Here is a 52,402-nt window from a genome sequence, read left to right on the forward strand (position 1 = left end):
ACCAGGCCTGGTCATGGTTACTGAGATGGGAGGTAGTGTGACTGTCACTTGCTTTTGGCCGCTTGGTTCAGGCAGACTGTTGGACAGAGACCCCTTCTCATGGCATCATCACTTTTCATTGGCCAAGATGGTTTTTACTACAACAGCTTTACCAAGGACTTCACTGGGACTAAACGTCTGATTGTGAAGAGAGGAGTTGACAGCTTTAACCCGACCATCTCTAAGACACAGTTAGGGGACTCAGCTACATGCTAATGTGCTGCTATTGAAGTGGGCCAAGTCACATTTGGAGGAGCTGTTTTGATTGTCAAAGGTAACCTAACCTACTTCTTTCTTTTAGATTTTTCTTTTGCATTATGAAATTCTAAATATACATTACACATTTTTGATGAATAAAAGTAGCAGTGCAATACAATTTACACACCATGATCTTACACTGTAAGTCTTTTCAGATTTAGAGTCCAACAGCATGTCTGGGAACGGTACCAAGCTGGATGTTGAGTGTGGTCACTCTGATGATCCACAGATGGGAATCCTGGTCCTTCTCTCCATCATAAAAACTGGAGTTCCCCTCTGCTCTCTGACCATCTTCATCATCATCTACACCATCATCCAAACGTTTGGAATGGTTGGTGGGGATCCAAACAATAATCATGTCATATCATTTAGTGTTCTGCGATGTTATTACGGATGGTATAACAAGATAACTGTAACTCTGAACGTGTACACGTCCTAGTTATCAGGTTTGCATCTAAATGTTGTATGAAATAAATGATTAAGTATAATACTACTTTTGTGAAGATGTGATTTGTGTGACAACGTGATTTCAGCCTTCTAAAATGAGAAGAAAAAAAATCAAATTAAATCTATGCTCAGTCAGTGGCCACAAGTATAAAACCCTTCGTAATGAAATTGACATTAGATCAAGCAGGTGGACGGTGTGAGCTGACTGTGGACGTGGACATGGTCCACACGTTGAAATGGTTAATACTATCAGAAAGACCAGAAAATGGTAAGACCCTCTGAAACTCTCGACGAGTGAAGAAGGTAAAGACTAGACCAAACATTCACAGTCTGCAGCTGGGTATGTAAAGTAGTCTAGGACAATTTAACCAAAGGCGAGAGGGAAGGACAGATCCCTCTGACCACTGTGTGATGTGGTGATGTATCCATTCTAAGAACACTCTGAGACAAAGAAGCCTACAACTAAGAAGGACATTGTGAACTCTGATGGACAACCAGAGATTTACATCGAACTACTCCCTATAGGTCTTGGATGATTTATTTTGATTTTCCCATGATGTCAAGCAAAGAGGCACTGAGTTTGAAGGTAGGCATTGAAATACAGTGCCTTGCGAAAGTATTCGGCCCCCTTGAACTTTGCGACCTTTTGCCACATTTCAGGCTTCAAACATAAAGATATAAAACTGTATTTTTTTGTGAAGAATCAACAACAAGTGGGACACAATCATGAAGTGGAACGACATTTATTGGATATTTCAAAATTTTTTAACATATCAAAAACGGAAAAATTGGGCGTGCAAAATTATTCAGCCCCTTTACTTTCAGTGCAGCAAACTCTCTCCAGAAGTTCAGTGAGGATCTCTGAATGATCCAATGTTGACCTAAATGACTAATGATGATAAATACAATCCACCTGTGTGTAATCAAGTCTCCGTATAAATGCACCTGCACTGTGATAGTCTCAGAGGTCCTTGAGCATACGTAGCTATGTTTTCCCTTAAACCACTCAAGTGTTGCTTTTGCAGTATGCTTAAGGTCATTGTCTTGCTGGAAGGTGAACCTCCGTCCCAGTCTCAAATCTCTGGAAGACTGAAACAGGTTTCCCTTAAGAATTTCCCTGAATTTAACGGCATCCATCATCACTTCAATTCTGACCAGTTTCCCAGTCTCTGCCAATGAAAGACATCCCCACAGCATGATGCTGCCACCACCATGCTTCACTGTGGGGATAGTGTTCTTGGGGTGATGAGAGGAGTTGGGTTTGCGCAACGATATAGCGTTTTCCTTGATGGCCAAAAAACTACATTCTAGTCTCATCTGACCAGAGTACCTTCTTCCATATGTTTGGGGAGTCTCCCACATGCAAACACTATGGCAAACACTAAACGTGGTTTCTTATTTTTTTCTTTAAGCAATGGCTTTTTTCTGGCCACTCTTAAGTAAAGCCCAGTTCTGTGGAGTGTACGGCTTAAACTGGTCCTATGGACAGATGCTCCAATCTCCGCTGTGCAGCTTTGCAGCTCCTTCAGGGTTATCTTTGGTGTCTTTGTTGTCTCTCTGCACTCCTTGCCTGGCTGTGAGTTTTGGTGGGAGGCCCTCTCTTGGCAGGTTTGTCGTGGTATGGATTTAATGGTGGACCGTGGGATGTTCAAAGTTTCGGATATTTTTTGTAACCCAACCCTGATCTGTACTTCTCCACAACTTTGTCCTTGACCTGTTTGGAGAGCTCCTTGTTCTTCAATGTGCCGCTTGCTTGGTGGTGCCCCTTGTTTAGTGGTGTTGCAGAATCTAGGGCCTTTCAGAACAGGTGTATATATACTGAGATCATGTGACAGATCATGTAACACTTAGATTGCACACAGGTGGACTTTATTTAACTAATTATGTGACTTCTGAAGGTAATTGGTTGCACCAAATCGTATTTATGGCCTTCATAACAAAGGGGGTGAATACATATGCACGCACCACTTTTCCGTTTTGAATTCTTTTAAACAAGTAATTTTTTTGTGTGTGTCCATTACATGAAATCCAAATAAAAATCAATTTAAATTACAGGTTGTAATGCAACAAAATAGGAGAAACACCAAGGGGGATGAATACTCTTGCAAGGCACTGTAAATTTTGATAACAGCATGATCTACTATATAATGTTTCTATATCTAGAAAACACTCTACAAAAGACATGACTGTTCAGACTGTACACCCACTACGATGACCTGACAGTCAGTGGAACAGTAACAGGCAGACGTTCTATGGAAAAAATGTAACATTACACACAGAACAGCACAAACTGTCTCTGTTTCTTGCTCAGTTGTGCACCAGGGCCTCCCACTCCTTTCTATTCTGGTTAGGGCCAGTTTGCACTATTCTGTGAAGGGAGTAGTACACAGCGTTGTACGAGATCTTCAGTTTCTTGGCAATTTCTCGCATGGAATAGCCTTCATTTCTCAGAACAAGAATAGACTGAAAGAGTTTCATAGGAAAATACTTTGTTTCTGGCCATTTTGAGCCTGAAACCGACAAATGCTGATGCTCCAGATACTCAACTAGTCTATAGAAGGCCAGTTTTATTGCTTATTTAATCAGAACTACAGTTTTCAGCTGTGCTAACATGATTGCAAAACAGTTTCTAATGATCAATTAGCCTTTTAAAATGATAAACTTGGATTAGCTAACACAACGCGCCATTGGAACACAGGAGTGATGGTTGCTGATAATGGGCCTCTGTACACCTATGTAGATATTCCATAATAATGAAATGTGTTTTTGCCAGCCAACACAGAGAATCACCCACCATCAAATTCGTTGTAGAATTGCACATCACTCTGGTACTTTGAAGATTTAGCAATGTATTGAAGCACCATGCCAGTGGTGAGTTTGTACCATACCATGTAGTTGATGTTATCACTGGTCATGTGGCAATCAATAGTCACATTGCCTCCTTCTGGAAAGAAGCAGGCTGAGCAATGATTTGTGTTTTAGATACTCCTGAATTTAAATAATACATGTACCATGTTGAAAGCACGTGTACCAAATATAGTAAGAACCTGTGAGGTATGTTTAACAGTTATAAGATTAGTAAATTGAGATAGATGTTACTTACAAGCTTTCCAGATGAAAAGAAAGATGAAGAGTTGGTCCATCTTGCTTGTTCCTTCAAGTGATGATATTGACCTGTGTGAAATGCAGTCTCTACAGAAGAGAAAGGAAACTTGTGTTTGCTTTCATTGGTTGATCTCCGGTACCATCTGATCTGGATGTTCAGATTTAATTGGCTCACGAATGCAACAAACGCTGTACATTCATGTTGTTGTACAGCTTGAACATGTGTTGCACAACTTCATCACATTGCAAGTTTGAATGACTATGTTAATAGCACTTTTTTTAACTGAATGTGACTGTGAATGTATTCTTTATAATACAAAAATACAGCTCATACTGTCTACAATACTATGTACTACAGCCGTCCACCTGAGGGCTTGTCCACCAGAACGTATAAGACATAACCACAAGCATCAATGGATCACTTCACTTCATCAGTTGTTCTTGCCGTTGTTGTCCATGGGAGTCATACAGTAGTTGGAACTTTGTTGGCCACATGTTATGACACTGTCATCCTGTAGGGTTTCTAACACACAGACACATCTACAGAACACATGATAATTGTCTTTGCTTAACCAGCAATATCTCATATACATTTTATTCTCCAATGTATGGACAGATAAAAGCCCTCCCATGATATAAATATGAGGAGGCTCTTTCTTCTTGTCCCAGATGATGATGATACTTTACATCACACTTAAAACTGTCATGTGTGTTAGGCAAAGTACCTCAGATGTCTTGGTCAAATGACCGAATAGAAAGTTCATCTGAATATATATACAGATAACAAGCTGCATCATGAAAATAGTGGTCTACTGTTGCTCAAATGGGCAACTTGAAGAGCAAGTATAGAGTATGTGAAACAACTGACTGACACCACTGAGACATACTGCTGGAAACCACAGAGAGAAAGAGAGAGAGAGAGAGAGAGAAAGAGAAACTCAGAGAGAAAGATAAACTCAGAGAATGAAGGAGAAAGCTAAAGAGAGAGAGAAAGAGATGGTCCTGCGCAGAAGTCCAGCAGGCCTCACCAAAGTGTAGCTAGTTACTACCTCCTGTTTTGTTCATAGCAGAACAAAGCCTACCTTGAAATAGGTTGCTGTGTATGTGTGGGTGTGTCCCCCATGCAATAAGTAGGCAGATGTCTTAATAAAACAGAATGAGGCCTAACTATAGCCTGTCCTCATTCCATGGTAGTGGCTGTTGTGCAACTTTCACTATGAGTAGTTCTGTTGCAAATAATTTACCATAACATGATGCAGTACTGCTAGACTTCACATAATTAAGTAAACTTTGACCTACACATTTGTGTTGAGAAGTCCTTGTTGCACTAAAGGTCTGTTTCACACTAAGGTGTGTGAACAATAAAGGGCCCTAAGGGACAAAGTGGAGAGTAGTGTGGGTGCAGGTCAGTCTTCCTGTGTTAAATGTCTATAAGAGGTTAGTTTCCATCAGTGGAAAGTTACTGCAACACTTCCACCTTCACCACAAGGCTTTGTAAACAGACCATAATGTCTGAGACAGTTAAGAGCATCCGTCTGTACAACGTGCCACATCATCATAGTATGCAGTGGGTTCAGTTTATTCAAATTCAAACAGTTGGAAACACTTTTTTTCTTTACACAATCAACTAGTTTATTGTTGCTAAAATGGGCACGACAAATACAATACAAATAAAAAAAATCTATCACTGTGCCCTTGAGCAAGGCACTTAACCCTAATTACTCCAGGGTTACTGTATAATGGTGACCCTGGCTGTGAACCCACTCCCTGCGGGTGTCTCAGGGGGAGTTGTGGTTAGCATAAAATAACATTTCCATTACAAACTTGTGTACCAAGACAAATATAAGCACCCCCCTAATTATTATATATATTTTTTAAAGCAATGCATTCCATTATTTAAACTTTGAATAACAAAAAAGTTATGACCACTGTTTTCATCACATTTGACTGCTTACGAATTCATAGATAGTTCATGAAGCTAGAACTAGTTAATAAAGAGTTATCTAGTATAAAATGATAATTGGTTCATTCATCCAGTTCTACTGTCTGATCCCAGCATACACCAATGTCTCCATGTGACCTCTGTCTTCTAGACCTGTTCTTCTTGTTTCTCAGATTCAGAGCTACGTAATGGAGACTGTCTCCATCGTGGTACTGTGAAGCACAAAATAGCATTATTGACAATCAATTATTTTAAATGTAGATTTTTTCTTTACCCACAATAGTGAAGTTGGTTAATGACAGGCTTTACGATAGACTTCAGACAATATAAAATGATTCCTGCCTACCCCTACATCTGATCTGGTAACTGAAGGACCTCTGGTCTGAGAGACGAGTCCTAAAACGAATGACAAAAAATATTAGGATACTTCCTCTTCTTCTCTACTGAAACAACAACAAATGGTGACATCAACCAATATCAAGAGATAGTAACTTACCTCTGCACTGCACACATGTTGTGTTGTTCATCTTGTACATGATGCAAACCAGGATAATGATCAAGGTGAACGTGACACCCAATACTACACCCAGGCAGGACACCAAGAGAAGAGGATCTGCTCTATGGTCTGTTGAAATTCAAACAGTAATAGAAGAAACCAGAATAGCAAGTAAATGTATGTTCTACACAGTAGACTATACAGTAGATATAAAATTAAATAGAAGCTGTATCACCTACCGTCAATGTCCAACTTGGTCCCGTTCCCAAGGAGTATCTCCCCACATGAGGCCACAGCACAGTAGTAAGTCCCAGCATCAGAGAGGCTGAGGTTCCTCTTGGGGAGGTTGTAGACACAGCTCTGTGTAGGAGACCCAACATCAGGGCTCTTCTCACACTGATCACTTCAGTTTCCATGGGTGTAAATTATTATTGGACGGGTTTCTCCTGAGCCATGTCTGAACCAATAGACACTGTGTTCTCCTGCACAGGTCTCAGTGTGTATTGTACAGTTCAGAGTCACAGACCCTCCTGGCTGGACTGACTCAGACACAGGCTGCTGAAGGACAGACATGCTGTAGGACTCTGAGTCTGAAAACAGAGAGAGAGACTAAAGTAAGACTAAGATGTGTTGGTGAAATACATAAAAGGCCATGTACTCATATCTAGCATTTGACGTAGCAGTCATACGAACATACCAATATACAGTGCCATACATTTTTAAAATGAAGAAGCAAATGTTTAGTTACCTTTGACAAATAAAACAGTTCTGTCTCCAATTGTGAGCTCATAGATGGAATTAGTGGAACAATAGTATGTAGCTGAGTCCCCTGGCTCTGTGTTGGATATGGTCAAGATACAGCTGTAGTCTCCTCTCCTCACACCCAAACGTTTGGTCTCAGTAAGTCCTTGATAAAGTTGTTGGAATCATAACTACCTTGGCCAACATCACAGGGGTTGGTTGGATTACGTTTGGTTTGGTAAAAGCACAAACTGTCAAAGCAAACAAACAAAATGGATCAAAGACAGAAACATGGATAAACCATTTTTACCCGTTACAGACAGAACATCCACTTCACCTGTCATATTCAAACTTCATACTATAAATGTAGGAACTAAATTAAAATGTCTCTATTCATCATTGTAGCATTAGTCCCTTCTGCACTGTATAGTGTGTGGGTCTGACAGTGGGACACTTTATATGCACCTAATATAGGACGGCACTTTACATGTACCTTTCATGCAGTAGGAGGGAACACTGAAAGGATAGATCTAAATGTGTCACAATCTAAATGTGTCCTCTGGCTTACCATAATTTGAGCTTCCTTATAATTACTAAGAAGACATTATTAAGCAATTATATTTTATTTATTTATTTAATTTGTTCAGTTAAGAACAAATTCTTATTTTCAATGACGGCTTAGGAACAGTGGGTTAACTGCCTTGTTCAGAGGCAGAATGACAGATTTTTACCTTGTCAGCTCGGGGATTAACCACTAGGCTACCTGCCGCCCCAATTCAGTTACCTGATCAAAGCAGTCAAATATTTGCTTGATACTCATACATATTTTTTGAGAGAGATTAAACATTTTGTGAAATTATTTATCTTTTGATGTTTGGACAGGAAACCGTGAATGATCTCTGGTGCTGCTAATACTACCTATCCCAACCCAGTCCAGCCCAAAGGTTAAGGTAACCCATAATGTAAATTTACCCACCACTGCATAGAAGCTGCATTTCTGGCTGTTGGTTTTCATCATAAGCCTCCACAAATAAATACTAATATTAGTTGTAACTGCAATAGCATCCAATAATATATGTTGGCTTAATTTAAAACCTTTTGTTTGTTACCAATATCTTTTTTTTATGAAGGAAGAGTTGACAAAACTATTGAGACACTCAATCTTTATCTGCACTTTGTCCTCTTGTTATATGCTTTAGGTTTGTTAAATGTTTTCAACACGAGACTCAAATGATAAATTGACTGTCCTCCCAATGACCCGAATCGTCCTCCAACGACCCAAAGTAAGCAGAAAGAGTGTGATTATAGATGTATTCTCATAATTCAGGACCCATAATTCAAGAAAACCTGCACAGTTTAGGGTTTGGAAAATGATTTTAGCTTGTTGTATATATTCTTGACATGCTTTGCACATCTAAATGAATGGCAGGGGTCTGGTGTTTACCGTCCAGATGAACAGATGAAGAGAGAGAGGTGTGTAAATACCCCCCACGCCCTCAAATCACCCAGGTATTTACTCTTCCACACAGAGAGAGAGAGAGAGAGAGAGAGACAGACACACAGAGAGAGAGAGAGAGAGAGAGAGAGAGAGAGAGAGCGAAAGAGAGCAAAAGAGAATGAAAGAGAGAGCATAAAGGACATTTCAGCCCACAGTGTTAGTCTATGAGAAGCCCAGTGATGTTCACCTCAGCAGGTCTCGCTCTACACTGAGCTGCTCCTTCCTGTCACTCACACTACAGGAAGAGAAGCGTACCCTCACTGGCCCCTCCTCTACTTCAGACATCAATCATATTCTCCTTATAAGGTGCTTCTCGGAATAGGGGGCTGTGATCAGTGCAAAGTCAGGACAGGAAATTCTAAGGGAAGAAAAACATAATGATAAAGGCTATTTTGGCTAAACTCTTTATTTGTCTTTAGAAGTGATCAATACAATTGTCTACTGCTGGGTACTTTGCCATTCAGGGTCACCCTATAAAAAAATTAACACATCTCTAACACACAACAGAGATCTTGTCACGAATACCACCAAAGGTGGCTCCCCTTCCTGCTCGGGTGGCGCTCGGCGGTCGTCGTTGCCGGTCTATTAGCTGCCACCGATCCCTTTTTCCTTTTAGTTTGTTTTTTGTCTAATTGTTTTCACCTGTTCCTTGTTGGGGTTTTGGGATGGGTGTTATTTAAGTTCATTTAGGCCGCTGGTGTTTGTGCGGGCTTGTGGTTATTCTACGTTAGTGGTGTTTGTGTACTTTTGGGTTTTCGCTGTCCGGTATTTTGGTAACAGTGGTTTTGGGTTTTGTTGAACCTGTGTTTTGGGCTTCACCCATGTTTCTCCCTGTTACTGTGATTGAGGACATTAAAGCGTTTTTTCCCGTCTACCTTCTGCTCTTGCGTCTGACTCCACACCCATCACTATCCCGATGTTACAGATCTAAGTTAATGTTGAGGCAAATGTTTGTGCATATTTTTTTGTCCTAAATTTAATTTACGAAAATCGCTATTTAGCAAGCTAGCTGACTAGCCAACATTAGCCAGCTAGCTTGCTAGTGTTATGACCTGAGAATTCATTTGTAATTCGTGTTGTTTAATGTTTTAGGGACTCCTGTGAAAACCAGCAAACCAGGTTGTCATCTTGTGAAACAGTGGATATAAAGAATATAGCTTGGTAAAGCATTTACTGCAAATTGAAAGTACAATTGTGTTAGCTTGCCTTGCTTATATTTGCCATGCAATACATCTGAAGTAACATTGCTAGCTAACTATGTATTTGCTTATTGTGTAGTGGAGGATGAAAATAACTGTATACCTACAGATGTGTAGCTAGCTACAGTATGTAGCCAATCTGTGTATGGACCCTAAACTTTTGTTATGAATATTAGTTCAGAATCTATCTATGAACCTCAGCTATCATAGTTGGTTTATGGGGACTCCTGTGTTGGTTTATGGGGACTCCTGCGAAAACCAGCAAACCATGAGCCTGGTTTGAAGCATATGGATTGAGTAGAACATAATAACTTTATTGTGCCAAGGATGCAAGTCCTATATACATGTACTGTAGTTATTACCACGCATAAGATCCCCACATTGTAGCTTGTACATTGAATATATTCACTGATCGTGTACTCTTCATTGGCAAATAAATGTCTCTGTGAGACATTCTTTTTCAGTCATATCCAATACTAGGTGTATCAAACTCCATTCTTTGAATGATGCAGTGTCTACATGTATGTATTACAGTTATACACTTCAACAGTGTTTACCACTCCTGCTCCTGGGACATCAATGATTACACATTGTAACTATGCAATTGACTAGAAACAAGATTTAAGTAAAGACTGATTTGTAATTCATATATACATAAATACACCTATGCATATCTAACTCCCTTCATCTGCGTTAATCTGAGGACACAGTATAGGTGTAGTATTCCAATAAGATGCTTAGTTTCAACCAGTGGAGAATGCGAAACGCTTAATTGAAAGTTCATTATCAAGGTGTCATAAATACATAACAAATGCATTATAAATATTTTAATTGTAATATTCTATTATAAATACAAGTTCAATCTGTACTTCAATGCACCTATGGTGTGCATTATAAAGAGGAAGAAAGGAGGTGGGGAGAAAGGTGTAAAAGACAGAAAAGGAAAGAGGTAAACAGAGGAGCAGGGAAGACAGCATAAGATTAATGAATTACAGTGCTATCCTAATATTCTCTCAGTTCATCACAATTACATAGTGTCTCTTGCGGTGTCTCCTAACCAGCCTTGGGCTCCCAGAAGGTTATTTTAACTTCTCTTGGGTAGGGGGCAGTATTTTACGTCCGGATGAAAAGTGTGCCCAAACTAAACTGCCTGTTACTCAGACCCAGAAGCTAGAAAATGCATCCAATTGGTTGATTTGGATAGAAAACACTCTACAGATTCTAAAACTGTTAAAATGATGTATATGAGTATAACAGAACTAATATGGCAGGCGAAACCCTGAGGACAAACCATCCCCCTCCAAAAAATTCAGCCTACCACTATTTTCAATTGCTATCACTTTTATAATAAGGCCTGATAATAAGGCCAAATAAGGCCTAATATTAGGCCTGATAATAAGGCCTAATAAGTCCTGCCAGATTGCAGTTCCTAGGGCTTCCACTAGTCAAAAGTCTTCAGACAGAGTTTCAGGCTGGTTTTTGGAAAAATTAGGCAGAAATTGTAGTTTTTCTAGGTGGCTCCCATTTTGGCTGTAGTATTTCCAAGCGAGTGGAAGAGAACGCGTTCTTTGGTATTTTTCTCCGGTAAAGACCTATCTATTAACTTCTTCGATATAGGGGGCGCTCTTTTAATTTTTGGATGAAAACGTTCCCGTTTTAAACAAGATATTTTGTCACGAAAAGATGCTCGACTATGCATATAATTGACAACTTTGGAAAGAAAACACTCTGACGTTTTCAAAACTGCAAAGATATTGTCTGTGAGTGCCACAGAACTGATGTTACAGGCAAAACCCAGATAAAAATCACACATACAACACATGAAGCACCAGTACACACATCACCAGTACTTCTAATAAAAAATATACAATCGTCAGTTTTATAACTGAACATTTACAATTATTTGTGTAAAACTAACAGTGAAATACGACTCAGGTACATATTCGTCAGGTACACATGCAGGATGCTACCCTCCACAGCATGGCCTTCGCTCCAGATCAAACTCAAACCTACAACCTAATTTTGACCAAAATTAACCGGAGAGATTACTGCTTCCAAGGTTTTATTTTTCCAAGCTATACAGAGGGTGCTCTAGCAAACAATCAACACAAGCCCTGAGGACACTATTCCAACCTGGAACTGAGTGAGTAGTGCTTGGTCTGATGCAATTTTGAAAGCCAAGAAGAAAAAGTAAAATAAATAAAAAAGAACAAATAAAGTACATTACAATGATATATTTTACTTTATGGAGACTGAGTGCTGAGTTAAGGCTCCCAGGCTTGCAAGGACAGACCAGATACAAATTCAATTAGCACCAAGTTGTGAAGTAAAAGGTGTCGAGCCTTTGGGCCCAACAAGTGGCAGGAGTCTTTGAAGCATCCTCTGAAGCCACCTCCTGCTGTTCAAAGACCATCCACTGGCATTTTCTACAAGATATCTGCCTCCAGAAATAAAAGCTTCTCCCAAGTGGGTGTGACACCTACTCCTGTTGTCTGCTGCTCTGCTGCTCTGCTGCTTGGATTCCACCTGGCGATCTGTTCACCGTCTGCCCTGGCCTGTCTCCTTGTCTGGTACAGGTACCTCCACCACACTCACCCCTCTCTCCCGAGCTTTCGCTCGCCTCCAGCATACAGCACTGTCTAAACTTTCAAAGGCTAGCCCCAAGTCATTATATATTAAATAATGTTCTTGTTCATTTTGCTATTTTTCTGTTCACCTCATGTCTCCTTTGTTGACTACAAACTTTCTTTACCCAACCGTGGGATGTTTGTTTCCACACTCGGGACTCTGACTCTCTACTGGTTACACAGACTTTTGGCCTCCCATCCTATTTTAACCACCTCTCGCCGGCATTGTATTCAAGTTACCTGATGAAATTGCTGTACAATATGATCTTGTTGCCATCTGATGCACATTCAGATGTCATAAATCAGTACTGCAGAGCTCTCCCTATCCTATGCCGTGCCTTGATTGTATTACTGTTGATGATATCTGGAAATGTGCATGTACACCCTGGCCCATCTACTGTTGCTATCTACAATTCTGACTTGTGCTCTGATATCTGCTTCACTGATTTCTGCTCTCGTAAAAGTCTGGGTTTTCTGCACGTTAACACTAGAAGCTTATTTCCTAAAATGGATCAATTGAAAGTGTGTGTTCACAGCTCCAGATGTGTTGGTCATTACTGAGACATGGTTAAGAAAGAGTTTTGAATACTGATGTTAACCTTTCTGGTTATAACCTTTTTCAGCAAGACAGATCTTCCAACGATGGGGGAGTGGCAATCTTTACCAAGGATCACCTTTAGTGCTCGGTTGTCTCCACCAAGTCTGTCCCCAAACAATTTGATTTGCTGGTTTTAAGCATTAATCTTTCAAATAGCTCTTTGTTGACTGTTGCTGGGTGCTATCGTCCTCCATCAGAACCGGCTTGTACCCCACCTGCCCTAAACTCTCTCCTCTCTCCCTTACACTAAGTCTGAATTTGTGAACTAAACTGGGACATGTTTAAACCACCTGAATGGGACTTCCTAAATCTTTCTCAGATTACCAATCCAACAAGGTATGACTCCAAACACTCAGAAAAGGCTACTCTCCTCGATCCTCACAAATAATCCTGACAGGTATCAGTCTGGTGCTTTCTGTAATGACCTTAGTGATCTCTGTTTTACAGCCTGTGTTCTTAAAGGCCACTCAGTGAAACCACCTGTCCTGATTTGTCATAGATGCTTGCTAAAAAACTTTAAGGAGCAAGCCTTCCTTCACGAACTGGCCTCTATGAATGGTACAGAATCATCTTGATCCCCTCTGTTGAAGACGCTTGGACCTTCTTTTTTGATATGTGGTGGTATTGTTTAACAAACACTCCCCATAAAGAAAATGAGAATCAAAACAAGTTCAGTCCCTTGTTCGCCTGTGATCTTACAGAGTTACTCCACCTCAAGAATTGCATTTTGCGAAAGGCTCGGCACACGCATACTCAGGCCGATTGGCTATCGTTAGTTGCTTTAAGGAGCAGTACTCTTTCTGTGGATCTAACCCCAAGAAGTTCTGTAAAACAGTTAACCCTTTCTTCTTTCAGGTTGCTGCCCCTATCATCGCCAAGCCTGTCTCTCCTTTCTGGGGAGATTCCCATTGCTTGGAAGGCAGCCACAGTTCATCCTTTATTTAAAGGGGGCGATCAAGTTGATCCTAACTGCTATAGGCCTGTTTCTATTTTGCCCTATTTATCAAAAGTGTTGGAAAAACATGTCAATAATCTACTGACTGGTTTCTTGATGTCTATAGTACTCTCTCAGGTATGCAATCTGCTTTTCGCTCAGGTTATGGATGTGTCACTGCAACCTTAAAGGTCTTCAATGATGTCAACATTACCCTGGATTCTAAGAAATATTGTGCTGCTATTTTTATTGACTTGGGCAAAGCTTTTGATACGGCAGACCATTCCATTCTAGTGGGCCGGCTAAAGAGTATTGGTGTCTCTGAAGGGTCTTTGGCCTGGTTTGCTAACTACCTCTTAAAGAGTGCAGTGTATAAAGTCGGAAAATCTGCTGTTATAGCCACTGTCTGTCACCAAGTGAGTGACAGGAGGGAGCTTGAGGTAGTCACGTCATACAAGTACTTGGGAGTATGGCTAGACGGTACACTGTGCTCTCAGCACATAAAGCTGCAGGCTTGATTTTCTCTATCATAATCGTTCCTCTTTCACCCCAGCTGCCAAACTAACCCTGATTCAGATGACGATTTTACTCATGCTAGAATACAGAGACATAATTTATAGATTCTCAGGTAAGGGTGCTCTCGAGCATCTAGATATTCTTTACCATTCGGCCATCAGATTAGCCACCAATGCTCCTTATAGGACACATCACTGCACTCTATAATGCTCTGTAAACTGGTCATCTCTGTATACCCGTCGCAAGACCCACTGGTTGATGCTAATTTATAAAACCTCTTAGGCATCACTCCCCCCTATTTGAGATTTCTACTGCAGCCCACATTCTACACATACAACACCCGTTCTGCCAGTCACATTCTATTAAAAGTCCCCAAAGCACACATCCCTGGGTCGTTCCTCTTTTCACTTCGCTGCAGCTAGCGATGGAATGAGCTGCAAAAAGCAAGCAAACTGGACAGTTAGGGTTAGGGTTAGACTTGATTCAAAGACTCAATAATGGACACTCTTACTGACAGTTGTGGCTGCTTTGTGTGATGTATTGGTGTCTCTACCGTCTTTCCCTTTGTGCTGTTGTCTGTGCCCAATAATGTTTGTACCATGTTTTGTACTGCTACCATGTTGTGTTGCAACAGTGCTGTGATATCATGTGTTGCTGCCTTGCTGTGTTGTCTTAGGTCTCTGTTTATGTAGTGCTGTGATGTGTGTTTTGTCCTATATATTGTATTTATTTTTTATTTTTAATCCCAGGCCCCCTTAGGAGGCCTTTTGGTAGGCCCTCATTGTAAATCAGAATTTGTTCTACCTGACTTGTCTAGTTAAATAAATTAAAGACTAGGGTTCAGGTTGGTTAGGGTTTGGCTTGGCTAGGGTTACAGCTAGGACTAGGGTTAGGGCTGGGGTTAGGGCTAGGGTTAGGCTAGAGTTGGAGTTTAGGGTTAGGGTTGGTGAACAGTTAGTTTGATCATTGTTGCGTACGCCTCTTGGAGGGAACACAAGACTCCGCTACATTTCAATTCCCTGTGGAGTGAAAAAAGTATGTGATCGTAGGTGCGGAGGACCTACAGAGGCAGAGAATACCGTTTACAGGGAATTTATTATTCCTAACACAAGGTAATGTTGGGACAAATGGGCTGGACGGAACTAAAGCAAAGAAAGTAAACGTTTAAGGAATCCCCTCTCCTACCTTACCTGCCTGAAGAAACAGCTGTATCCCCTGACGAGAGGGAGGGGTCAGTGCTCGAATCAGCGATGGGGCCGACCAATCAGCTGCTTTAGGAATCCAGGAATCCATTTCCTGAAATAGACACACATACAAACCCACAACAACACAGAAACTGGGGAACGTAACAACATGTGCAATCCGTCAATAGGGTGAAGCCTTGTGGTCCTCTATGAACCCCACCAAACCCAAACACCTATATCAGTGGCATGATATTCTGTGTAGAAAACAATGGATGATGTCCCGCCCATCTTTATTTAGTGCTTGGTCCTGTCCACTCTGTTCTAATACGTCCTGACTGATTGTGGACGTTGTAGAGGGAAACAGAAAACACATAATTGTTTGTAAGTGTCTTATCTTTCAGGGATGGGGTCATAATGCATCCGTAATGGGTCAGCGGTCAAACGACCTCCACTCATCACTGTAAAACGCTCCCTGAAACACTTCAGCGAGCAGGCCTTTCTAATCGACCTGGCCGGGGTATCCTGGAAGGATATTGATCTCATCCCGTCAGTAGAGGATGCCTGGATATTTTTTTTAAATGCCTTCCTAACCATCTTAAATAAACATGCCCCATTCAAGAAATTTACAACCAGGAACAGATATAGCCCTTGGTTCTCCCCAGACCTGACTGCCCTTAACCAACACAAAAACATCCTATGGCGTTCTGCATTAGCATCGAACAGCCCCCGTGATATGCAGCTGTTCAGGGAAGCTAGAAACCATTATACACAGGCAGTTAGAAAAGCCAAGGCTAGCTTTTTCAAGCAGAAATTTGCTTCCTGCAACACTAACTCCAAAAAGTTATGGGACACTGTAAAGTCCATGGAGAATAAGAACACCTCCTCCCAGCTGCCCACTGCACTGAAGATAGGAAACACTGTCACCACTGATAAATCCACCATAATTGAGAATTTCAATAAGCATTTTTCTACGGCTGGCCATGCTTTCCACCTGGCTACTCCTACCCCGGTCAACAGCACTGCACCCCACACAACAACTCGCCCAAGCCTTCCCCATTTCTCCTTCTCCCAAATCTGCTCAGCTGATGTTCTGAATGAGCTGCAAAATCTGGACCCCTACAAATCAGCCGGGCTAGACAATCTGGACCCTTTCTTTCTAAAATTATATGCCAAAATTGTTGCCACCCCTATTACTAGCCTGTTCAACCTCTCTTTCGTGTCGTCTGAGATTCCCAAAGATTGGAAAGCAGCTGCGGTCATCCCCCTCTTCAAAGCGGGTGACACTCTTGACCCAAACTGCTACAGACCTATATCTATCCTACCATGCCTTTCTAAGGTCTTCGAAAGCCAAGTCAACAAACAGATTACCGACCATTTCGAATCTCACCATACCTTCTCTGCTATGCAATCTGGTTTCAGAGCTGGTCATGGGTGCACCTCAGCCACGCTCAAGGTCCTAAATTATATCTTAACCGCCATCGATAAGAAACGTTACTGTGCAGCCGTATTCATTGATCTGGCCAAGGCTTTCAACTCTGTCAATCACCACATCCTCATCGGCAGACTCGACAGCCTTGGTTTCTCAAATGATTGCCTCGCCTGGTTCACCAACTACTTCTCTGATAGAGTTCAGTGTGTCAAATCGGAGGGTCTGCTGTCCGGACCTCTGGCAGTCTCTATGGGGGTGCCACAGGGTTCAATTCTTGGACCGACTCTCTTCTCTGTATACATCAATGAGGTCGCTCTTGCTGCTGGTGAGTCTCTGATCCACCTCTACGCAGACGACACCATTCTGTATACTTCTGGCCCTTCTTTGGACACTGTGTTAACAACCCTCCAGGCAAGCTTCAATGCCATACAACTCTCCTTCCGTGGCCTCCAATTGCTCTTAAATACAAGTAAAACTAAATGCATGCTCTTCAACCGATCGCTACCTGTACCTACCCGCCTGTCCAACATTACTACTCTGGACGGCTCTGACTTAGAATACGTGGACAACTACAAATACTTAGGTGTCTGGTTAGACTGTAAACTCTCCTTCCAGACCCATATCAAACATCTCCAATCCAAAGTTAAATCTAGAATTGGCTTCCTATTTCGCAACAAAGCATCCTTCACTCATGCTGCCAAACATACCCTTGTAAAACCATGACCATCCTACCAATCCTCGACTTTGGCGATGTCATTTACAAAATAGCCTCCGATACCCTACTCAACAAATTGGATGCAGTCTATCACAGTGCAATCCGTTTTGTCACCAAAGCCCCATAGACTACCCACCATTGCGACCTGTACGCTCTCGTTGGCTGGCCCTCGCTTCATACTCGTCGCCAAACCCACTGGCTCCATGTCATCTACAAGACCCTGCTAGGTAAAGTCCCCCCTTATCTCAGCTCGCTGGTCACCATTGCATCTCTCACCTGTAGCACACGCTCCAGCAGGTATATCTCTCTAGTCACCCCCAAAACCAATTATTTCTTTGGCCGCCTCTCCTTCCAGTTCTCTGCTGCCAATGACTGGAACAAACTACAAAAATCTCTGAACCTGGAAACACTTATCTCCCTCACTAGCTTTAAGCACCAACTGTCAGAGCAGCTCACAGATTACTGCACCTGTACATAGTCCACCTATAATTTAGCCCAAACAACTACCTCTTTCCCTACTGTATTTAATTTATTTATTTATTTTGCTCCTTTGCACCCCATTATTTTTATTTCTACTTTGCACATTCTCCCATTGCAAATCTACCATTCCAGTGTTTTACTTGCTATATTGTATTTACTTTGCCACCATGGCCTTTTTGCCTTTACCTCCCTTATCTCACCTAATTTGCTCACATCGTATATAGACTTGTTTATACTGTATTATTGACTGTATGTTTGTTTTACTCCATGTGTAACTCTGTGTCGTTGTATGTGTCGAACTGCTTTGCTTTATCTTGGCCAGGTCGCAATTGTAAATGAGAACTTGTTCTCAACTTGCCTACCTGGTTAAATAAAGGTGAAATAAAAATGAAAATAAAAAAATATATATATATTTTTTTAACTTAAACCGTTCAAATGATAGAAACACATTTGTAGGAAGAAAACAAAAACCGCTCTGTTTATTACAACTGCAACTCGCAGCTACTTTAGGTTACTGATGTAACCCTGGTTCTATGATCCAAGAGCAATTTGTACATTTTATTTCAGATTTTTTCTCATGTGCACATTTTTAAATTAGGGGACAGACAGTACATGGGGTCACAACTTTCAGTTTGGGAAACACTGACCTATATGAACCCAACCGAACCCAGACACCATCTCCATTTTGATTGAACACAAATATGCTACATTTCTGTTTCTACATTCCACATAATATGTCTGTGTCAATTCTGCTTTCTGTAAATAGACATTGTGGTCCAATACTAACTACCACGCCCACTACCAATGAAATCCCTTTTGATCTCACTGTGATCTCAGCGTGAATAAAGAGGTGTTCTCTGATTCACAACCAGACAGAGCAGAATAGACTTACACACAGAATGGCGAGAACCTTCCTACCAGCTCTACTGCTCTATGGATTGAGTAAGTAAACTACTGTTAAATGTAACATGGAGACAGAGTAAGATTGACTGCATTCATCAAGTATAACTAGAATGTTCAGTGCAGCGCTTCCTCCTCATTTCTAACATGTACATGTGATATCACCGATTACAGTCATTAATGTTGGACTTTGTTCTTTGTGTTTCAGGTTTGGTCTCTGTGTTGGTTTCTCAGTGTCAGACTATGGAGGTCTGTACTGGGGATACCATCACCTTGCAGTGTTCCAATGTTACAACGGCTGTGGGACACACAGCATGGTTCAAGCAAGTCAACGGATCAGAGCCTGTGTGTATCTCGTCTATGTACGGCTTTAATTCAACACCTGATCTCCACAATGGTTTTCAAAGGATCAATTTTGAAATGTTCAGCAACAACACCACTATCTTTCTCAAAATCACAAAAGTGGAAATAGCTGACTGTGGTCTGTATTTCTGTGGATTGTATCCATATAGCCACATGTTCTTTGTCAACGCAACATATCTAAAAATTAAAGGTACGTTTTCAGTTATTTATCTGGCTTTTGATACATTTGAAAATGTTCATCAACCTAATCAGGAGTTATCATGAAACAAAGGCAAACCATTGATGGACAAAAAATATATACTTCTTTGTTATTACTAATCGCAATGCTACAGGGCACAACGGAGGTGAGGAAACACCAGAGTAATCTAAAGAGAGTCATGTAGATGAAAAAATATCTACATGATGAAATGTTTAGGTCTGTCATTAAAGGACCACCAAGTGATTTAATAAAATGTAATCTAATAGGACATTGTAATGGAACTATCAGTCTAGTAGGAGAGGATGATGACATATACCTAGGAGAGGATGATGGAACCATGTACCTCCTTCCCCTGGTTGTGATCTTGGCTGTTGTGACTGCTGTTCTACTGATAGTCATTCTCATCCTGGTCCTCAAGATCAGACGAGACTCAAACAGACCCAACACAGGTAGGAGACCATTTCATGATAATATGGGACCTTTGAACTACACCTTTAATGTGGATGTTTTTCCCCTGACATACTGTACACTGATGATTAGAGACTCCGTGTGTACACTAGAATGGATTGATCCATTAATTCGTTCTCTCATCTCTCTTTGATATTCAGGACCTGATCCTCAAAGACAACAACACAATGATCAGGTAAATACTGCATGATTAATTACGGGAAATATAAGCAATTCAGAAACGGAGGAAATGACAACTACTGCATGGTGTTTGCAAATCTACAGAAACAAGATCCAGATGCACTGAATTATGCCGCTCTGAATTTCACCTCCTAGAAGAGGAAGATGGAGAAGAGAAGAGAGAAGGAGCTGGATCCCCATGTAGTGTATGCTGCTACAAGATGATAAAGTGGAGGAGGATGGAAGAGGAAAATTAATTGTCCATATCTTTGAATAGATTGATTTACCATATGTTTGAATACAGGATTAAATATCGCTATATTGTGTCTGTGTAGTGATATTCAATGTATTGACCTTCATTTAAATGTAAATCAATGAATCTCTGCAGTGTATGTTTGTGAGTTTTACCTCAGGGCTACTCTAGCTCTCTCCAACTCAGTTAGGCCAAACATCTCAGTGATACAGGGTGTGGTTAGAGAAGAGTTAGAAGTCAAAACACAACTGTTTAATGGTCACAGGGGAATAGTTGCCTCTTTTGACCTATCTTAACTTAGATCTCTGTTGTGTGTGTCAGTGATTTGTTCATTTTTTTATAGGGTGACCCTGAGGGACAAAGTACCCAACAGTAGACAACTGTATTATACTGATCACTTATAAAGACAAATAAACAGCCATTGCCATGATGTTCTTCACCCCTTAGTATTTCCTGTCTTGGCTTTGTACCGATGAAATCAATTCAAATGATATTAGTCACATGCGCCGAATACAACATTGAAATGCTTACTTCTGGGTAGCCTAGTGGTTAGAGCGTTGGACTATTACTAGTCCAACCTGTTAAGGATATGGCAGACATACGCCCCCTTTGGAGAGATTGGGTACCCCTAGTAAACTGGAAAAAAAATCTGTCAAAAATTGCTAATATATGCAAATAAAAATTATTATTGGATAGAAAACACTCTAAAGATTCTAAAACCGTTGGAATTATGTCTGTAAGTATAGCAGAACTCACAGGGCAGGCATTCTTCCAAACTAGTTTTTGTGGCCATGAAAGTTGGAGCAACTTTGACGTCATGGCCCCCACCCTTCCCAACCAGCTATGATTCTGGGGACACTTTCTATCTCTTCCGCTAGATGTCCTCTTTCATTAGAGCTTTGAATCGTTCAAATCCCGCGAGAATTGACCCTATGGGAGTGAAATTAGTGCGTGCCACGAGAGAATAGGCTGTGCGTATGGGCGCGAATTGGTCCCAGCCATTCCTTTGTTCCAGCACTCAAGAGAAGGGCAGACGATGGCCGATTGAATTGAAGTTTGTTTTGCGTGTCTAAAACATCATAAATCTTGCTTCTGCACTTAGTTTGACCTGTTTAGTCGACATATAATGTGTAATTTTGAAGTTTTGATGCGCAACTTTTCCGGACCAGAGGACGTTTTGGGTGCATTTCAGCTGATGTTATTAGCAGTAGCTAATACAAAGACGCAAGACTTGAAACCAAACGATGTATTGGGTAAGTATGAAGCCTTCCAGAACATTCTGAACGAAGACCATCGAAGGTAAGGGAATATTTATGCTTAAATCTGTGTTTCTGTTGACTCCAACATTACGTGGAAATGTAGCTTGGAACTGAGCGCTGTCTCAGCATATGGAATCGTGTGCGATTTCTGTAACGTTAAAAATAAATCTAACACAGCGGTTGCATAAAGAAGCAGTGTATCTTTCTAACTATATGTAGAACATGTATATTTAGTCAAAGTTTATGATGTCTATTTACGTTATCTTGCCGCGCTACATAGATTTCCTGCGGGCATTTTTGAGTAATTTCTGAAGGTGAACTCACTGTAAATGGACATTTATGGATATAAATGGCATATTATTGAAAAAACAAAATATTATTGAAAAAAAAAAATATGTACTGTGTAATATGTCATATTACTGTCATCTGATGAAGATTTTCAAAAGGTTAGTGAGCGATTTATTTTTTAATCCTGCGTTTGTTGATTGCATGTTTTGGCTATTGAAATGAGCTGTGTCTGGTGGTGGTTTTACATATATATGTGCTATGTTTTCACTGTAAAACATTTTAGAAATCTGACTTGCTGGCTAGATGAACAAGGTGTTTATCTTTCATTTGAGCTATTGGACTTGTTAATGTGTGGAGGTTAAATATTTTTAAGAATATTTTTGCGTTCCATGCGCCACCGTTTCAGCTGAACGTGGGAGGGTTGATCCCCAATTGGGAACCAGTATCGTAGACAGGTTAAAGGTTGCAAGATCAAATCCCCGAGCTGACAAGGTTAAAATGTGTCGTTCTGCCCCTGAACAAGGCAGTTAAACCAATGTTCCTAGGCTGTCATTAAAATTAAGAATTAGTTCTTAACTAACTTGCCTAGTTAAAGAAAGGTAAAACATTTTTTTTAAAAGCTGTGGTGTAAAAAAGGGGGGTGGGCAATGCAAATAGTCTGGGTAGCCATTTGATTAGGTGTTCAGGAGTCTTATGGCTTGGTGGTAAAAGCTGTTTAGACGCCCCTTGGACCTAGACTTGAAGCTCTGTTGACCGCTTGCCGTGCGGTAGCAGAGAGAAAAGTCTATGACTAGGGTGGCTGGAGTCTTTGACAACATTTTTTTGACAATCACAGCCCCCTATTCCTGAGAAGCAGCTTATAAGGAGAATATGATTGTGGTCTGAGGTAGAGGAGGGGCCAGTGAGGGTACGCATCACTTACTGTGGTGGGAGTGACAGGAAGGAGCAGCTCAGTGTAGAGTGAGACCTGCTGAGGTGAACATCATTGCATCTCTCATTGACTAACACTGGGGGATGAAATGTCCATTATGCTCTCTCTCTCTCTCTCTCTCTCTCTCTCTCTCTCTCTCTCTCTCTCTCTCTCTCTCTCTCTCTCTCTCTCTCTCTCTCTCTCTCTCTCTCTCTCTCTCTCTCTCTCTCAGCATGTCTTGCCAGATTATCAGTCCACCTGCCGAGTAATCACAACTCTTCTGTTCATCTGGACAGTAAACACCAGACCCCTGCCGCTCAGTTAGATATGCAAAGTATGTCAAGAATATAAACCACAGGATAAAAACATTGCCTAAACCCTAAACTGTGCTGGGTTTCTTAAACTGTGGGTCCTGAGTTTTGAGAAAACATAACTCAGTACTCATCTATAATCATCTATAATCCCAGGCAATTTCTTCAAAGTTCTGTTCGTTGGAGGGAGGGCAGCCAATTTCTCAATTGGGTCTCGAGTTGAAAATGTTTAAGAAACCTACAGTAAAGCATTCAACAAGAGGACAAAGTGCAGATAAAATTGAGTGTCATCTCAATAGTTTTGTCAACTCGTCCTTCATGAAAAAAGAGAAAGTATTGGTACCAAACACATGTTTGAACCCCCCCACCCCATATTATTCAATGCTATTGCGGTTACAACTAATATTAGATTTTATTGGTGCAGCTTTTATGCAGTGGTGGGTAAATGTACATGATGGGTTACTTTAACCATTGGGCTGGGTTTGGGTCGGTACTATTAGCAGCACTAAAGATCATTCACAGTATCATTTCCAAACATCAAAAGAGAAAGAATTAAAGTTAATGTTTCATTTCTCTCAATAAAGAAGCAGCCCTATCAAGCAAATGTTTGATTTCCTTGATCCAGTTACTCTGACCTGCTTTATAATGTCTTAAAAAGTAATTATAAGGAAGCTCAAATTATGGTAAGCCAGAGGACACACTTCTAAGATTGTAGTCGGCCAATAAAATCTTTTGTTTCAGTGTTCCCTCCTACTGCATGGAAGGTACATGTAAAGTGCCATCATATATACGGTACATATAAAGTGCCCCACTGTCAGACACACACACGAGACAGTGCAGAAGGGACTAATGTTACAATGATGAATAGAGAAGTATTTATATTTTACATCAACTTGTGGAAGTGGAAGACATTTTAATTACATTTATTTTTCAATTATTTGTAGCATGTAGTTAGAATATGAATAAGTTAAGTGGACGTTCTCTCTGTAATGCTAGTCATGGTTTATCCATGTCTTTATCTTTGATCCATTTTGTTTATAAGCTTTGACAGTTTGTGCTTTCACCAAACCAAACGTAATCCAACCAACACCTGTGATGGTTGCTGAGCTGGGAGGCTCTGTGACTCTCACTTGCTTTTGTCCTAATGTGTCGGTGACCAGGTTTGATTGGTTCAAGCAGAGTTTTGGACAGGAACCCCTCCTCATGGCATCATCTCTTTATGTTGGCAAAGATAGTTATTATTCCAACAACTTTATCAAGGACTTTACTGAGACCGAACGTTTGGGTATGAGGAGAGGAGAATACAGCTGTAACTTGACCATATCCAAGACAGAGCCAGGGGACTCAGCTACATACTATTGTTCCACTGCAGACATCTATGAGCAAACATTTGGAGACGGAACTGTTTTATTTGTCAAAGGTAACTAAACATTTGCTTCTTCATTTAAAAAACTGTATGGCCCTGTATATTGGTATGTTTCTGCAACTACTTCATCAAATGCTAGCGATAAATACATGGCTGGTTTTTCACCCACTTAGTCTTACATTAGTTACTCACCTTCTTCAGACTCAGAGTCCAACAGCATATCTGTGCTCCAGCAGCCTGTGTCTGAGTCAGTCCAGCCAGGAGACTCTGTGACTCTGAACTGTACAATACACACTGAGACAGTGTCTATCGGTTCAGACATGGCTCAGGAGAATCCTGCTCATGAATCATTTACACACATGGAGACAGGAGTGATCAGTGTGAGAAGAGCTCTGAGGCTGCGTCTCCTACACAGAGCTGTGTCTACAACCTCCCCAAGAGGAACCTCACACCCGCTGGGACTTACTACTGTGCTGTGGGGAGATACTGTTTGGAGATGGGACCAAGCTGGACATTGACCGTAAGTGATACTTCTGACCTCTATATAATCAAAGTTCATTAGATTGCAGACAAGGTATCGTTCATATATTTTTTTAATTATTCAGATATCTCTGTTTTTATATCATTCAGGTATCTTTGTTTTTCTATATCATTCAGATATCTTTGTTTTTCCTATATCATTCAGATTTCTTTGTATATGAGAGAATAAAATATGACTCAGATCAGGCCTAGTCTTGTTGGTGTCTCTAACATTGTCATAGCTTTATCCCTCAGTGTCTCAGTGTCTCCATCCCTATTTGATATTTCACAGATGGTTGTAAGGAGGACCATCTTCTGTTCATGTATTGCCTTGGCGTAGCGTTGGGTCTGTGTGTCCTCCTCATCATTGTCCTTACTTGTGTTTTGTACAAGATGAGCAAGTGCATAGGTAAGCGACAATATTGTGCAAGATCCAGTATGCTTATCAATTGTTTGTACAGTTACATTAGTTGACATGTTTTGGTCAAAACTGGTCAAAAAAGCTCTTCAATGTATGATGAATATGATTATATTGATTAATGTGTTTGATTAAAAGGAACCCACCTTCAGCCAAGTACTCCTGCAGTCCCCAGTCATTATAATCAGCTAACCTGATCTAACACTTGTTTAGTTGTTGCTGAATCAATGTATTTTTTCCTTCAATCAAAATATGAAAATATTAATTTTATTAGAGGATTGTTTCACTATACCGCAATATTTAGTATAATACCAAATATTTAGATTTACATTTTTCTTATTCCTCTCAGGAACAAGAGCCTGTTACACTTCATTACGCCGCTCTGAACGTCGTCCTCAAGAAACCAAAGTCCGGGAGACAGAGGAGCGCCATGGAGACAGACACTGTGTACTCTGGTGTGAGGCACAAAAACATGGACAGAAATGTACACTTTTACTCTTTATTAATTTGCATTGATTCTGTGTTTTCTACACTGCATGTTTGACTGTGGCTTTTTCATTGTAAGTTACAATTACTTCCATTGATACTGTTGTTCCATTTTGATCAAATAAAACATTCAACTACTTTCATAGAGAGGAATTGTTTGATTAGCATTCATATTTTTGTCATTATATTTCTACAACACTTTCACCCACAGATTCAGTGTGCAACAACCATATCAAGCCTATGCTCAATGTAAAACATAAGGTTGGTTGCACGATAACTGTAAATATCTATTTCTGGTGTTTGAACCTCTCAAACTGTCTTCTTTTAGCTGTATCCTGTATCACAGATCTCTGTGGTGTTCTGACTGCCCTGAATAGATTATCCACTCACGTGAACTCAACTCTAACCCCCAGCAATGACCGTCAGTCCTCACCACACTCTCTTTTCACACACCCTCAAAACCACCAACATCCATGTCACTTAGAGCCCAACTCTCTCTCTCCATAACAAAAGACTGAACTAAAAATAAACTTCTTAGCTGAATATACTTTGAACAGAATTGATGTGGTTGAGAGACTGATAATAAACATGACCATGTTCACTTTGTAATGAAGCAGTTTTCACAAACTGTTGACAACATGTGAATATGTATAAGTGCACCTTGCAGGACTCCAATCCATTCATTTTTCAACAGGAAGCAGCAGTGAACGTGGAAGTCTCCATAACTGCCTCAACAGTAGAGTTGGCAGCAACTTGTAGCTATGAAGAATCTATAACAAGGTAATATAGTTATTACATGCTTATTACACATCTATAACCTGGTCAAAATCATTTCCAGCATCTTTAAATAGCAGCCACCAAACAGGCCAGGCAGTCGTCATCACAAAATCATTACTACTAACCTCAACATAGTTATAATAAAGTGTAGCTTAGTAACAAGGAGCAACAATCACTCAAAATGAAACAGGCAGTAGAGAACTGTATGATGAAGACTCATTTGTTTGACTGTGTAGATTTGTAATTGAGTTCCAGGGAGTCCTTGCATAAGTAAGGCATACAACCTATTGTTTTCAAGTCCTCTGAAATGTCTTGACCTTGTTTTAGACGTGTTGATAGCATGACACACACATCCCCCCCACACAGCTAACAAGTTCACAAGTACTTGAGGTCTACTCTAAGTACGAGGCTATATCTATTCTTTGGTCAGGCCTGTTGGCCTTGTACACACAGGACCCTCCTACCTGCTCTCTGTGTCTCTGTGGTTTTCAGCAGGATGTCTATTCTGGTGTCAGTCAGTTGTTTTCACATTTGTTATTGTTGTTCATGTTTCTACTGACAGCTTGCAGTCACATCAAACCAGTTCTTTATAAACTTACTTGGATATATATAGTTATCTGAAATCAGTTTCAAACCACAAAGAACTGCTAATGAACTCTCCAAGTTAAGCATCTCATGTCACAATACGGAACCATCTATACTATATATATATCTGCTCAGGGTGAGGGGCTATTTTAAGATGATGTCATGGGAGAACTAGTACGTTCTCAATCAGACAAGTGTTCCAGGACAACTGCAGGGTTCTCTGTAAGGACACCAATAGAGGAGGATCCTCCTTCTGATAGATTGGCTCCTATGAGAACCACACTAACCAGACAGTGATACAGAGTGGATAAAGTGTGTCATGTGTATTGGTTATATTAGGCTGGGGTGTCCAATCAGTGATGCACTCACAGGTGTTACACTAAAGTTAATTCATGTTCTGTAAATGATAGGGAATGAGACTAACATACAATTGACTTGTTTCATGCTGTAGGTGTTTATCCCATATACGTACACTTCCAATGCTCTACTCCTGTTCACACTTACATTTTAGTAATTTCGAAGACACTCTTATTCAGAGCAACTTACCAGAGCAAGTAGGATTAATTGCAAAAAAAATAAGTAAGTTATAGAACTTTAACAAGGACTTCACTGGGACTAAATGTCTGAGTGTGGAGAGAGGAGTTGACAGCGTTAACCTGACCATCTCTAAGACACAGTTAGGGGACTCAGCTACATGCTAATGTGCTGCTATTGAAGTGGGCCAAGTCACATTTGGACAAGGAGCAGATTTGATTGTCCAAGGTAAACTAACTCAAGTAAGTCTTTGTTTTGGATTTTCATTTTGCATTCATGAAATTCTAAATATACAATAGAAATTGTTCATTAAAAAAATATAGCAGGACAAACAGTTTACACACCATGATCTTACTCTGTCACTCTTTTCAGAATTAGAGTCCAAGAGCATGTCTGTTGCACAGCAGCCTGTGTCTGAGTCAGCCAGGAGACTCTGAACTGAACAATACACACTGAGACCTGTGCAGGAGAACACAGTGTCTATTGATTAAGACATGGCTCAGGAGAATCCCATCAAGGAATCATTAACACTCATGGAAACAGGAGTGATCAGTGTGAGAAGAACTATGAGGCTGGGTCTTCTACACAGAGCTGTGTCTACAATCTGCCCAAGTGGAACCACAGCCTTTCTGATACTGGGACTACTGTGCTGTGGCCTCGTGGGGAGATACTGTTTGGGAACGGGATCAAGCTGGATGTTGAGTGTGGTCACTCTGATGATCCACAGATGAGAATCCTGGTCCTTCTCTCTGTCATAATAACTGGAGTTCTCCTCCACTGTCTGACCATCTTCATCATCATCTACACCACCAGGAAATACATCAATCTAAGACAAATGACGATGGACTTTTTGCAGTAAATGTTGGAAATATCATCAACTTGTATTGAAAATTAGTATTTGTTGAGATTGCTGAGTTGTTTTGCATTCTAAAAATAAATGGCCAGCGACCTTGTTTAAAAAGTTGTGTCAGTTGATGAAATTGTACTTTTGAAATCCATGTATAAGTTGCTTCTTATAGCATTAATAAATATCCATTTAAACAACTGATACTGACTGAAATAGACTTGTTCCTTCCCCTTGTGTTCTGTACATACAGTATGTCTGTATGAATGTGTGCAGAGGGCTTCTGCAGACCCAACCTACTGATAAATGCTAAACCCACCCATGCATGCACCCACACAGCGAGATGTTCACAGGTACCTGCACACTGCGGTGCTGTGAGCACAAAACAAGGCCATCTCTACGCTTTGGACAGGCCTGCTGGCCTTTTACACACTCTGTGCCTCTATGTGGTTTTCAGCAGGATGTCTATGTGGTGTCACTCTGTTTTCTCTCATTCTTTCAATGTTGTTCACAACCATGACAATAAGCAACATAGTCCACTTATATACTGTATGTCATGTAGCCTATATCTTGTCACTTACAAGGTCATAGGTTAAATTAATTCAAACTACAATCATTTGTTTACTGAGTTATGTTTTGTTTGTTAATGTATACTAGGCTACAGTGAAGAGGCCTACCCATGAGGTACACCCCTACTAAACGCTCAACTAGTAGCCTACACTTGAGTTAGTACCTGAATGACAGGGATAAGACTGACTTTCATTCTGTAGGTGTTTCCTCCACATACCCTCACAGTAATGCTCCACCCCTGTACACCCTTCATGTCAGGACATGTTCTTTGTATAACAGTCCCCCTATAGGTCATCAGGAGTACTGCCTGTAACTGTTGCATGGGGAGGGGCTAAATCTATCTTAGGCACACAACTGAGTTTAATAACAAGAGGATACAGGTTTATGTATGTGTAATGTATGCTTGAAAATGTACTGCATACTTACCAGATAATAATATACTTTTAACCCCATTAAATTAAAGATGTACATATATTCTCTTTACACACTGCCTCATTGTTGGACATCTTTGATTCAGCTGGTGCCCACATAGCAACGCTATACATTTCCCCCAAAAAATAATTATTCTAGGCACCACAAACTGTCTACCACAAACCTGTACTGGGGTACAGGTTTGTCGAGCTAATTGAGGTAATATGTACATAGGGGTAAAGTGATAATTCCTAGATAATAGATTATAAATAGCGTGTAGCAGCAGCGTAAAAAAAAGGTGTGTGGGGGGGGGGGGGGGGGGGGGGGGGGTTGGGGTCAATGCAAATAGTACATGTAGCCATTTGATTAGCTGTTCAGTAGTCTTAAGGCTGGGGGTAGTAGCTGTTAAGAAACCTTTTTGTCCTAGACTTGGTGCTCCGGTACCACTTGCCATGCGGTAGCATAGAGAACAGACTATGACTAGGGTGGCTGGAGTCTTTGACAATTTTTAGAGCCTTCCTCTGACTCCGCCTGGTATAGAGGTCCTGGATGGCAGGAAGCTTAGCCCTTGTGATGTAATGGGCCGTACGTACCGTCTGTAGCACCTTACAGTCGGAGGCCGAGCAGCTTCCATACCAGGCAGTGATGCTCTCGATGGTGCAGCTTGAGACATTTTTGAGGATCTCAGGACCCATGCAAAAACCTTTCAGTCTCCTGAGGGGAATTAGGCGTTGTCGTACCCTGTTCACCATTGTATTGGTGTGTTTGGACCATGATAGTTTGTTGTTGGTGTGGACACCAAAAAACTTGACGCTCTCAACCTGCTCCACTACAGCTCCATCAATGAGAATGGGGGCATGCTTGGTGCTCCTTTTCCGGTAGTCCACGATCATCTCCTTTGTCTTGATCCCATTGAGGGAGAGTTTGTTGTCCTGGCACTGCTCTTCCAAGACCCTGACCTCCTCCCTATAGCGTGTCTCATTGTTGTCTATAAACAGGACTACCACCGTTGTGTCTTTTGAAAACGAAATAATGGTGTTGGAGTCGTGCTTGGCCATTCAGTCATAGGTTAACAGGGAGTACCGGAGGGGACTAAGCACGCACCCCTGAGTGGCCCCCATGTTGAGGATCAGCGTGGCATATGTGTTGTTGCCTACCATTACCACCTGGGAGCAGCCTGTCAGGAAGTCCAGGATCCAGTTGCAGTGAGAGGTGTTTAGTCCCAGGGTCCTCAGCTTAGTGATGAGGTTTGAGGGCACTTTGATTTTGAACACTGAACTTTAGTCAACGAGCAACATTCTCGCGTAGGTCTTCCTTTTGTCCAGGTGAGAAAGGGCAGTGTTGAGTGCAATAGAGATTGCATCCTCTGTGGATCTATTGGGGCAGTATGCAAATTGGAATGGGTCTAGGGTTTCTGGAATGATGGTGTTGATGTGAGCCATGACCATCCTTGAAAAGCACTTCATGGCTACAGATGTGAGTTCTACAGGTCGGTAGTAATTTAGGCAGATTACCTTGTTGTTCTAGGGCACAGGGACTATGGTATTCTGCTTGAAACATGTTGGTATTACAGGGACAGGTTGAAAATGTCTTTAAAGAAAGATCAATAACTCAAATTATAATGTTAAACCGTTTTTTCTCTTCTCATGCCACTAACACTAACACGCCCTCAAACAAACAGCAACCTATTTACAGTTACTCTGCTGTCTGTGATGAACACAATATGAGGATGTATCTACACTTTGTTATGGCCTGCTGCCAATGTATTGTACACAGGACCCTCTGCTCTCTCTCTCTCTCTCTCTCTCTCTCTCTCTCTGTTTCTGTTTCTGTGGTTTTCAGCCGGATGTCTCAGAACTCTTAGCTATCTCATACTCTAGGCTATACTACTTGCTCTTCAAGTTGACCATTTTAACAACAGTAAACCAACTCTTTTGATGAGGCAGCTAACCTAAACATAGTCGACTGAAATCTGTGAAAAAACACAATGAGCTATTTATTAGGTCATTTCAGCTAGAGCTGTAGTTCTTAGTCAATCACAACACAGTTTTAACAGTGAAGTATTATCATCACCTATAGGCCTAGAGGTATCGGCCTCCTCAATAACAAAATCATGGGAAGGGATTCTATCCAGCCAATACAATTGAGTATAAGTCCTGAATTATGTTTTTTCAATAGATGTTTTTTTAGTGAGGTGAAGTGACTGTGTGGTGATAGAAGCCCTAGTGGATGACAGTGTCATTGCATGCATGTCCCCAACACGTTCACAACTGAGTCTCTTGACGTAGACAACAGTATCTGTAGTGATAAAGAATAAGGGATGTCAAACTTGAATGATTATTACTAAATTTGTACTAAATCTATACTCTGTGACTCTGTACAATGTGAAGAAGATTGTCGTAACGGAATAAGGTGTCAACAAAAATTATGGGTCCAGTTCGACAAATCACCTGCAGCTCCATTGTTGAAGTGTTGTCTACTTAGGTGGACTTTTTCCACTCAAGACAAGTTGTGAGGAGGATGACAACTTCAATGAGGATCACACTGTGTCTGATATTTCCACTTCTTGTAGAGATGGGTAAGTCCAACTTTTATATTTCTCTGCTTATGAGATGTGCGCCCTTAATTTGGATGTCAGTCCAGCCAGGAGAGTCTGTGACTCTGAACTGTACAATACACACTGAGACCTGTGTAGGAGAACACAGTGTCTATTGGTTCAGACATGTCTCAGTAGAATCCTGTTCAGGAATCATTTACTCCCATGGAGACAGGAGTGATCAGTGTGAGAAGAGCTCTGAGGCTGGGTCTCCTACACAGAGCTGTGTCTACAACCTCCCCAAGAGGAACCTCAGCCTCTCTGATGCTGGTACTTACTACTGTGCTGTGCCTCATGTGGGGTGATACTGTCTGGGAATGTGACCAAGCTGAACATTCAAGGTAAATCCCATTTAATCTGTAAATATCCCCAACAATACAGTATATTCATGGAATCAGCCTACCTCCAAATGATCTCATTATCTTGTCTCAACAAGCTATACAATATCACCATCAGCTTTTGATTCTATATTTTACTGTTTGATGATCTTCCTAAGCGCTCATGAATACAATAGGAATTCACTGATACCCTTTCCACAGTTCCAGAGCATCATCCTCCATTTGATCTGAGTCCTACTGTTCTGGCCTTGGTCGTCTCCAACATCATTCTGGGGATAGTGACCCTTCTACTTGTCTGGGCTCTGTGCAAGACTCAGAACAGAGATAGCAGAGGTATTACTTTATATCTAATGTATCCAATGTATGTGATGTTACAACTGATGTGTCTGATGTTACATGCATCTCAATGCAATGTACATTCTGTAAATATCCATTAAATGCCCAACATATCAGCATTGTTAATTAACTACATGAGGTTAAAAATAGATAGATTGTCATAAAAAATCATAGCTGGCCTTCCTCTATTTCAATCTCTATGAAGGGAGGACTGATGTCCCAACGTCTCAGGGAAATCAGTTAAACTTGTCAACATTTATAAATATATAATATTTGTAGTTTTTACAAGAAACTGCCTTACAGCTAGTGTTCAGCTTATTTGTGCATTTTTTGTTATTAAGCTTTCTTGTAAGTAATAGGTCACTGTGATAGATGTAGCCTACTTATCTTTGTGATTGTTCATTTTTCTGTGGAACTTCTGCCTGTCTCTGTTCCACTGACTGTCAGGTCATCGTAGTGGGTGTACAGTCTGAACAGTCATGTCTTTTGTAGTGTTTTCTTGCACAGGAGAATTGAATCACTATATAGTTGTCACGCCCTGACCTGAGTATTCTTTGTTTTCTTTATATATTTTGGTTAGGTCAGGGTGTGACGAAGGTGGTATGTGTGTTTTTGTCTCATCTAGGGTGTTTGTACTGTCTAGGGCACATATGTCAGAGTCAAGGCCCGCGGGCCACATCCGGCCCGCAAGAAGGTTTTTTACGGCCCCTGGGATGATCTTGATTTATTATTAGAACCGGCCCGCAGCAAGCCGGCAGCCCGCAGATCTTTTACACGCACCAATACTACATTTCCCACAATGCAAAGGTGACGCACCGAGCAGTAGGCTGCTTCATTTCAATATTTATTGGCACAGCAGTCGTCAGCATCACAGTAAAATTAACTTTCAGATACCCATCAAAAATGGCAAAACGGAAGGTGGATACTGAGAACCGGGGGTTTCAAACAAGGTGGGAGTCGGAGTATATGTTCACGAAGGTAGCTGGAAAACCTGTGTGTCTTCTGTGTGGAGAAAGTGTGGCGGTACTGAAAGAGTATAATCTGAGACGACATTATGAAACGAAACACGCGGACAAAAACAAGAATATGGACATGGAACAAAGGCTACAAAAGGCAGAGGAATTAAAACGAGGCCTCAAATCTCGACAGGCTCTGTTCAAAAAAGCCAAATCACAAGGCCAGGCTGCTGTCAAGGCCAGTTTTATTTTGGCAGAAGAGATCGCTAAATCAGCCCGGCCATTTACGGAGGGGGATTTCATCAAAAACTGCATGATTAAAGTTTGTGACGAAGTTTGCCCAGAAAAAAGGCAACTCTTTTTAAATGTGAGTCTGAGCAGAAACACCATTGCCGAGAGAGTAGACCAGTTGTCCATCAATCTAAAAGAGCAGCTTGTGAAAAAGGGAAAAGATTTTATTGCATATTCCTTGGCTGTGGATGAGAGCACCGACATTTCTGACATTGCCCAGTTGTCAATTTTCATCCGCGGAGTGGACTCCAACCTAAGCGTGACAGAGGAGTTTTTGGCTTTACGTCCTATGCATGGCACAACTACGGGGCATGATTTGTATGAAGAGGTGTCAAGATGTGTAAATGAGATGGAGCTGCCTTGGGAAAAACTCGTGGGTTTGACAACCGACGGAGCACCTGCGATGTGTGGACACAGGAGCGGACTGGTGGCGAAGATACGGGAAAAGATGCAAGAGGAAAACGCGACAGGTGAGCTGACAGCTTATCATTGTATCATACACCAGGAAGCGTTGTGCGGTAAAGCCTTGAAAATGGAGCATGTAATGAGCATCATCACGCGCACAGTTAACTTTATCAGAGCCAAAGGTTTGAATCACCGCCAGTTCAAGGCATTTCTGACGGAGTTAGAAACGGAGCATGGTGATTTGCCTTATCACACAGAGGTGCGATGGCTAAGCCAGGGAAAGGTGCTTCAAAGATGTTTCGAGCTTCGTGAGGAGATTTGTCTGTTCTTGGACAGCAAAGGGAAAGACACAACACAACTCCGAGACGAAATGTTTCTGTGTGAAATGGCTTTTCTGTGTGACATTACGAGTCATCTGAATGCAATAAACTTGCAGCTGCAGGGTCGGGATCGTGTCATCTCTGATATGTACAGTACAGTGAAGGCATTTAAAACCAAACTGACTCTGTGGGAGACGCAGATGCGGAAAGAAAAGCTGCCAGACCATGAAAGAGAAGCTCTCTACCAGTGCGTTCCCGAGCACACAGTTGGCTGATAAAATAGGTATGCTTGCCGCTGACTTTCGACGCCGATTTGCTGACTTTGAAGCACAAAAAAGCAGGTTGGAACTGCTCGGTAACCCATTTGCTGTTGACGTGGAAAGCTCACCACCAAACCTCCAAATGGAGTTGATTGACCTCCAATGCAATGATGCACTGAGGGCAAAATATGCGGCAGTGGGTGCTGCGGAGTTCGCCCGTTTCCTCCCCGGCACAATGCCCCAGCTGCGCATCCAGGCTGCTCAAACGTTGTCTATGTTTGGCAGCACATACCTGTGTGAACAACTGTTTTCTTTGATGAACCTGAACAAAACATCACACAGAAGTCGACTTACTGCTGAACACCTCCACTCAATTCTGAGGATTTCTTCAGCTCAGAGCCTTACCCCGAACATTGATGAACTTGTGGAAAAGATGGGACACCACCAAGTATCACCCTCAACCTCAAACAAGTGAACATTACTGTGCAATCACATATTTAGAGTTTTTACTCAGTTCAAGTTTAAAAGTTAAAATTTAATATTTGTTTTCACTGCATGTTACTTCTCCTTAAACAAAGTGTTGTTTTTGATTAATAGATTTTTGCACTTTATTTTTTTGTATTTCAATCCAATTATATTTTAAAAATATTTCAGTTGAGTGGATGATAGAAAATTGCTATTATTGTTTTTTCTTTGAAGTAAATTTAGCCCACTTTTGCTAAAATAGAAAATATAGTCTACTGATGGTGCCTTGAATACCGGTTTCTTTCATTTAATGTTCATGTTATGGGGATATTTATATAAAGGAAATTTGTCTTTTGTGTCTGTTGAAAATTAAAGATTACTGACAGAGCCATAAGAAAATATTGCTTTATTTATCTGATCATATTGTAATATATTTGTTAGGTTTTCAGTAGGTTCAATTAGGTTCACTAGACTATATGCGTCATTTAAAAATTTTTCAATGAACATTCGAACAGTCCGGCCCTCGTCTTGTAGCTGATTTTTTTATTTGGCCCTCCGTCCATTTGACTTTGACACCCCTGGTCTAGGGGTTTTGTAGATTCATGGGGTTGTTTCCATCTAGGTGTTTATGCAGGTCTATGGTTGCCTAGATTGGTTCTCAATTAGAGGCAGGTGTTTATCGTTGTCTCTGATTGGGAACCATATTTAGGCAGCCATCTGCTTTGGGTATTTTGTGGGTTATTGTCTATGTTATGTTGCACGTTAGCACATTGTTTATATAGCGGTCACGGTTGTCTTATTTGTTTTTTTTTGTTTAAGTGTTCTTCATTAAATAAAGAAGAATGTATTCTAACCACGCTGTGCTTTGGTCTACTCCATACGACAATCGTGACAATAGTAGATCATGCTGTCATCATAATGTATTTTCACCCCCAAGAAGAAGTCTTCCTCTAGAACAGCGAGAGAGAAGACCAGCAGAGAGGATGCAGTGTACTCTGATGTCAGATACCTTCAGCAGCAGTGAAATATATCACCACTGTCACAAAGACTACAAGAAGAACCATTTTACTATTTGTAGCATAATAAAACTGCTTTTAGTAACAAACTGTTGTTTTAACACTGTTTTGCGGGTACTATTTAATGAAGCTGCCAGTTGAGGACTTGTGAGGCATCTGTTTCTCAAACTAGACACTCTAATGTACTTGTCCTCTTGCTCAGTTGTGCACCAGGGCCTCCCACTCCTCTTTCTCTTCTGGTTAGAGCCAGTTTACGCTGTTGTGTGACGGGAGTAGTACACAGCGTTGTACAAGATCTTCAGTTTCTTGGCAATTTCTCGATTGGAATAGCTCAATTTCTCAGAACAAGAATAGACTGAGGAGTTTCAGAAGAAAGGTCTTTGTTTCTGGCCATTTTGAGGCTGTAATCGGACCCACAAATGCTGATGCTCCAGATACTCAACTAGTCTAAAGAAGGTTTTATTGCTTCTTTAATCAGAACTACAATTTTCAGCTGTGCTAACATAATTGCAAACGGGATCAATTAACATTTTAAATGATAAACTTATATTAGCTCACACAATGTGACATTGGAACACAGGAGTGATGGTTGCTGATAATGGGCCTATGTAGATATTCCATAAAAAAATCAGCTGTTTCGAGCTACAATAGTAATTTACAACATTAACAATGTCTACACTGTTTTTCAGATAAATGTAATGTTATTTATTGAAAAAAAAAATTCGAAGTGACCCTAAACCTTTGAATGGTAGTGTACATAATAGTAGCCTTCAACATATATTGTAGTGTAATTCAATTTCACATATTTAATTGTTCTTTTGGTTCAACCATAATGCATAATAAGCATCATCAACAGGGGGAATATATTGGGTGTGCGCGGAATAGCTCTAGAAAGAATATATCAATTTATAAGACTTTTTCATAAAAATAGGCTTTCCCACATGAACAGGTGATGAGATGATACCCCGAACAGGGTTTTTCGACCTGTATGTGGGTGTCTGAAGAAGGATGTTTTTATTGTGATATTGCACTGTGCGCAAGAGACACATTTATAGTTCCCATTTGGAATGTGTGTCAAGAATGTCTGAGTCGGCTCAGGGTGCATGTCTGATCTCATGAAGCTATCTCCAATATTGCGACCATGGACTTGTACCCATGTACCAACTTACTATGAAAAAGTGTCCTTCCAGGGAGATTTCGCAAATACATCTTGTCTTGAGCTGCAAAGGATGACTTGAGTTTTATTTTGCCCATACTGATGTTGGTTCGTATCATTGTGGAATATTCTGGTATAATGAATAGAGATGGTGCATATGCCATGAAGGTCAGTGAAGAAACTGAAAGTTTAGTAGCAAACTATGTTTCCAATTTTAATTTCAGTTTATTTTCCATCAGAATGTCGAAATGTTATGTGGTTCTCTTTACCCAATTGTCACGTTCTGACCTTAGTTCCTTTGTAATGTCTTTGTTTTAGTTTGGTGAGGGCGTGAGTTGGGGTGGGTAGTCTGTTCTTTTTTCTGAGCTGCCAGAGTCGCCCGTCTGTTCTGAGCTGCCGGAGTCGCCCGTCTGTCCTGAGCTGCCGGAGTCGCCCGTCTGTCCTGAGCTGCCGGAGTCGCCCGTCTGTCCTGAGCTGCCGGATCCGCCCGCCTGTCCTGAGCTGCCGGAGCCGCCTTTCACTCCGGTGCTGCCGGAATTGTCCTTCACTGCCGGAATCTCCCGTCCATTCGGGGCCCTCTGCTAGGGTCCCCAGTCCGAGGTCGGCGGCGAGGGTCGCCGCTCTAAAGGCGCCATGGAGGCGGGTAAAGAAGCGGGCAAAGACTATGGTGGAGTGGGGTCCACGTCCCGCGCCAGAGCCGCCAACGCGGACATACGCCCACCCAGACCCTCCCCTATAGGTTCAGGTTTTGCGGCCGGAGTCCGCACCTTTGGGGGGGGGGGGGGGGGGGGGGGGTACTGTCACGTTCTGACCTTAGGTCCTTTGTTATGTCTTTGTTGTAGTTTGGTCAGGGCGTGAGTTGGGGTGGGTAGTCTGTTCTTTTTTCTATGTTGTGGTTTTGTGTTTGACCTGGTATGGTTCTCAATCAGAGGCACGTGTCGTTCGTTGTCTCTGATTGAGAATCATACTTAGGTAGCCTTTTCCCACCTGTGTTTTTTCCAATCACCTGTGCCTTTTCCCACCGGTGATTATTTCCTGTTTAGTGTGTTTTTTATTCACCTTACGGGACTGTTTGTTTGTTGTTTTGTTCAGTGTTCAGTTATTTTATAAAAAATATGAACACTTACCACGCTCCGCTTTGGTCCTCACCTTCTTCCATCACAGACGATCGTTACACCAATGATAGATAGATACAAGGATGAATTATATATACAACGAGCTGTTTGTATGTGGATGCTATGAAAGTGAACTGTGTTTGCGTGTGATCATGGGTGTATTTATTGCACCGATTCTGTTGAAAAACATTCTAAAACTGAAGCAAACGGAACAAAATGGGGATAAACATACCTGAATTTGTCCAAAAAAAACTATTGTTTGCAACTGCTGGACTAAGGATTACACCCTTGATGAGCTAGATGCAGGAAACAGTGTGCAAGGTGGTATTGAATGTGTCACTGTCTGGCATCTTGATTACTCCAAATTCTCTCGACCATTGAACCTACGTTGTAAACTTTCATTCATAGGCTAGGTTGTAGCAACCTCATGATGGGTACAGGGAATATTTTAGAATCATGTAGTAGACAAAACATATTGATTTTACGTTGAGATGGGTGAATGGAATATGAATGACAGTCATCCAATATGCTGTTATAGAAATAAGGCCATGTTCATTAAAATAATTATCATCCTCCCTTATCTTAAACGGCACCGACCACCACGGGTGTATACTAGTCATTCTGTCTGTCAGATTAGAATGAGAGGCAGGGAGTTGGCTGTCTTACATGACTATAATGACGATCACTAGGCATGATTGGCTGTTCTGAGACCAGCAGAGAGAAGGAAGAGGACAGCCTACTGTATAATTAGTCCTGCTTCTAATTGTGAACTCTGAAGATAATAAAGTCCTGAATAATCAGATGAATAATTAACATTAACATGTTTCAGATTTTTACGCTATATCTACACTTATACAGTGGGGAGAACAAGTATATGATAACCTGCAAAATCGGCAGTGTTTCCTACTTACAAAGCATGTAAAGGTCTGTAACTTATCATAGGTACACTTCAACTGTGAGAGACGGAATCTAAAACAAAAATCCAGAAAATCACATTGTATGATCTTTAAGTAATTCATTTGCATTTTATTGCATGACATAAGTATTTGATCACCTACCAACCAGTAAGAATTCCGGCTCTCACAGACCTGTTAGTTTTTCTTTAAGAATCCCTCCTGTTCTCCACTCATTACCTGTATTAACTGCACCTGTTTGAACTCCTTACCTATATAAAAGACACCTGTCTACACACTCAATCAAACAGACTCCAACCTTTCCACAATGGTGAGAAGGCAACATCTGTTGGCGCAATTATTAGAAAATGGAAAATGGAAGAAGTTCAAGATGACAGTCAATCACCCTCGGTCTGGGGCTCCATGCAAGACCTCAACTCGTGGGGCATCAATGATCATGAGGAAGGTGAGGGATCAGCCCAGAACTACACGGCAGGACCTGGTCAATGACCTGAAGAGAGCTGGGACCACAGTCTCAAAGAAAACCATTAGTAACACACTACGCCGTCATGGATTAAAATCCTGCAGCGCACGCAAGGACCCCCTGCTCAAGCCAGCGCATGTCCAGGCCCGTCTGAAATTTGCCAATGACCATCTGGATGATCCAGAGGAGGAATGGGAGAAGGTCATGTGGTCTGATGAGACAAAAATAGAGCTTTTTGGTCTAAACTCCACTCGCCGTGTTTGGAGGAAGAAGAAGGATGAGTACAACCCCAAGAACACCATCCCAACTGTGAAGCATGGAGGTGGAAACATCATTCTTTGGGGATGCTTTTCTGCAAAGGGGACAGGACGACTACACCGTATTGAGGGTAGGATGGATGGGGCCATGTATCGCGAGATCTTGGCCAACAACCTCCTTCCCCCAGTTAGAGCATTGAAGATGGGTCGAAGATGGGTCGTGGCTGGGTCTTCCAGCATGAAGACCAAAGCATTTTGTTTTAGATTCCGTCTCTCACACTTGAAGTGTATATATGATAAAAATTACAGACCTTCCTTTACATGCTTTGTAAGTAGGAAAACCTGCCAAATCAGCAGTGTATCAAATACTTGTTCTCCCCACTGTATGTACACTAATGAACAATATTTTCAAGTGAAATGAAATAGAACGTTATTAATTACTGGAAAGGAAGACCCAGAGTTATGTCTGCTGCAGAGGATTAGTTCATTAGAGTTACCAGCCTCAGAAATTGGCAATTAACTTGAACCCTGGATTGCATCTCAAAGAAATGCTTCACAGAGTTCAAGTAACAATGTCACGGTTGTCATAAGAACGGGACCTAGGCGCAGTGGATGTTGAGTTCCACATATTTATTGCAAAGTGAAACTTAAAGAAAAAAACAATAAATAAAATAAACAAACAACTAAAAGTAACTAAGTGGTGCACAAACACAAAACAATATCCCACAAATGCAGGTGGGGAAAAAGCCTACCTAAATATGATCCCCAATCAGAGGCAACGATAAACAGCTGCCTCTAATTCGGAACCACATTAGCACCAACCTAGAAATATATATACTAGATCACCCCCTAGTCACGCTCTGACCTACTACACCATAGAGAACTAAGGGCTCTCTATGGTCAGAGCGTGAAAAACAGACACGTCTCAACATCAACTGTTCAGAGGAGACTGTGTGAATCAGGCCTACATAGTCTAATTACTGCAAAGACACCAATAAGAAGAAGAGACTTAATGGGCCAAGAAACACGAGCAATGGACATTAGACTGGTGGAAATCTGTCTTTTGGTCATGATTAGTCCGAATTTGAGATTTTTGGTTCCAACCGCCGTGTCTTTGTGAGACGCAGAGTAGATGAAAGGATGATCTCCGCATGTGTGGTTCCCGTCGTGAAGCACGGAGGAGGAGGTGTAATGTTGTGGGGGTGCTTTGCTGGTGACACTGCCAGTCATTTATTTAGAATTCAAGGCACACGTAACCAGCATGGCAACGACAGCATTCTGTAGCGATACACCATCCCAGCTGGTTTGCGCTTAGTGGGACTATCATTGTTTTTTCATCAGGACAATGATCCAACACACCTCCAGACTGTGCAAGGGCTATTTGACCAATAAAGAGATTGATGGAGTGCTGCATCAGATGACCTGGCCTCCACAATCACCCATCCTCAACCCAATTGAGATGGTTTGGGATGAGTTGGACTGCAGAGTGAAGGAAAAGCTGCACACAAGTGCTCAGCATATGTGGGAACTCAAGACGATTGGAAAAGCATTCCAGCTGATGCTGGTTGAGAGAATGTCAACAGTGTGAAAAGCTGTCATCAAGGCAAATGTTGGCTACTTTGAAGAATCTAAAATCTAAAATATAATTGTATTTGTTTAATACTTTTTTGGTTACTACATGATTCCATATATGTTTCAAACTGTTGATGTCTTCACTATTATTCTACAATATAGAAAACAGTACCGTATATTCAATTGCGGTTACAAATAATATTAGTATTTAATGTTGGAGGCTTATGATGAAAACCAACAGCCAGAAATGCAGCTTCTATGCAGTGGTGGGTAAATTTACATTATGGATCACTTTAACCCTTGGGCTGGGCTGGGCTGGGCTGGGCTGGGCTGGGATGGGTTAGGGTCGGTAGTATTAGCAGCACTAGAGATATTTCACTGTTTCTAGTCCAAACATCAATTTCATTTCAGAAAATGTTTAATTTTTCTCAAAAAAGAAACAGCCGTATCAGGCAAATATTTGATAGCCTTGATCTAGTAACTCTGAATCGCTTTATAATGTCTTCTTGGAAAGTCATTCCCGTGAAGCTCACACTATGGTAAGTCAGAGGACACACTTCTAAGATTGTCGTCAGCCAATAAAATCTCTAGCTTCAGTGTTCCCTCCTACTGTATGATGGGTACATCTAAAGTGCCATCATATATAAGGTGCATATAACGTCACCCACTGTCAGACCCACACACGATACAGTGCAGAAGGGAGTAATGCTACAATGATGAATAGAGAAGTATTTATGTTTTACATCAACTTGGGTAAGAGTAAGACATTTTAATTTAGTTCCTTTTTTTAATCATTTGTAGTGTGTAGTTTGAATATAATAAGCAAAGTGGATGTTGTCTGTAATGGGTGGAAATGCCTGTGACTTTGTTCCATGTTGTTTGTTTGCTTTGACAGTTTGTGCTTTCACCAAACCAAACGTAATCCAACCAATCCCTGTGATGGTTACTGAGCTGGGAGGCACTGTGACTCTCACTTGCCTTTGTCCTAATGTGTCGGTGACCAGGTTTGATTGGTTCAAGCAGAGTTTTGGACAGGAACCCCTCCTCATGGCATCATCTCTTTATGTTGGCCAAGATAATTTTTATTCCAACAACTTTATCAAGGACTTTACTGAGACCGAACGTTTGGGTATGAGGAGAGGAGAATACAACTGTAACTTGACCATATCCAAGACAGAGCCAGGGGACTCAGCTACATACTATTGTTCCACTGCAGCCATCTATGAGCAAACATTTGGAGAGGGAACTGTTTTATTTGTCAAAGGTAACTAAACATTTGCATCTTCAATTTCAAAATGTATGGCACTGTATATTGGTATGTTTCTGCAACTACTTCATCAAATGCTAGCAATTTTATTTTATTTTATTTTATTTTATTTTACCTTTATTTAACCAGGTAGGCAAGTTGAGAACAAGTTCTCATTTACAATTGCGACCTGGCCAAGATAAAGCAAAGCAGTTCGACAGATACAACAACACAGAGTTACACATGGAGTAAAACAAACATACAGTCAATAATAAAGTATAAACAAGTCTATATACAATGTGAGCAAATGAGGTGAGAAGGGAGGTAAAGGCAAAAAAAGGCCTTGGTGGCAAGGTAAATACAATATAGCAAGTAAAACACTGGAATGGTAGTTTTGCAATGGAAGAATGTGCAAAGTAGAAATAAAAATAATGGGGTGCAAAGGAGCAAAATAAATAAATAAATTAAATACAGTTGGGAAAGAGGTAGTTGATAGGGCTAAATTATATGTGGGATATGTACAGGTGCAGTAATCTGTGAGCTGCTCTGACAGTTGGTGCTTAAAGCTAGTGAGGGAGATAAGTGTTTCCAGTTTCAGAGATTTTTGTAGTTCGTTCCAGTCATTGGCAGCAGAGAACTGGAAAGAGAGGCGGCCAAAGAAAGAATTGGTTTTGGGGGTGACTAGAGAGATATACCTGCTGGAGCGTGTGCTACAGGTGGGAGATGCTATGGTGACCAGCGAGCTGAGATAAGGGGGGACTTTACCTAGCAGGGTCTTGTAGATGACATGGAGCCAGTGGGTTTGGCGACGAGTATGAAGCGAGGGCCAGCCAACGAGAGCGTACAGGTCGCAATGGTGGGTAGTGTATGGGGCTTTGGTGACAAAACGGATTGCACTGTGATAGACTGCATCCAGTTTGTTGAGTAGGGTATTGGAGGCTATTTTGTAAATTACATCGCCAAAGTCGAGGATTGGTAGGATGGTCAGTTTTACAAGGGTATGTTTGGCAGCATGAGTGAAGGATGCTTTGTTGCGAAATAGGAAGCCAATTCTAGATTTAACTTTGGATTGGAGATGTTTGATATGGGTCTGGAAGGAGAGTTTACAGTCTAACCAGACACCTAAGTATTTGTAGTTGTCCACGTATTCTAAGTCAGAGCCGTCCAGAGTAGTGATGTTGGACAGGCGGGTAGGTGCAGGTAGTGATCGGTTGAAGAGCATGCATTTAGTTTTACTTGTATTTAAGAGCAGTTGGAGGCCACGGAAGGAGAGTTGTATGGCATTGAAGCTTGCCTGGAGGGTTGTTAACACAGTGTCCAAAGAAGGGCCGGAAGTATACAGAATGGTGTCGTCTGCGTAGAGGTGGATCAGAGACTCACCAGCAGCAAGAGCGACCTCATTGATGTATACAGAGAAGAGAGTCGGTCCAAGAATTGAACCCTGTGGCACCCCCATAGAGACTGCCAGAGGTCCGGACAACAGACCCTCCGATTTGACACACTGAACTCTATCAGAGAAGTAGTTGGTGAACCAGGCGAGGCAATCATTTGAGAAACCAAGGCTGTTGAGTCTGCCGATGAGGATGTGGTGATTGACAGAGTCGAAAGCCTTGGCCAGATCAATGAATACGGCTGCACAGTAATGTTTCTTATCGATGGCGGTTAAGATATCGTTTAGGACCTTGAGCGTGGCTGAGGTGCACCCATGACCAGCTCTGAAACCAGATTGCATAGCAGAGAAGGTATGGTGAGATTCAAAATGGTCGGTAATCTGTTTGTTGACTTGGCTTTCGAAGACCTTAGAAAGGCATGGTAGGATAGATATAGGTCTGTAGCAGTTTGGGTCAAGAGTGTCCCCCCCTTTGAAGAGGGGGATGACCGCAGCTGCTTTCCAATCTTTGGGAATCTCAGACGACACGAAAGAGAGGTTGAACAGGCTAGTAATAGGGGTGGCAACAATTTCGGCAGATAATTTTAGAAAGAAAGGGTCCAGATTGTCTAGCCCGGCTGATTTGTAGGGGTCCAGATTTTGCAGCTCTTTCAGAACATCAGCTGAATGGATTTGGGAGAAGGAGAAATGGGGAAGGCTTGGGCGAGTTGCTGTTGGGGGTGCAGTGCTGTTGACAGGGGTAGGAGTAGCCAGGTGGAAAGCATGGCCAGCAGTAGAAAAATGCTTATTGAAATTTTCAATTATGGTGGATTTATCAGTGGTGACAGTGTTTCCTATCTTCAGTGCAGTGGGCAGCTGGGAGGAGGTGTTCTTATTCTCCATGGACTTTACAGTGTCCAGGAACTTTTTTGAGTTAGTGTTGCAAGAAGCAAATTTCTGCTTGAAAAAGCTAGCCTTGGCTTTTCTAACTGCCTGTGTATAATGGTTTCTAGCTTCCCTGAACAGCTGCATATCACGGGGGCTGTTCGATGCTAATGCAGAACGCCATAGGACGTTTTTGTGTTGATTAAGGGCAGTCAGGTCTGGGGAGAACCAAGGGCTATATCTGTTCCTGGTTCTAAATTTCTTGAATGGGGCATGTTTATTTAAGATGGTTAGGAAGGCATTTTAAAAAAATATCCAGGCATCCTCTACTGACGGGATGAGGTCAATATCCTTCCAGGATACCCCGGCCAGGTCGATTAGAAAGGCCTGCTCGCTGAAGTGTTTCAGGGAGCGTTTTACAGTGATGAGAGGAGGTCGTTTGACCGCTGACCCATTACGGATGCAGGCAATGAGGCAGTGATCGCTGAGATCTTGGTTGAAGACAGCAGAGGTGTATTTAGAGGGGAAGTTGGTTAGGATGATATCTATGAGGGTGCCCGTGTTTAAGGCTTTGGGGAGGTACCTGGTAGGTTCATTGATAATTTGTGTGAGATTGAGGGCATCAAGTTTAGATTGTAGGATGGCTGGGGTGTTAAGCATGTTCCAGTTTAGGTCGCCTAGCAGCACGAGCTCTGAAGATAGATGGGGGGCAATCAGTTCACATATGGTGTCCAGAGCACAGCTGGGGGCAGAGGGTGGTCTATAGCAGGCGGCAACGGTGAGAGACTTGTTTTTAGAAAGGTGGATTTTTAAAAGTAGAAGTTCAAATTGTTTGGGTACAGACCTGGATAGTAGGACAGAACTCTGCAGGCTATCTTTGCAGTAAATTGCAACACCGCCCCCTTTGGCAGTTCTATCTTGTCTGAAAATGTTGTAGTTTGGAATTAAAATGTCTGAATTTTTGGTGGTCTTCCTAAGCCAGGATTCAGACACAGCTAGAACATCCGGGTTGGCAGAGTGTGCTAAAGCAGTGAATAGAACAAACTTAGGGAGGAGGCTTCTAATGTTAACATGCATGAAACCAAGGCTATTACGGTTACAGAAGTCGTCAAAAGAGAGCGCATGGGGAATAGGAGTGGAGCTAGGCACTGCAGGGCCTGGATTCACCTCTACATCGCCAGAGGAACATAGGAGGAGTAGAATAAGGGTGCGACTAAAAGCAATAAGAATTGGTCGTCTAGAACGTCTGGAACAGAGAGTAAAAGGAGGTTTCTGGGGGCGATAAAATAGCATCAAGGTATAATGTACAGACAAAGGTAAGGTAGGATGTGAATACAGTGGAGGTAAACCTAGGTATTGAGTGATGAAGAGAGAGATATTGTCTCTAGAAACATCATTGAAACCAGGAGATGTCATTGCATGTGTGGGTGGTGGAACTAATAGGTTGGATAAGGTATAGTGAGCAGGACTAGAGGCTCTACAGTGAAATAAGCCAATAAACACTAACCAGAACAGCAATGGACAAGACATATTGACATTAAGGAGAGGCATGCTTAGTCGAGTGATCAAAAGGGTCCAGTGAGTGGAGAGGTTGGTTTAGGGTCACGGCGATTTAGACAGCTAGCCAAGCCAACCGGTAGCAAGCTAGCATAGGATGGAGTCTGTTGTTAGCCACCTCTTGCGTTCGGTCAGTAGATTAGTGGGGTTCCGTGTGGTAGAGGGGATTAATCCAAATCACACAACAACAAAAAAAAGAACAATAGATATAGTTATAGAGGCCCGAGAAGAAAACATAATAATTCAAATAAATAAATTGTCCGATTGTCTATTCAGATAGCAGCCGGAAAGACAGCTAACGGTTAGCGGGCCGCAGATGGGCGTTCCGGTAACGTCGCGACAGAGGAGCCAGCCGGATCTCCTTCAGGTAGATAACGTCGGCAGTCCGGTTGTGAAGGGCCGGTGGGGCTCCGCGTAGGCAGTGAAACGGGTCCGGATAGGTGACTGCAGCCCAGGAGTGAATGATGGAACTCAGGCGTGATTGACGGAGCTGGCTAGCTGGCTAGAACCGGAACAATCGATGTTTGCTCCGGAATCGACGAAAGCCGACTGTCACACGGATAGCAGCTAGCTAGCTGTGAGATCCGGGTATGAATGTCCAGAGAGCAGTTGAAATCCAGGGACATGGAGAGAAAAATTGGTCCGGTATGTTCCGTTCCGAGCCGCGCTGCGCCGTACAAAACTGGCGATAGATTTTCGATAGATTTTCGAACTAAAGGACAGCCGATGACCACAAACCGTGGTTAGCTTCTGATTAGCTTCTGGGCTAGCTCCTGGCTAGCTTCTGGCTAGTTTCTGGCCAGCCTCCTGGAGTTTCTGGCTAGCTTCCTGAAGGATTGCAGATCTGAGGTAAATAATACTTTTTTATAAATATAAATTGGTGAGGCTGGTTGCAGGAGAGTGTTTAGAAGATGAGTTGATGGAAAATAAAAATAAAATGTATGTGAAAAAAGTTGTAAATATACATATATACAGAACACGACAAGACGAGGACAAAAGACGTCTGAACTGCTATGCGATCTTGGATCTTACATTACATACAAATGTGGGATGTTTATTTGATCACCCTGTTGCAGGAAAACTTTCCTGCAATGCAAAAAAAATAAAAAAAATAAAAAAAAATGGATGAATACATGGCTTGTTTTTCACCCACTTAGTCTTACATTAGTTACTCACCTTCTTCAGATTCAGAGTCCAACAGCATATCTGTGCTCCAGCAGCCTGTGTCTGAGTCAGTCCATCCAGGAGACTCTGTGACTCTGAACTGTACAATACACATTGAGACCTGTGCAGGAGAACACAGTGTCTATTGGTTCAGACATGGCTCAGGAGAATCCCATCCAGGAATCATTTACACCCATGGAGACAAGAGTGATCAGTGTGAGAAGAGCCCTAAGGCTGGGTCTCCTACACAGAGCTGTGTCTACAACCTCCCCAAGAGGAACCTCAGCTTCTCTGATGCTGGGACTTACTACTGTGCTGTGGCCTCATGTGGGGAGATACTCTTCGGGAACGGGACCAAGTTGGACATTGAGGGTAAATGATTCGGCTTCTATTTAATTTTATATATACTGTATAGTATACTGTGTAGAACATACATCTACTTGCTATTCTGGTTTCTTCTATTACTGTTTGAATTTCAACAGAACATAGAGCAGATCCTCTTCTCTTGGTGTCCTGCCTGGGTGTAGTATTGGGTGTCACGTTCACCTTGATCATTGTCCTGCTTTGCATCATGTACAAGATGAACAACACAACATGTGTGCAGTGCAGAGGTAAGTTACTATCCCTTGCTATTCGTTGATGTCACCATTTGTTGTTGTTTCAGTAGTAGAAGAAGAGGAAGTATCCAAATATTTTTTGTCATTCGTTTTAGGACTCGTCTCACAGACCAGAGGTCCTTCAGTTACCAGGTCAGCTGCAGGGGTAAGCAGAAATACTTGTATATTGTCTGAAGTCTATTGTGAAGCATGTCTTTAACCAACTTCACTATTTTGGGTTTAAAAAAAAACAACATTTAAAATAATTTATTGTCAATAATGCTATTTTGTGCTTCACAGGACCAAGATGAAGACAGTCTCCATTACGTAGCTCTGAATCTGAGCAACAAGAAGAACAGGTCGAGAAAACAGAGAGGTCACATGGAGACAGTGGTGTATGCTGGGATCAGACAGTAGAACTGGATGAATGAAACAATGATCCTTTTATACTAGATAACTCTTTATTAACTAGTTCTAGCTTCATGAACTATCTATGAACGCATAAGCAGTCAAATGTGATGAAAACAGTGGTCATAGCTTGTTTGTTATACAGTGTTGAAATAATTGAATGCATTGCTTCTCTGACAAACTTAAAAAAAAAAAATAATAATAATAATAATAATAATTAGGGGTGGTGCTTATATTTGTCTTGGTACACAAGTGTGTAATGAAAATGCTTTGTGTTGTTGTTGCTAATCCCAACTCCCCCTGAGACACCCACAGAGAGTGGGTTCACAGCCAGGGTCACCATTGTACAGCACCATTGGAGCAATTAGGGTTAAGTGCCTTGCTCAAGGGCACCTTTACAGATTGTTATTATTTGTATTTATTTGTTGTGCCCATTTTAGCAACAGTAAACCAGTTACTTGTGTAAAGAAAAATAAAGTGTTTCCAACTGTTTGAATTTGAATAAATTGAACCCACTGCATACTATGATGATGTGGCACGTTGTACAGACGGATGCTATTAACTGTCTCAGATATTATGGTCTGTTTACAAAGCCTTGTGGTGAAGGTGGAAGTGTTGCAGTAACTTTCCACTGATGGAAACTAACCTCTTATAGACATTTAACACAGGAAGACTGACCTGCACCCACACTACTCTCCACTTTGTCCCTTAGGGCCCTTTACTGTTCACACTACTTTGTGGGTGTGAAACAGACCCTTAGTGCAGCAAAAGCCTCTCAACACAAATGTGTAGGACAAAGTTTACTTAATGATGTGATGTCTAGCAGTACCACATGTTATGGGAAATGATTTAGGCCTCTTGCAATAGATCTACTCATAGTGAAAGTTGCACAACAGCCACCACCACAGAACGAGGACAGGCCATAGTCAGCCGTCATTATTTAAAAAAAATTAAGACATAACATAATAAACCAATTTTACACTCCGTATATCTCTATTCTCTGTCTACAGAACATCTCTGCCACCACATATACAAATGTACAATATTATTAAAGGAATAGCAGTTTAGCTGAATATGTGTCAGGCTCCATCACACCATCAGAAATGGAGGAACACCAAGTCACATCTATTTCTTATCACAGATGAAGTGCCTTTTTATTGAACCTTTATTTCATTACGTTTAGCCTAGTTGAAATGTAAAAAATAAAAATAAAATTCAAGAGAGACCTTGTGCTTGAATCTCTCTGACTCTACATACCTCATAGATATACAGTTGAAGTCGGAAGTTTACATACACTTATGTTGGAGTCATTAAAACTCGTCTTTCAACCACTCCACAAATTTCTTGTTAACAAACCATAGTTTTGGCAAGTCGGTTAGGACATCTACTTTGTGCATGACACAAGTACATTTTCCAACAATTATTTACAGACAGATTATTCATTTTCAAACACCTGAAGGTACCATGTTAATCTGTACAAATGGGAACACGCAGCCGTCATACCGCTCAGGAAAGAGACGCGTTCCGTCTCCTAGAGACGAACATACAGTACTTTGGTGCGAAAAGTGCAAATCAACCCAAGAATATTAGTAAAGGACCTTGTGAAGATGCTGGAGGAAACAGGTACAAAAGTATCTATATCCACAGTAAAACGAGTCGTATATTGAAACAACCAGAAAGGCTGCTCAGCAAGGAAGAAGTCTCTGCTCCAAAACCGCCATAGAATAGCCAGACTACAGTTTGCAACTGCACATGGGTGATCCTAACTGACCTAAGACAGGGAATTTTTACCAGGATTAAATGTCAGGAATTGTGAAAAACTGAGTTTAAATGTATTTGGCTAAGGTGTATGTAATCTTCCGACTTCAACTGTACACATTGCCGCTCTTGCTGCTGGTGAGTCTCTGATCCACCTCTACGCAGACGACACCATTCTGCATACTTCTGCCCCTTCTTTGAACACTGTGTTAGCTACCCTCCAGACGAGCTTCAATACCATACAACTCTCCTTCCGTGGCCTCCAACTGCTATTAAATACAAGTAAAACTAAATGCAAGCTCTTCAACACCTGCCCGCCCGCCCAGCATCACTACTCTGGACGGTTCTGACTTAGAATATGTGGATAACTACAAATACCTAGGTGTCTGGTTAAACTGTAAACTCTCCTTCCAGCCTCACATCAAACATCTCCAATCCAAAGTTAAATCTAGAATTGGCTTCCTATTTCGCAACAAAGCATCCTTCACTCATGCTGCCAAACATACAGTCGTAAAACTGACCATCCTACCGATCCTTGACTTCGGCGATGTCATTTACAAAATAGCCTCCAACACCCTACTCAACAAATTGAATGCAGTCTATCACAGTGCCATCCGTTTTGTCACCAAAGCCCCATACACTACCCACCGCTGCGATCTGTACGCTCTCGTTGGCTGGCCCTCGCTTCATACTCGTCGCCAAACCCACTGGCTCCAGGTCATCTACAAGACCCTGCTAGGTAAAGTCCCACCTTATCTCAGCTCGCTGGTCACTATAGCAGCACCCACTCGTAGCACGCGCTCCAGCAGGTGTATTTCACTGGTCACCCCCAGGGCCAATTCTTCCTTTGGCTGCCTCTCTTTGCAGTTCTCTGCTGCCAATGACTGGAACGAACAACAAAAATCTCTGAAACTGGAAACACTTATCTCCCTCACTAGCTTTAAGCACCAGCTGTCAGAGAAGCTCACAGATCACTGCACCTGTACATAGCCCATCTTTAAAACATAGCCCATCTATAAATAGCCCAAATAATTACCTCATCCCCTAATGGATGTATTTATTTTGCTCCCTTGCACCCCAGTATTTCTTTGCACATTCACCTACTGCACATCTACAAGTCCAGTGTTTTTA

The 52,402-nt window shown here is 41.6% G+C and overlaps 1 protein-coding gene and 3 pseudogenes across 4 annotated transcripts; 3 read left to right on the forward strand and 1 right to left on the reverse strand.

Moving 5' to 3' along the window:
• Positions 1-5,874: 5,874 nt before the first annotated feature.
• LOC149973234 (Ig kappa chain V region K29-213-like) lies at positions 5,875-6,860 on the reverse strand (annotated as a pseudogene).
• A 12,247-nt stretch (positions 6,861-19,107) lies between these two features.
• LOC149973235 (uncharacterized) lies at positions 19,108-20,971 on the forward strand (annotated as a pseudogene). The gene is made up of 5 exons (XR_016490085.1): positions 19,108-19,150; positions 19,317-19,661; positions 19,937-20,119; positions 20,279-20,313; positions 20,403-20,971. The product of XR_016490085.1 is annotated as an uncharacterized LOC149973235 (transcript).
• Positions 20,972-24,075: 3,104 nt separating this feature from the next.
• LOC110500862 (uncharacterized) lies at positions 24,076-33,571 on the forward strand (annotated as a pseudogene).
• Positions 33,572-42,990: 9,419 nt separating this feature from the next.
• Positions 42,991-49,605, forward strand: LOC118942935 (uncharacterized). Of its 3 annotated transcripts, XM_090214631.1 has the most exons (6): positions 43,002-43,041; positions 43,184-43,552; positions 48,531-48,881; positions 48,992-49,120; positions 49,222-49,271; positions 49,406-49,605. In XM_090214631.1, exons 1-6 carry the CDS (start codon positions 43,002-43,004, stop codon positions 49,520-49,522), a joined length of 1,056 nt encoding a protein of 351 aa, XP_090070757.1. In that variant the 3' UTR covers positions 49,523-49,605. The 3 variants fall into 3 exon arrangements, with proteins under 3 accessions (XP_090070755.1, XP_090070756.1, XP_090070757.1); XM_090214629.1 differs by having other exon boundaries at positions 42,991-43,552; XM_090214630.1 differs by having other exon boundaries at positions 42,991-43,552; positions 48,537-48,881; positions 49,001-49,120.
• Positions 49,606-52,402: the final 2,797 nt, after the last annotated feature.

The sequence above is a fragment of the Oncorhynchus mykiss genome, chromosome 21 (genome assembly GCF_057628025.1).
Source record: "Oncorhynchus mykiss isolate SJ-2025 chromosome 21, ASM5762802v1, whole genome shotgun sequence".
NCBI classification, from domain to species: domain Eukaryota; kingdom Metazoa; phylum Chordata; class Actinopteri; order Salmoniformes; family Salmonidae; genus Oncorhynchus; species Oncorhynchus mykiss.

Excerpts from the sequence above, each read along its gene's own strand:
- LOC118942935 (XM_090214629.1), top strand. The coding sequence starts at position 43,120 with ATGTTGTCTGTAATGGGTGGAAATGCCTGTGACTTTGTTCCATGTTGT. Across the intron at positions 43,553-48,530 it reads AACTGTTTTATTTGTCAAAG|ATTCAGAGTCCAACAGCATA; the intron begins GTAACTAAACAT and ends CACCTTCTTCAG. Across the intron at positions 49,121-49,221 it reads AACATGTGTGCAGTGCAGAG|GACTCGTCTCACAGACCAGA; the intron begins GTAAGTTACTAT and ends CATTCGTTTTAG.